Source organism: Lolium rigidum, chromosome 6 (genome assembly GCF_022539505.1).
Source record: "Lolium rigidum isolate FL_2022 chromosome 6, APGP_CSIRO_Lrig_0.1, whole genome shotgun sequence".
Classification (NCBI taxonomy): Eukaryota; Viridiplantae; Streptophyta; class Magnoliopsida; order Poales; family Poaceae; genus Lolium; species Lolium rigidum.
Genome location: NC_061513.1, coordinates 17048775 through 17120863, shown reverse-complemented (window position 1 = coordinate 17120863; position 72089 = coordinate 17048775).

Sequence of the window (72089 nt, the reverse complement as noted above, 5' to 3'; positions counted from 1 at the left end):
TCGAAGACTGGATTACACATAAACATATGCAGACATTCGGCGGTTGGCTCCGAACACATCTCATGAATAACAACGCCATTGATGATCAATTGTACTTGTTGGCCGGGTCACCATCTTCGACTATACTGACTTTCCAGGGGTACGAGATAAATGGAAATACCTTCTACACGTTCGCCCAAGATAAAAAGACCACCAACCAAAACAGTGGTGTCCGCATTGATGCAACAAACACTAACAGTGGGGAAAAGGACACATATTATGGTTACATAGAGGAGATATGGGAACTTGACTATGGACCTTCTTTTAAGATCCCTTTGTTTCGGTGCAAATGGTTCAAGCTTGATGGAAAAGGGGTAAAGGTAGACCAGCTGTACGGAATAACAACAGTGGATCTCAACAATCTTGGTTACAGAGACGAACCATTCGTCCTAGCCAATGATGTGGCTCGGGTTTTCTATGTGAAGGACATGTCCTCCGGACCGAAGAAAAGAAAACATAAGGAAACGAGCTCATCCGATGAGCCAAAGCGTCACATAGTTCTTTCAGGGAAAAGAACCATCGTGGGAGTCGAGGACAAGACAGACATGTCGAGAAGATTATAATAAGTTTGCTGAAATTCCGCCCTTCGAGTGAACATTGATCCAACCATCGCGTTAAATGCTGAAGATACTCCATGGTTACGGTCGAAGCGATCATAATGTATTAATTATTATCCTGTACCTTGATGAGCTCATATTGTGAAGCGTTTGTTGTGATATGTATCGAGTAACATTGGTCGTTTGAACTAAATGCTCTTTCCTTCGAGAAGCTCCCGGAAGCCCTCTTTAATTACCCTGAGGTACTGGTTGTTGGGTGTATATATACTAGCAGCTTCCGAGCGGGACTTGCGGGAAGAGTTACTCGGACAAAGCTTCTGAAGATGTCTAAGACGGCCAGCCATCTAAGACATCTTCGAGAAGCTTCGCCGGAGAGGCTCTTTCTTTCGAAAAGCTCCCGGAAGCCCTCCTTACCCTGAGCTACTGGTTGTTGGGTGTATACTAGCAGCTTCCGAGCGGGACTTGCGGGAAGAGTTACTCGGGCAAAGCTTCCGAAGATGTCTAAGACGGCCAGCCATCTAAGACATCTTCGAGAAGCTTTGCCGGAGAGGCTCTTTCCTTCTTGGTCGTTGCCTCTCAGGCTGCTCTCTCTACTCTCCCCGGAGGGGGCTATATATAGCAATGTGCCTCCAGATAATCCCCCCCCCCCAGATGAGGCCACCCCAGATAAGGCAAACACCGAATAAGCCTCCCCAGATTTAGCCCCCATCTTTAGCACCGGTTTCAGCCAGGAACCGGGATAAAAGGGGTATATAATCAAATCCACCATCTTTAGCACCGGTTCAAGCCAGGAACCGGGATAAAAGGGTATATAAACTAAAGACAACGACTTTATTGAAATTTAACAAGATACGTTAACTAAACTTAAACTAAAACAACGACAACGACTTTATTGAAATTTAACATTAACTAAATTTAAACTAAAATAATAACAACTTCTACTAGTTCTTCCGCGCATCCGTTGCTGCCCTCCTGGATGCCGCCTCCTGCCGCAGCTCCTCCTCACGACGACGCTTATACATCTCCTCACTATCCAGATCCGCCACACGCGGCCGCTTATGCAGCTCCTGGAGACTCTGCTTCTCAAATGCTTCTATGGTAGCCGCTAGCGCCGCCTCCTCCCACTCCTCTATCTCTCGCAAGCTGCGGGTCCACCTCATCCTCTCGTTGCCCTCCTTGCTGCCGCCTCCTGCCGCTGCAGCTCCTCCCACTCCTCTATCTCCGTGAGCTGCGGGTCCACCTCCACCGGCGGCGGGTGCGGCTTTGGGGGCATTGTGCAATGGGCTAGGGTTTGGTGATGATCGAAGTGGGAGAGACGGGGACGTACTATTTATAGAGGGAAAATATCCCGCGCGGCGCCGTGGAGGGAAAATATCCCGCGCCGTTTGCGTCGTGGCGGGAAAATATACCACGCGCCGCTTGCGTCGTGGAGGGAAAACATCCCTCGCGTCGTGGCGGGAAAATATCCCGCGCGGCGTCGTTTGACGGGAACCTACCACGCGCGCGTCGTGGCGGGAACCTATCCCACGCGAAATACGAAAAAAAAAATGGCGGGAAAATACAAAAGGCAGTGAAAAAAGGGGCCTTTTGCACCGGTTGGTGGCTCGAACCGGTGCAAAAGACCCTTTTTCACCGGTTCGAGCCACCAACCGGTGCAAAAGGTCCCGTGTATAAATTCCACGCGCGCGCCCTTTCTTCTCCATTCGCGCGAGTACCAAAATACAGGGGAAACTCTGCCAAATTTTCGCCGCGCGCCGCCGACCGCGCCTCCCCCGCCCGCCCGCGCCGCCGCCGACCGCGCCGCCGCCTCCCCCGCCCGCCCGCGCCGCCGCCGACCGCGCCGCCGCCTCTCCTCCGCGTCCGCGCGCCCGCGCCGCCCCCGCCCCGGCCCGCGCGCCCGCGCCGCCCCCGCCTGCGTAGCCACCGCGCCCGCGCCGCCCCCCCGCGCCGCCAACCGCCGCCCCGCTCCGGCCGGCAGCCGCGGCTAGAGGTGAGCCCCGGCCGGCCTTTTCCTTTTTTTTCTTTTTTTTGTTTTAATTAGTTAGAAAATTTAGTAGTTAAATTTAGAAATATAAGTTAGATAAATTTTAGTTAGATCTATTTAGAAAATTGTAGTTAGAAAATATTTGTTAGAATTTAGAATATAGAATATGTTAGATAAAAATGTTAGAAAATTGTAGTGAAATATAGAAATTTAGAATTTAGAATATGTTAGATAAATCTTAGAATCTCAGAAATAGTAGTGAAATTTAGAAATTTAGAATTTAGAATTTATAATATGTTAGATAAAAATGTTAGAAAATTGTAGTTAGAAAATATATGTTAGACAAATTTTTTTACAGAAGTAGTAGTGAAATTTATATGTTAGAAATATATGTTAGATAAAAATGTATGTGTTAGACAAAAATAGTAGTATTTGTTACTAAGATATATATATATTCATAAGTAATTTATTCAAATTCAATATTAGTTTGCATACGATGCCGCGCCCGCCGCGTCCTGGAGCTAGGACAATTTTAGATGAGTTGCGGCAGTTGGGGAAGTTCGGGACCGGGCTCCGCCGGGGTGGCACCGGGAGGTGTTATCTTCCGGGGCGCGCACCTTGGTGCGGAATCCGGGTCCCGTCGTCGACCCGGATATTCTCTGGTGGAGGTCTTATGGGCCACGTTCGTTTCGGAGGGAGCCGGCCCCGCCGGAGGTGGTAGCTCAGCGCATTGCAGCGGAGGATGAGCATGTTCGCCGTTACATGTATGCGTTAGACACCATGTATAGGACCGGATGGTCAGTTATGCGGGTATCTCATGTTAGCTATGCTCCCGTTACTGTTCCGTGGCTTTGGGTGTTCACCCGGCGCGGCTCGGGACCCCGTCGGCGCCGTTGAGAGCTTGTAGTGTGATGTATTAGGGACCGATCGAGCTATATGTGTAACTCAGATCTTTGATTATGTATTCAGCATTATCCTTTATTTGCACTTATATATATGTGTAACTCTAATATTTGATCATTTATTTATATCATTATCTTGGTTAATTACTGCTTCGTTGTGTTTATAGCATTAGAATAACTTGTAAGTCTTTGCGAAACTATGGAACGAGACCTAGAAAAAGAATACATCGTCGAGGAGATTATCCGTGATGATGAGGATATCACCTCTCTTTACCTAAACCAATCCGGCGAGGGAGACGAGCGAACCCGTGGAGACGCCTCCGGTGAGGAAGATGAGCAAGACAACCGTGGAGACGGCTCCGGTGAGGGAGAAGGTGACGACTGCGAGGGAGAAGCTCACGACGCCGCCGAGGTGTATATATATTAATTAACCAAGCCTCCAGATTTGTGCATATACATGTATTAACGTTGTTTCTTCTTTTAGACCTCCCGATCAACAAACTCTACTGGCAGAACTAAACGAGGCGCGGCCAGAAAGATGGAAGACCATGAAAGGTGCACCATCACGGAAATCGCGATAGATGGCGAACCGATTTCTCCCAAGAATAACGCAAAAAAGTTTGTAAGTCAATGTGGAGTTGTTGTTAGGGACACCGTCCCGATCACCACTCAAGAATGGAAGAAACCTGGAAAGGGGGGGCGAAGGAGTTACTTATGTCGACACGAGATTAAAAAGTGTGATGTTTAGGAAGCTGCTGATAAATTTCATCTTTCCGGAGCCAACTGACTCTGATAGTGAGAATGACAGGCCGGACCACGAGGATCCCGAGCTGAATAGCGTACGGCGAAGAGTTAAGAAGTGGGCTCTTAAGAAGATGGCAGTACAGTTCAACGACTACAAGAAGAAATTGGACAGACTTCTTTGTCAAGAAAGGGAAGACTCCTGATTTCAAAGGCCCCTATGAGAAGATAAAAGACCACTCGGGAGGAATTTGTGAAGTTAAAGAAATCGGACAAGGCAAAGAAAAGGTCCGACACCAATACGAAAAATGCTTCTAATAAGATGTACTTCCATACCATGGGGCGAGGAGGCTACAATGCTGGCGGGCCTAAGTGGGAGAAATGGGAGAACGAGCTAATTAAAAGGGGATCCAGCCGGAGGTGCCGAAATGGAACCAGCGGTCAAGGGATTGGTTTTACGCGCATGGGGGCACGTTGGACGCACAAGGGTTATGCATATATACACAAAGACATAAGGAAAACCCACTTCCCATCGAAGCCTTTAGAAATGTTGCAAAGGAAGTTGAAGAGGGGAAGTTCCGTCCCGAAAGAGAGAAGGACCAGCTCACACGCGCCCTTGGGAATCCTGAACACTCAGGACGAACACGAACCACATCAGGTGGCAAGCCGTGGTGTATTGGGTTTCCTGCAGAAACGAAGAAATATCCCGATAGAAGCCGTCAGAGGCAAAAGGATGTGGTTCACGAACGCGTTGCTAAGCTAGAGGAGCAAGTGAGGATGATAATGTCAGGCTCAATCCACTGTCACCCAACCTCAACCTAATCCGCGAGATAGAAGAAGTTGCATTCGATGCTACCGGCCGGGGATCTCGGCGGAAAAGCGAGTGTGGCTTCCACGGAGCTGCTCGGTGATGATGCACATGTGGATCCGCGAGATGGCTCCTCCCTCCCCTGTGGAACCGCAGATGGATCTTGAGCTCTACCCTGTGGACGTGATCACGGAGTCTACACCTTGTGAGCTACATTTCCAAACGATGGGCTACTTAACGCTCAAGGCGGCGGTCGGCTATGTCTTACCGCCAGTACCCGATCAAAGATACCACTTCAAGCCGGTTCCACCTGGCTACGCTGTTGCCGGGGTGGATCAAGTTATGGATGGGTATGGGCCGCTGAGGCTTGACCACTGATACGTCTCAAACGTATCTATAATTTCTTATGTTCCATGCTACTTTATTGATGATACCTACATGTTTTATACACATTATATGTCATTATTATGCGTTTTCCGGAACTAACCTATTGACGAGATGCCGAAGGGCCAGTTGCTGTTTTCTGCTGTTTTTTTTTGTTCCAGAAAGGCTGTTCGGGCAATATTCTCGGAATTGGACGAAATCAACGCCAAACCTCTTAACTTTCCCGGAAGGCTCCAGAACACCGAAGGGGAGACGGAGAGGAGGCCCAGGGCCCCGACACCACACGACCGCGCGGGCAGGCCCCTGGCCGCGCCGGCCTATGGGGAGGGTGCCCTGGTGCCCCTCTGACGCCGCCTCTTCGCCTACTTAACCCCTCGTGACCTAAAAACACCGTACCACTTGACGAAACTCCAGAAAGACTACTGGGGCGCCGCCACATCGCGAAACTCCAATTCGGGGGACGAAGTCTCGTTCCGGCACCCTGCCGGGACGGGGAATTGCCCCGGAAGCCATCTCCACCGCCATCTTCACCGCCATCGCTGTTCCCATGATGAGGAGGGAGTAGTTCTCCCCGGGGCTGAGGGCTCTACCGTAGCTATGTGGTTAATCTCTCTCTCTGTACTCCAATACAATGATCTCATGAGCTGCTTTACATGATTGAGATCCATATGATGAGCTTTGTATCGCTACTAGTTTAGGTGCTACTCATGTGATGTTATTAAAGTAGTCTATTCCTCCTACTTGGTGTAAAGGTGACTAGTGTGTGCACCGTGTGGTTCTTGTCGTAGGCTATGATCATGATCTCTTGTAGATTGTGGAGTTAATTATCATTATGATAGTATTGATGTGATCTATTCCTCCTTCATAGTGTAATGTGGACGGTGTGTGCACTATGTTAGTTCTTGGTTTATTTTGCAATGATCTATTATGCTCTAAGGTTATTTAAATATGAACATTGAATTGTGGAGCTTGTTAACTCCGGCATTGAGGGTTCGTGTAATCCTACGCAATGTGTTCATCATCCAACAAAAGAGTGTATGTAGCACATAAGAGGAAGAGTTATTTATTATGCGATCAATGTTGAGAGTGTCCACTAGTGAAAGTATGATCCCTAGGCCTTGCTTCCAAGCATCGAATCTCCGTTTGTTTACTTGTTTTGTTGCATGTTTACTCGCTGCCATATTTTATTCAGATTGCTATTACCACTCATATACATCCATACTACTTGTATTTCACTATTTCTTCGCCGAACTAGTGCACCTATACATCTGACAAGTGTATTAGGTGTGTTGGGGACACAAGAGACTTCTTGCATTGTGATCGCAGAGTTGCTTGAGAGGGATATCTTTGACCTCTTCCTCCCTGAGTTCGATAAACCTTGGGTGATCCACTTAAGGGAAACTTGCTGCTGTTCTACAAACCTCTTCTCTTGGAGGCCCAACACTGTGTACAAGAATAGAAGCACCCGTAGACATCAAGCACTTTTCTGGCGCCGTTGCCGGGGAGGAAAGGTAAAAGGTACTCACACTCCGGATCTCGGCTACTAAGTTATTTTCCGGCGCTGTTGTAAGTACTCGAAGCTATTTCCTTTAGATCCTGCAATTGCATCTTTTTGTTTCTTGTTTTTATTTTCACTAGTTAGGCATAATGGAAAACAACAAAAAAATTGGTGAGATTTTTAATCTTTTTCCTAATTTAGAATTGTTTGATGCGAAAATTAAAAAACCTATGGAACCTTATTTACATGATAGTAGCAATGTTATTAGTATGAATGCAATTCTTGCTAATGCTATGAAGAAGTCTAAGCTTGGGGAAGCTGGTTTTTGTGATCTTTTTAGCTTCCCATCTTTAGGGGAGAAAATTTGCTCTGATAATATTTTATCTCCCATATGCGATAACTCTAATAATGCTACTGATATTTTAAATCCACCTACTGAAAGTATTCCTTACAAGATACCTATGAAAATTATTGAACGTGTTATGGATAACCGCTATGAAGGGGATGGAACTGTTCATCCTGAAGATCATTTACTGTTTTTGCATGAATTATGCGGGTTATTCAAGTGTGCGAGGTATTTCAATGGATGAAGTTAGGAAGAAATTATTTGTTATGTCGCTATCTGGTGAAGCGGCGCATTGGTATAAACTGCTGAAGGACGGGCGCTCTCTTGATTGGAAGGATATTGTGCCTCTATTTTATTCCAAGTTCTATCCTCCAAGTGAAATTCACAAAGATCGAAACCGTATATATAATTTTTGGCCTCATGATGGAGAGAATATTGCCCAAGCATGGGAGAGATTGAAGTCCTTAATGCTCAAATGCCCCAATCATGAGTTTCCTGGTAATGTCATCATTGATAATTTTTATGCAAGACTTTCTTTTCGGGATAAAACCTTGCTTGGATACTTCTTGTTCTGGATCATTCACACGCAATAAAGAAGAGTTTAAATGGGACCTTCTTAATCGGATTTAGGAGAACGCTGAAGATTGGGAGAACAACAAAGGTGAACAGTCAGGTATAAATTATGATTATGAATGCATTGAAACTTTTATGGATACTGATAAATTTCGAGATATGAGTGCTACTTATGGTCTTGACTCTCAAGTTGCTGCAAATCTTTATAAAGCCTTTGCTTCTCATTTAGAATTGCCTAAAAAGAATTTTGATAAGTATCATGAACCTTTTAAAGAGGCTTGCATGAAGAATGACATTGTTGTTAATGATTGCAATAAGCATGCTCAAACTCCTAAGAATGCTATTTCCTATAAGCATGTTAATTTTTGTGGAATGCATAGACCTTGTGGAATTAATCAAATCTAAGATGAATATTGTATCCATCATAGGAATGAAAAAACTAGGAAGTGGTCTAGGGCTCTAGATGATCTAGGTAAAAAAGTGTGTGCCCTCTATCCTTTTATTTGTGAAGTTTGCCATGAAGTGGGTCATTTTAATTTTCAATGCCCCTCCAATGATAATTTGAACCCAACGAGTGCTGCAAATTTGTATTGTGATGATGAAATTACTCCTAATCAGCATGATGAACTTACTTTATTTTTGTGGTGTGAAGAGCTCTCAAGAAAAATCTCTTTGTTACATATGAGTGATCTTGATATTGATGATGTCCTGCATGGGTGTTTTTCTTATTGCATTGATAATAGCCATACAAATACTTACATACAAAATATTTTAGAAGATGACACCTTGCCAAAATATGATAGGACCGCTGTGTGTTTTCAACTAATTAATGAAAAGGAGGGATCCTCCCAAGTTTCTTCTATTGTTTCTAAAAGAAAATCAGGTTATGCGGACAAGCAACCCTTCAAGCCTCTTCCTCCTAAAGAAGGGAACGAGGAGAAGGAAGAGAAGAAGAAGAAGAAGAAGGAGAATAAAAAGAAAGAGGTAACGGCGTATCCCCGCGTGAATGAGATAACGCTAGGTAACCGTAAGTATGTTGCTCCTAATGATTATTGTGATAATGAATCTGAATACGATGATCTTCCTATGCCCTTTACATACATTAGCGATCATGATTTGAATGAGCACACTACTTTTGATATTACAAATCTCTGGGAAACTAATTCTGAAAATGATAATAATTGCCATAGTGTCAGTGCTATCCATGCTTCCTCCCATAATGATATAGAAAGCTCTAAGCTTGGGGAAGAGGTGTTTGAAAATCCTTTTGCTACTGGTCATTATGTTCTTGATACATCTCCTTCTAATAACAATGATGGTATGGTCATAGATAAATCGACTGTGAAAGATAACTATTCTATTTCTTATGATGACCCTGTGCCTCCGATCTTTGATGATTATTACAAAGAATGCTATGATATAGGTTATAACTATCCTTATGAAACTTGTCATAGTCATGATTGGATTACCAAAAACAATTCTTTTAATATGCAACTTGTTTACCATGTTCAAATTCTTGATAATAATCTTGCTCCAATTACTATTAATGAGAATAACTCTTCTTGTGCCAAAATTAATGATATTTCTATGCATATGAACCATGATAAGAATGTTTTAAGTGATGGGTATATTGTGGATTTCATCAATGATGCTACTGAAAGTTATTATGAGAGAGGGAAATATGGTTATATGCATCTTAATAATATTAAGTTTCCCCTCTTCATGTTGAGAATCTTGAAGTTACTCGTGTTTTATCCTCTTATGCTTGTCACTTTGTTCTTCATGAATTCATTTGTGTACAAGATTCCTTTGCATAGGAAGTGTGTTAGACTCAAATGCTCTCTTTTTCCTCAACTTTTATTTCTTGCGAGTGCATCATTAAAACTGCTAAGCCCATCTTAATGGCTATAAAGAAAGAACTTCTTGGGAGATAACCCATGAGTTATTTTGCTACAGTACTTTGTTTTATATTTGTGTCTTGGAAGTTGTTACTACTGTAGCAACCTCTCCTTATCTTATTTTTATTGCATTGTTGTGCCAAGTAAAGTCTTTGATAGAAAGGTCGATACTAGATTTGGATTACTGCGCAGAAACAGATTTCTTTGCTGTCACGAATCTGGGCCTAATTCTCTGTAGGAGACTCAGAAAATTATGCCAATTTACGTGAGTGAGGATAGATATGTACGCAACTTTCATTAGTTTTGAGTTTTTCCATTTGAGCAAGTCTGGTGCCATTTTAAAATTCGTCTTTACGAACTGTTCTGTTTTGACAGATTCTGCCTTTTATTTCGCATTGCCTCTTTTGCTATGTTGGATGAATTTCTTTGATCCATTAATGTCCATTAGCTTTATGCAATGTCCAGAAGTGTAAAGAATGATTGTGTCACCTCTGAACTTGTAAATTTTTATTGTGCACTAACCCTCTAATGAGTTCGCTTGAAGTTTGGTGTGAAGGAAGTTTTCAAGGGTCAAGAGAGGAGGATGATATACTACGATCAAGAAGAATGAAAAGTCTAAGCTTGGGGATGCCCCGGTGGTTCATCCCTGCATATTTTAAGAAGACTCAAGCATCTAAGCATGGGGATGCCCAAGGCATCCCCTTCTTCATCGACAAAGTATCAGGTTCCTTCTCTTGAAACTATATTTTTATTCGGTCACATCTTATGTACATTACTTGGAGCGTCTGTATGTTTTTGTTTTTGTTTTTGTTTGAATAAATGATTGTTTGGGAGAGAGACACGCTCCGCTGGTTCGTATGAACATATGTGTTCTTAGCTTTTAATTTTCATGGCGAAGGTTGAAACTGCTTCGTTAATGGTTATATGGTTGGAAACGGGAAATGCTACATGTAGTAATTGGTATAATGTCTTGAATAATGTGATACTTGGCAATTGTTGTGCTCATATAGATATTGTTTAAGCTCTTGCATCATGTACCTTGTACCCATTAATTAATAATTACATAGAGCTTGTTAAAATTTGGTTTGCATGATTGGTCTCTCTAAGTCTAGATATTTTCTGGTTGAGGTGTTTTGAACAACAAGGAGACGATGTAAAGTCTTATAATGCTTACAATATGTTTATATGTGAGTCTTGCTGCACCATTTTATACTTGTGTTTGCTTCAAATAACCTTGCTAGCCTAAACCTTGTATCGAGAGGGAATACTTCTCATGCATCCAAAATCCTTGAGCCAACCACTATGCCATTTGTGTCCACCATACCTACCTACTACATGGTATTTCTCCACCATTCAAAAGTAAATTGCTTGAGTGCTACCTTTAAACATTTCAAAAGTTATCACCTCTTATTTGTGTCAATGTTTAATAGCTCATGAAGAAGTATGTGGTGTTTATCTTTCAATCTTGTTGGGCAACTTTCTCCAATGGACTAGTGGCTTCATCCGCTTATCCAATAATTTTGCAAAAAGAGCTGGCAATGGGATTCCCAGTCCCAAATTAATTAACAAAAATAGACACTCTTCCATGGTATGTGATTGTTGGATGGCACCCGAAGGATTCGGTTATCCATGGCTTGAGAAAGCAAAGGTGGGGAGGAGTGTCATCATAATAAAACTAAAATAAAAAGGCACTCCTTCATGGTATGAGATTGTTGGCAGGCACCCGAGGATTCGGTTAGCCATGGTTTGCGAAAGAAAGGTTGGAAGGAGTGCCACCCAAAAATAAAAATAAAATGGGAGCCGCTCTTTGAAGGTTTGTCTGGCAAGGGGGTTAGAGTGCCCACTACCATTCGTTGACAACAACAAACACCTCTCAAAACTTTACTTTTATCTCTCTATATGTTTTCAAAATCAAAGCTCTAGCACAAATATAGCAATCGATGCTTTCCTCTTTGAAGGGCCATTCTTTTACTTTATTGTTGAGTTAGTTTACCTATTCTTTCTATCTTAGAAGCAAACACTTGTGTAAATTGTGTGCATTGATTCTTACATGTTTACCTATTGCACTTGTTATATTACTTTGTGTTGACAATTATCCATGAGATATACATGTTAAAGTTGAAAGCAACCGCTGAAACTTATATCTTCCTTTGTGTTGTTTCAAAGCTTTCTACTAAGAATTTATTGCTTATGAGTTAACTCTTATGCAAGACTTATTGATGCTTGTCTTGAAAGTATTATTCATGAAAAGTCTATGTTATATGATTCATTTGTTTACTCATTATCTTCATCATTGCTTCGAATCTCTCGCATTCATCTCATGTGCTTTACAATAGTATGATCAAGGTTATGATGGCATGTCACTTAAGAAATTATCATTGTTATCGTTTACCTACTCGAGGGCGAGTAGGAACTAAGCTTGAGGATGCTTGATACGTCTCAAACGTATCTATAATTTCTTATGTTCCATGCTACTTTATTGATGATACCTACATGTTTTATACACATTATATGTCATTATTATGCGTTTTCCGGAACTAACCTATTGACGAGATGCCGAAGGGCCAGTTGCTGTTTTCTGCTGTTTTTTTTGTTCCAGAAAGGCTGTTCGGGCAATATTCTCGGAATTGGACGAAATCAACGCCAAACCTCTTATTTTTCCCGGAAGGCTCCAGAACACCGAAGGGGAGACGGAGAGGAGGCCCAGGGCCCCGACACCACACGGCCGCGCGGGCAGGCCCCTGGCCACGCCGGCCTATGGGGAGGGTGCCCTGGTGCCCCTCTGACGCCGCCTCTTCGCCTACTTAACCCCTCGTGACCTAAAAACACCGTACCACTTGACGAAACTCCAGAAAGACTACTGGGGCGCCGCCACATCGCGAAACTCCAATTCGGGGGACAGAAGTCTCTGTTCCGGCACCCTGCCGGGACGGGGAATTGCCCCCGGAAGCCATCTCCACCGCCATCTTCACCGCCATCGCTGTTCCCATGATGAGGAGGGAGTAGTTCTCCCCCGGGGCTGAGGGCTCTAGCGTAGCTATGTGGTTAATCTCTCTCTCTGTACTCCAATACAATGATCTCATGAGCTGCTTTACATGATTGAGATCCATATGATGAGCTTTGTATCGCTACTATTTTATGTGCTACTCATGTGATGTTATTAAAGTAGTCTATTCCTCCTACTTGGTGTAAAGGTGACTAGTGTGTGCACCGTGTGGTTCTTGTCGTAGGCTATGATCATGATCTCTTGTAGATTGTGGAGTTAATTATCATTATGATAGTATTGATGTGATCTATTCCTCCTTCATAGTGTAATGTGGACGAGTGTGTGCACTATGTTAGTTCTTGGTTTATTTTGCAATGATCTATTATGCTCTAAGGTTATTTAAATATGAACATTGAATTGTGGAGCTTGTTAACTCCGGCATTGAGGGTTCGTGTAATCCTACGCAATGTGTTCATCATCCAACAAAAGAGTGTATGTAGCACATAAGAGAAAGAGTTATTTATTATGCGATCAATGTTGAGAGTGTCCACTAGTGAAAGTATGATCCCTAGGCCTTGCTTCCAAGCATCGAATCTCCGTTTGTTTACTGTTTTGTTGCATGTTTACTCGCTGCCATATTTTATTCAGATTGCTATTACCACTCATATACATCCATACTACTTGTATTTCACTATTTCTTCGCCGAACTAGTGCACCTATACATCTGACAAGTTTATTAGGTGTGTTGGGGACATAAGAGACTTCTTGCATTGTGATCGCAGGGTTGCTTGAGAGGGATATCTTTGACCTCTTCCTCCCTGAGTTCGATAAACCTTGGGTGATCCACTTAAGGGAAACTTGCTGCTGTTCTACAAACCTCTGCTCTTGGAGGCCCAACACTGTCTACAAGAATAGAAGCACCCGTAGACATCAACCACCCAGCCGGTGAAGGGGATTTGCTAGAGCTGGGAGAAGCCAAGAACACTACAGTTCTATGGCGAAAGGAATTCATTGTGATTCCGGGTTGGAAGGCGCCAACAAGGTCTCCACCGAGGCAGCATTCTCCACCGATGCAGCCGTCTCCAGTGCGTGAGCCTTCCCCGCCAGCGCGTGAGCCTTCCCCGCCGACGCGTGAGCCTTCTCCGCCGCCGCGTGAGCCTTCTCCGCTGCCGCAGCCCAAGTCTAAGAGCAAAATTAGGTGGACCGCTACGACACAGCTGAGTCGTAACAGATCACCGAGACGCAAACAAGAGCCCCTCCCAAGAGTGCCTAAGGTTCCTCCCAAGAGACCTTATGACTATACAGTTGAGGAAAATGCCAAGATCGTAGCTGAACAACACAAGCAACAAATGTTGAAATTGAAAAAGCCCCAGCTTGAGCCGAAGCCAGCTATATCTCTGGAAAAGAAGTTGAAACTGCTGAAGAACCTTCATCAACCTGAGCCAAGTCTTTCATCGAACTATGACCGGTCTATTCGCAAGTCAAATGTGTCGGCAAGAGATCGGTGGGAAAAAAGTAAGGTAGAAGGGAAACCAGTTCCCCAGCTTGGAAACCAGAAAAACTCGTGCCCCCGCTCCAAGTGTATCCCGATGTCACGGCGTGCTTTGATCCGGAGATGGTAAGACTATACAAAGATGAGGCAGATGCGGTCGGTATGAGTATTCCTGAGTACTTAAGCCGCATCGATGCAGAATTCCTTACAAGTACGGGTGATGATGTCCAAATAGCATACCAGTACAAGTACGGGCAACCTCTTGTCAGAGCTGAGGAGTTGCCTAATCTATCAACGCAACTGCGAAGACTGCATAATTGGTACATGGAAAAATGTAAGGATGGTAAGAACTGGATCATGGTGGCAATCACAGATGAGCACTACGGGCGAAATGACGTGATGAACATCGAATTTTGTGAATTATTTCAGTTATTCAACCAAGACGCCCTCGACAAATCTCTGCTGAGTGCCTACCGTCCGTAAGTATTATTTATGTAATTAAGTCTCTACCGCGGCTCGTCCATTGCATGCATATAACCATACTCTCATTGTATTATGCGGAATGAAGATCCGCGAATGCCGTAAGGGGCAAATCTATGATCTTAGGTTCGTTGACCCATATACCGTGAATGGGTATACTGTCCACAACTCTCCCAAGGACACAGAGAATAACTTGGTATATGTCTTAAGGAAAAACTCATACAAAAGGGCAATACTATTTCCTTACAACTTCTCGTGAGTGTTACTTGTCTTCACACATTAAATCTTTTTCGCTTACTCCATGTGTTAAGTGTAATTGATGAGTTATGCATATATATGTGTGTCCGCAGGTTTCACTATATCCTGCTAGTCATTGAACCCGACACCGGGATAGTAGAAGTCATGGACTCGAAGAGTACACCCCTTGAGGCGTGGGGGGACATGGCTGATATCCTCCTCAAGGCTTGGAAACGGTTCACCAACAAGTCTCCGGGTTTAAAGAATAAAGAACTTCGAGTAAAACATGTACCGGTAAGTAATACTGGCTAGGCCGCGCATCTCTTTGATGATTCTAGTTTCAATACCATTATTATCATCCTTGATTATATATATATATATTATTTTGATTGAATTTTGTTCTCGTAAAGTGCTTGAGGCAAGAGGACGGGAATAATTTATGCGGGTATTACGTTTACGAGTTCATCCGCCAGAATACCCACCATAAGAGGGACATTTTGGAACAACTTGATGTAAGTAAACAATATTCATGGCTTTATTTTATCACCTTCTGTTTCATTCACATACACACACATATATATTGACCACCGTACCTTCTTCAAATGATTAGATCGAACGGTTGCGGGACGGTCTTCTAGCAACCGAGCGTGTACGAGCAATTCAAGAAGAGCTGGCAGGATTCTTAGTTGAGCAAGTCTTAGCTCCAGACGGAGAACACTATGTGGCCGACATCCAGTATCAAAGTTGATGTAGCCATATATATATGCATGAATGTGTGTCACTTTGATCGATATATGTAATATAATGGTTTCCTATATATATATATATTTGAATTGTCTGCATTAATATTATACCGTGTTTCGAATGGGGCAGAGTCTCTGCCGCGGCAGCGTTTTAGTGCAATTCCCTGCCACGGCAGAGTCTGCCGCGGCAGGGAAGGGCACTAAAATGCTGCCGCGGCCCAACCCTTTTGCACCGGTTCGTATTACGAACCGGTGCAAAAGCTTCCCCGCCGAGCGTCCCACAGCCGGCCACGTGGAGACCCCTTTAGCACCGGTTCGTAAGCCAACCGGTGCAAAAGGGGGGGGGCCTTTTGCACCGGATGGTTTGCACCGGTTGGCCATCCGGTGCATATGGCCTTTAAAAACCTGTGCAAAAGGCCATGTTTACACTAGTGTAAACTAAACACGTACGCCCTTTATTATAAAATGAGTGTCCTAATTTTATCTAGATATAGATGTATATAGTAAAATAAAATACGATCTGTATCTAGACAAAATCGCGACACTTATTTTAGAATAGAGATAGTAACACTCTAGAGATAGATAGATATAACTAGTGTAACACTCGCATTTTTCAAAACAAGCACGCTCCCCTTTTCGTCGTTCTTGAGATGATTAGAAGCGAAGATCATCTTTGAATGACCACGGAAGCTTAGGATTTGTGCGGAAAAAATACCAAAAGAGTAAATCTTGTTGTCATTTTTTTTTCAGTTAATTTAAACTAGTTCTTAATTTGAGGCAAAGTTCTGCCCTCGTTTAAAATAACATGTTTGAACCAGATAGTTAAACGAATGAACTTAATTATAAATATTAATCATCAAATTGGTTATTGCATCAGAAAGATTTTGACAAATGGCTCTTTATATTACTCAAAAGATAAAAGAAGGTTATAAATTAAAATATGCAGAAAATATTTTCACATAAGATAGTTACACGCAAAATGGCATTGACGATCGAGGAACTACATGTCTGGAGGCAGCAGCCACACACAACAATTACTAGCATACTCGTCATAGTAGAAACATCCCCGTGACAAGATCTTCTCCAAGAAATGCACGCCTTGGCTCTCCCCGGTGTATACCGTGCAACAACCTAGATCCAACTTTGCCATGCCCTTCACTTCACCCTTGTAGCGTTCTTCCGTGTAGTAGATATGGTTCTTCTCCACCATGCCACGCATGCCTATCGTCGATACATGGGACACCCTGCAGCCCGCGGGCCCTAGGAACAAGGCATGGTCGCCTAGGTCCGTCACCTCAGCCCACATGTATCTATACACCTCAGCCCACATGTATCTATATGAAGACGTTATGTCATTTTCGATGAGCTCAAACACCCTAAAAGATTGAGATTCACAACAATGGTAATATCCTGGCCATGCCAACACCGCGATTGCCAGCTTCCCATGTAGCTCGAAGATGTATTGAGAGCTAGATTGCACCTCCACCGTGTGCAATGGGGCCATTTGGACGTCTATGCGGTGGACGGGCGTCACCACTGGAGCGCCGTTGTTGTTCGCGCCGATATCAAACTTGAACACCTCCAGGCCCGTGAAGCCATAGAGCTCGCGGTTGCAAAAGGCGATGTCTATGAGCGCGTTATAGCGTGTGTCTAAGTGGCATCCCCGTGTCGTCCAGCCGCCGTCGGGGCAGCCAACCCTACAGAGCGCGACCTCGCACCGTGTCGTCGTCGCGGCGAGAAGGCAGCTGCTGGAAGAAGGGTCCTCCGAGAAGATGATTTTCTTGACGACCACGGTTAGTGGGTCTTGAACCGAACGCCGAGCACCTACACTTGATGGTGCTTTGTTTCGTGGAGAGATCCACATGTACGCCGGAGAATAGGTTAATGATGACGATCTCGGATCTGTGCCCTTTGCCGGCGACCCAGCCACCGTCGTGGGACCCATAGAGCCGCCTGCCACTCGAGATAATTGCATATTGCTACCACAATTGAGGCTAGGGCTTCAAAAAACTACCACTTTTCCGGTTAGTTGCAAAAAACTACCACTTTTGCGTCTAATTACTTCAGAAAACTACCAATTGTGTGTAACACTCGGTTTGGTCCAATTTAATCATGTTTCTGACAGAGACGGCCCATCATTTGATCAAGTTTTCTATCTGAATGAAATGGTGGGCCATCTCTGTCAAAAACTTGATCAAATGGGCCAAACCGATTGTTACACAGAACTGGTAGTTTTTTGAAACCATTAAACGCAAAAGTGGTAGTTTTTTGCAGTTGACCTGAAAAGTGGTAGTTTTCTGAAGCCCTAGCCGCAATTGTGGTAGCAATATGCAATTTTCTCCCTGCCACTCAGGAACCACGTGACCGGGAGGTGCAAGGCCCTGCCTTCCTCGAGGCTGTACGCTCGCAGCTGGTGGTCAAGTTTGCCGTCGTCTCTGATTTGAGGGGAGCAGGAGCGGGAGAGCGGGCAACGGTGGGTGCTGCGACGCGATGGCGCGCCACGCCGTGCATACGGCGGCGAAGCGTGCGCGGTCGTACAGCGAGGAGCAGCAGCGGTGGTAGACCGTGATGAGGAGGTCGTCGATCGGGGAGCTCGGACCACCCGGCATACTGGAGGCCCCCGCCATCGGCGGCCATTGCTTGCTTCTCGATCGCTGTAGCGAGACGATGGATCGGATCAGATCATGTCATCAACTCATCTATCTTGATTTTGATTGGTTACGTCAAATCGACCCACGCCCAGGTAAGCCTGGACACGCACGACACGGAAGGTATCCATCCATAACCCTTTGTTTGCTAGTTGAATAACGGTACGTTGGCACGGCTATTTAAGTTGTCTTCCTCACCATCGTTGCTCTTCTTATTCGCTCCACGCCAACAATGTGTCGTTGCGCACCGATATTTTCTCCAACTCTAGTAAATCGTTATAGTCGTTCCTATAGGCCATGACGACTACCTCCACAAGTGCATCAATGAGAGGTTTGAACCCAACACGGCTACTACACATGATATCTCGATGAGACCACACCGACATTTTTCTAAGGTGACTTTCTTCTACTTAAGGCCTCTTGCTAAATTTGTGGAACATTGGCTACACTTTGAGTGTTGCTTTGCTTTTCTTGTGCCATTGATATGGTTCATGACGAGTGAAGGGACATTCAAGCGTTGTTGCCATCTACCTCGTCGACAAGTTCATGAAGAGTTATCGTCGATGATGTCTCTTTTTCAAGTGGGGGAGATGATGCAGCCCGACCTTCGGTCTTCAACGCATCATGTGCTTCGTCGCCAACACATCATGCAAAGGTGAATCTTCTTCTTTACGCGTGCCTGCAATTGCCTATATGAAATGGTATGCTACTTCATTCTCCGTCTTATGCCTATGATAGGAATACATCGACAAGTACGGAGGGAAGGGACGATACCACGAACGCCCGAGGAGTCAAGGGCGACATCACGGAGGCATGGAAGAGAAGAAGGAAGAATCTGATGAGGCTGTCCGAAATCTCAGGCCCTACGCCCCGGAGTCTCTGGACCACTACGCCGAAATGTCCGGACTCCAAGCCCGGAATCTCCGCACCGCCAAGACCCGCCACGAGTGTGCACCGCGTAGAAGCCAGCCAGGAGCATGGTCGGAAGCTCTCTCGGAATGTCCGACCCTCGCCCCCGGAATGTTCGGCCCTCCACCCCGGAGTCTCCAGCCTATTGATACCTTCGATCCGGATTATGGATTGTAGTATGATAAGATTTTTTCCTAGTAGACCTAGGTTTAATCGAACCTTGGGAAGCACTGCTAAAATGGTGTAAATGAAACATCTACAAGACTTTCTAGTTAATTTTTTTATGTTTACCGAACCTTTCTAGTTTACTTTTAAGGGGTTGTGTTCAATGATGTATGCCAGGGTTAAGGTTTCTCCTGCAGCTATGCATACCTATATAATTGAAATGCAAATGTGTATCAAATAAAATAGAGATAAGAGATTTGTGAGTAGCACATCCGTAAATACTCTTGCCCCTAAATCCATAGGTGATAAGAGCCTCTTGGTCCAACCGTTGTCCTCTCAGCCGCGAGCAACAACAGTTATTAAGCATATGAATACAGGCCAAAGCATTAAGCTATATGATTGTGTCATTATCCCGAATAAATGACTAAACATGTAACATTATTTTCCCCTTTCTGTCATTGAGGTTTCGCGGTAACACACCGTTCTCCACTCATCCCACCTCTTCCCTTGATCGATCCGAATGATATGGGTACCTGCAGATCATCGAAATGAGCGAAAGAGACAATGATACAAGATTGCAAAATTCATATTCAATCCTTACACATATAATAAGATTAGATGCACATAAACACTGCGAGGATTCACCCCAACCCGCAGCAGATGAGGACTACTCACACATAATATCAAGATCAATAACAAAGATAGAAATCATTGTGGCGAATACTTGAATTGAAATCACAATATTCTTACAATGGTAACCAATTCTCAAGGAGATATCTATTACAATGGTGATGGCTATGGCTATGGAGGAGATTGGAGATGGAATGGATCAACTATGGTGGTGGATCTCCTTCGGTGTGGTGTAGATGGATCTGATGGATGTCGCCTCTGTTCTACGGTGAATGGTTCTCGACTGACTCTCTTTTTGGCATCGGGTCCTTCACGAAACTTATAGGGTTTGACCTCAGGAAGACAACGACGCATGGTACGGGCGGGGCTTGCCCATACCGACGTCCGTTAAAGTCCCTGGAACCGCCTCTTCGAGCGTAGTCAACTTTGCCGTACTCCTGCCGCGATTTTCTTCAATAATTGCATGCCCATTTTTCATTATGACATGATTTCCTGCACACAATTCAAAGATAGAAGAGACCGCACATATTTGCATTAATTAGTTATTAGTGGCAAGTTGAGAGGTAAAATTAGCCAATTTCTTGACTTAGCTAAGGGTTTAAAAGCGATAAAAAAGTGGCGTATTCCACAACCATCACCTGTCGCCCTGGAATCTCCGGACTAAGTGATGCGCTAGCCACAAGTCAATTCGGGCCTCAGCCCATGTATCCCCTTATGTATGCCTAAACTACCCCTAGGTCGTGGCTCCCTATATATAGTTCCCCCTCCCCATCTATGAACCCAAGAGTTGAGATGATATTATAATTGGCTTATGCCTATTATCCCTATGTGGATTAGGGAAACCCCCTCCTTAGATTTGTCAATCTATTGTATCCAAGGCTCCCTCTCTAGTAATTATATAATTTGCGAATCTCTTGCCTTGCAACTCTATTCTAATATGGTCTTTTACTCTTTGGAATTCTATTTGGGTTTGGCGATATTTTGCAAGAGATTCTACCTTTCGGTCTTTCTCGCGCAATTCTGTCGAGTTAGTGGTTCGGGCCAATGCGGACAACCGATTTTTGTGCGTGTGTTTGTATCGTGTTCTTCGCGTTCATCCACCTCCCCCGCAAATCCACTCCACAATCACACTCCACGTGGTCAAATTCGTGAGATCGGGCAACCCTCGTGGGTACACCCCGCATCAAAGGAGGAGAGGATGAATGAGGAAGGAGGAAAAGATAGAGGATAGGATGAAAGAGAAGAGGAGGAGAGAATGTGTGGAGGAGGGATGTGGATAAGGATGGCTAGAGTTGGTGGCCGGCTGTTCAAATTTTGAAGGAGGGAAAAGTTAGCAGTGGCACACGGGGGCATGGTGCGCCACTACTAACTTTTCCATGTTTCGAACTTTTTTCTCAAACCTAAAAAAATCTGTTTATTTATTTATTTTGTGGACTCTAAAAAATAATTAAACTGTTTTAGGCGGTTGAAATCAGATGTAAAATTTTCTGTAAATACATTTTTATATAAAATACTTTTTCATTGGAGGTCGTATGCAACCTCGGTAGCCATTTTACCGAAACATGACGCCAATTTGCAAAAAATATTGAAATTTATGTTTGTTAATTTTCCTACCAAATAGAACACATAATTCATGGCCATCTCAAAAGATTTTGAAATTTAATTTTGGGCCCCACTTAGTTGTGGCGCACCAGGTCCTGCAAGATGTACCAGTGGTCCACCACACCTAGGTGCGCTACTACTACATCAAATAGCAGTGGCGCACCTATACGTGGTGCACCACTGGTATGTCTGGGGGATGGAGAAAACCATGGCCAAGAACTGCTAGTAGTATTGGGGCTAGCTGTTTTTCTAGTAGTGAGCGGGCGGCTATGGAGTGAAACGAGACCCTATAAGGTCACTGGTCCTTACTTATACAAGAGAAGATGGAGGAGAGGATGAAAGCGAGGAGGAGGAGAGAATGTGTGGAGGAGGGAGGTGGATAAGGATGGCGGGAGTTGGTGGCCGGCTGTTCAAATTTCAAAGGAGGGAAAAGTTAGCAGTGGCACACGGGGGCATGGTGCGTCAGTGCTAACTTTTCCATGTTTCGAACTTTTTTCTAAAACCTGAAAAAACTCTGTTTTCCTTTTTGATTTTGAGGACTCTAAAAAATCACTAAACTATTTTAGGCGGTTGAAATCGGATGTAAATTTTTTGTAGATACATTTTTATATAAAAAATCTTTTTAATCGAAGGTCGTATGCAACCTCGGTAGCCATTTTACCGAAACATGACACCATTTTGCCAAAAATATTGAAATTCATGTTTGTTAATTTTCCTACCAACTAGAACACACAATACATGGCCATCTCAAAGGATTTTGAAATTTAATTTTGGGCCCCACTTATTAGTGGCGCACCATGTCCTCCCAGATGTACCAGTGGTACACCACACATAGGTGCGCTACTACTACATCAAATAGCAGTGGCGCACCTATACGTGGTGCATCACTGGTATATTTGGGGGATGGGGAAAACCATGGCCAATAATAGTAGTGGCACACTCCCTCACTAGATGCGCCACTGCCATAGCTATGGTGCATCTGTGTTGATGCGCCACTGCTAGCAGTATTGGGGCTAGCTGTTTTTCTAGTAGTGAGGGGGTGGCTATGGAGTGAAACGAGACCATATAAGGTCACTGGTCCTTACTTATACAAGAAAAGATGGAGGAGAGGATGGAAGAGAGGAGGAGGAGAGATGTGTGGAGGAGGGAGGTGGATAAGGATGGCGGGAGTTGGTGGCCGGCTGTTCAAATTTCGAAGGAGGGAAAAGTTAGCAGTGGCACACGGGGGCATGGTGCGCCACTGCTAACTTTTCCATGTTTCGAACTTTTTTCTAAAACTTGAAAAAACTCTGTTTTCCTTTTTGATTTTGAGGACTCTAAAAAATCACTGAACTGTTTTAGGCAGTTGAAATCGGATGTAATTTTTTTGTAGATACATTTTTATATAAAAAACTTTTTCATCGAAGGTCGTATGCAACCTTGGTAGCTGATACGTCCATTTTGCATCACTATTTTATATCATAATTTGCTGTTCATTGATATATTTCATATTTAGAGATGATACTTATGTTATTTCATCTATTTTGCATGTTTCGTGATCATTGGAGAATTATTCACCGGAGTCAGGATTCTGCTGGAAAAAGCACCGTCAGGACACCATATTTCGGAAGATCAACAATTGACGGAAATTATACGGAAAATCCTATTTTTCCAGATGATGAAGGGAGCCAAAAGGAGGAGCCGAGAGGGGCCACCATGGGCCCCCCATAGGCCGGCGGGGGCCCAGGCCTGGCCGCGCCGCCTTGTGGGGAGGGGGCCCGCAGCCCCCTCTAGCTGCCTCTCCTTCGCGTACTTCTTCGTCCCGAAAACCTAAGCCCTAGGGAGTGACGGAGAATTGACAGAGCCGCCTCTGCGGGGCGGAGAAACACCAGAGAGAAAAGAGCTCTCCGGCGGGCAGGAATCCGCCGGGAAATTCCCTCCCGGAGGGGAAATCGACGCCATCGCCATCGTCATCGAGCTGGACATCATCTCCATCATCATCATCTCCACCATCTACACCGCCATCTCCACCACTGCATCTCGTCACCGCTGTAACGATTTGGGTTGGATCTTGATTGTTTGATAGGGGAAACTCTCCCGGTGTTGATTACTACTTGTTATTGATGCTATTGAGTGAAACCATTGAACCAAGGTTTATGTTCAGATTGTTATTCATCATTATATCACCTCTGATCATGTTCCATATGATGTCTCGTGAGTAGTTCGTTTATTTCTTGAGGACATGGGTGAAGTCTAAATGTTAGTAGTGAATTATTGTTGAGTAGTATTCAATGTTATGATATTTAAGTTGTGGTGTTTGATACGCGTAGATGCACACGTCCATTGGGAACCCCAAGTGGAAGGTATGATGCGTATAGAAGCAAGTTTCCCTCAGTATGAAACCAAGGTTATCGAACCAGTAGGAGCCAAGAAGCACGTGAAGGTTGTTGGTGGAGGAATGTAGTGCGGCGCAACACCAGTGAAACCGGCGCCAACGTGGAACCTGCACAACACAATCAAAGTACTTTGCCCCAACGTAACAGTGAGGTTGTCAATCTCACCGGCTTGCTGAAAACAAAGGATTAAACGTATCGAATGGAAGATGGTGTTTGTTTGCAAAGAACAGTAAAAACAGTAGAATGTATTCAGATGTAAAAGAATGGACCGGGGTCCACAGTTCACTAGTGGTGTCTCTCCAATAAGATAACTAACATGCTGGATGAACAAATTACAGGTGAGCAATTGACAAATAAAGATTCAATACATATCAATGATGATTACTATGTGATTTAATCAGGGCATTACGACAAAGTACATAGACCGCTATCCGACATGCATCTATGCCTAAATAATCCACCTTCGGGTTATCATCCGAACCCCTTCCGGTATTAAGTTGCGAACAACGAGATAATTGCATTAAGTATGGTGCGTAATGTAATCAACACAAATATCCTTAGACAAAGCATCAATGTTTTATCCCTAGTAGCAACAGCACATCCACAGCCTTAGAACCTACGTCACGATCCCGAGATTCAATGGAGGCATGAACCCACTATCGAGCATAATTACTCCCTCTTGGAGTTACAAGTATCAACTTGGCCGAGCCTCTACTAGCAACGGACAGCATGCAAGAACATAAACAACACATATATGATAGATTGATAATCAACTTAACATAGTATTCTCTATTCATCGGATCTCACCAAACACAACATGTAGCATTACAAATAGATGATCTTGATCATGTTAGGCAGCTCACAAGATCTATAACAATGAAAGCACAAGCGGAGAAGACAACCATCTAGCTACTGCTATGGACCCATAGTCCAAGGATGAACTACTCACGCATCAATCCGGAGGCGGGCATGATGATGTAGAGCCCCTCCGGTGATGATTCCCCTCTCCGGCGGGGTGCCGGAGGCGATCTCCTGAATCCCCCGAGATGGGATTCGCGACGGCGGCGTCTGCGGAAGGTTTTCCGTATCGTGGCTCTCGGTACAGGGGGTTTCGCGACGGAGGCTTTAAGTAGGCGGAAGGGTAGGTCAGGGGGCGACGCGAGGCGCCGACACAACAGGGTCGCGCGGCCCAGGCCCAGGCCGCGGCGCCCTGGTGTCTGGCCGCCTCGTGGCCCCACATCGTCTCCCTTCCGGTCTTCTGGAAGCTTCGTGCAAAAATAGGACCCTGGGCGTTGATTTCGTCCAATTCCAAGAATATTTCCTTACTAGGATTTCTGAAACCAAAAACAGCAGAAAAACAGCAAGCGGCACTTCGACATCTTGTTAATAGGTTAGTGCCGGAAAATGTAAAATAACGCTGTAAAGTATGTGTAAAACACTCAAGTATTGTAATAAAAGTAGCATGTAACATAAGAAATTATAGATACGTTTGAGACGTATCAAGCATCCCCAAGCTTAGTTCCTACTCGTCCTCGAGTAGGTAAACGATAACACAAATAATTTCTGAAGTGACATGCTACCAACATAATCTTGATCAACATTATTGTAAAGCATATGAGATGAATGGAGTGATCTGAACAAAAGATTGCTAACAAAGATAATGACTAAACAAATGAATCATATAGCAAAACTTTTCATGAATAATACTTTCAAGACAAGTATCAATAAGACTTGCATAAGAGCTAACTCATAAGCAATAAATTCAAAGTAGAATGAATTGAAGCAACACAAAGGATGATTAAGTTTCAACAATTGCTTTCAACTTGTAACATGTATATCCCATGGATATTTGTCAACATAGAGTAATATAACAGGTGCAATAAGTAAACCTGTAAGAATCAATGCACACAGTTAACACAAGTGTTTGCTTCTAAGATAGAAAGAAGTGGTTAAACTGACTCAACAATAAAGTAAAAGATTGGCCCTTCGCAGAGGGAAGCATTGATTACTATTTCTGTGCTAGAGCTTTTATTTTGAAAACATAGAAACAATTTTGTCAACGGTAGTAATAATTCATATGTGCTATGCATAATACTTCCTACAAGTTGCATGTCTCATGCATAGAGTACTAATAGTGCTCGCACCTTGTCCTACTTAGCTCGGAAACACGGATTCTCATCGCATAACATATGCTTCAACCAAGTGTCACAAAGGGGTACCTCTATGCCGCATGTACAAGTGTCTAAGGAGAAAGCACGCATTGGATTTCTCGCTTTTGATTATTCTCAACTTAGACATCCATACCGGGACAACATAGACAACAGATAATGGACTCCTCTTTTTAATGCTTAAGCATTCAACAATAGTTAATATTCTCATAAGAGATTGAGGTTGTATGTCCAAACTGAAACTTCCACCATGATACATGGCTTTAGTTAGCGGCCCAATGTTCTTCTCTAACATATGCATACTCAAACCATTTGATCATGAAATCCACTTACTTCGGACAAGACGAACATGCATAGCATCTCACATGATATCCAACAAAGGTAAAGTTGATGGCGTCTGATGCGCGTAGATATACACGTCCGTTGGGAACCCCAAGTGGAAGGTATGATGCGTATAGAAGCAAGTTTCCCTCAGTATGAAACCAAGGTTTAATCGAACCAGTAGGAGCCAAGAAGCACGTTGAAGGTTGATGGTGGCGAAATGTAGTGCGGCGCAACACCAGGGATTCCGGCGCAAACGTGGAACCTGCACAACACAACCAAAGTACTTTGCCCCAACGAAACAGTGAGGTTGTCAATCTCACCGGCTTGCTGTAACAAAGGATTAACCGTATTGTGTGGAAGATGATTGTTTGCAAGAAAATAGTAAAACAAGTATTGCGAGTAGATTGTATGCGATGTAAAGAATAGGACCGGGGTCCACAGTTCACTAGAGGTGTCTCTCCCATAAGATAAAAGCATGTTGGGTGAACAAATTACGGTCGGGCAATTGACAAATAGAAAAGGGCATAACAATGCATATACATGATATGATAAATATAGTGAGATTTAATTGGGCATTACGACAAAGTACATAGACCGTCATCCAACTGCATCTATGCCTAAAAAGTCCACCTTCAGGTTATCATCCAAACCCCATTCAGTATTAAGTTGCAAAGCAACGAGACAATTGCATTAAGTATGGTGCGTAATGTAATCGACAACTACATCCTTAGACATAGAATCAATGTTTTATCCCTAGTGGCAACATCACAACACAACCTTAGAACTTTCATCGTCATCGTCCCGGTATCAATGCGGGCATGAACCCACTATCGATCATAAATACTCCCTCTTGGAGTTAAGAGCAAAAACTTGGCCGAGCCTCTACTAATAACGGAGAGCATGCAAGATCATAAACAACACATAAGTAATAGATTGATAATCATCATAACATAGTATTCTCTATCCATCGGATCCCGACAAACACAACATATAGTATTACAGATAGATGATCTTGATCATGTTAGGCAGCTCACAAGATCCAACAATGAAGCACATAAGGAGAAGACGACCATCTAGCTACTGCTATGGACCCATAGTCCAGGGGTGAACTACTCACTCATAACTCCGGAGGCGATCATGGCGATGAAGAGTCCTCCGGGAGATGATTCCCTCTCCCGGCAGGGTGCCGGAGGCGATCTCTGAATCCCCGAGATGGGATTCGCGACGGCGGCATCTCCGGAAGGTTTTCCGTATCGTGGCTCTCGGTGCTGGGGGTTTCGCGACGGAGGCTTTAAGTAGGCGGAAGGGTAGGTCAAGGGCGGCACGAGGGCCCAGACGACAGGCCGGCGCAGCCAGGGCCTGGGCCGCGCCGCCCTGTTGTCTGGCCACCTCGTGGCCCCACTTCGACTCTTCTTCGGTCTTCTGGAAGCTTCGTGGCAAAATAGGACCCTGGGCGTTGATTTCGTCCAATTCCGAGAATATTTCGTTACTAGGATTTCTGAAACCAAAAACAGCAAAAAACAGCAACTGGCTCTTCGGCATCTTGTTAATAGGTTAGTTCCAGAAAATGCGTAAATACGACATATAATTTGTATAAAACATGTAGATATCATCAATAATGTAGCATGGAACATAAGAAATTATCGATACGTCGGAGACGTATCAGCATCCCCAAGCTTAGTTCTGCTCGTCCCGAGCAGGTAAAACGATAACAAAGATAATTTCTGAAGTGACATGCCATCATAATCTTGATCATATTGTTTGTAAACATATGTAATGAATGCAGCGATCAAAACAATGGTAATGACATGAGTAAACAACTGAATCATAAAGCAAAGACTTTTCATGAATAGTACTTCAAGACAAGCATCAATAAGTCTTGCATAAGAGTTAACTCATAAAGCAATAAATCAAAGTAAAGGTATTGAAGCAACACAAAGGAAGATTAAGTTTCAGCGGTTTCTTTCAACTTATAACATGTATATCTCATGGATAATTGTCAATGTAAAGTAATATAACAAGTGCAATATGCAAGTATGTAGGAATCAATGCACAGTTCACACAAGTGTTTGCTTCTTAAGGTGGAGAGAGATAGGTAAACTGACTCAACAATAAAAGTAAAAGAAAGATCCTTTAAAGAGGAAAGCATCGATTGCTATATTTGTGCTAGAGCTTTTATTTTGAAAACATGAAACAATTTTGTCAACGGTAGTAATAAAGCATATGAGTTATGTAAATTATATATTACAAGTTGCAAGCCTCATGCATCGTGTACTAATAGTGCCCGCACCTTGTCCTACTTAGCTTGGACTACCGGATCATCGCAATGCACATGTTTCAACCAAGTGTCACAAAGGGGTACCTCCATGCCGCCTGTACAAAGGTCTAAGGAGAAAGCTCACATTTTGGATTTCTCGCTTTTGATTATTCTCAACTTAGACATCCATACCGGGACAACATGGACAACACATAATGGACTCCTCTTTTATGCATAAGCATGTAGCAACAATTATTATTCTCATATGAGATTGAGGATATATGTCCAAACTGAAACTTCCACCATGATTCATGGCTTTAGTTAGCGGCCCAATGTTCTTCTCTAACAATATGCATGCTCCAACCATTAAGGTGGTAGATCCCTCTTACTTCGGACAAGACGGACATGCATAGCAACTCACATGATATTCAACAAAGAGTAGTTGATGGCGTCCCCGAAGCATGGTTATCGCACAACAAGCAACTTAATAAGAGATAAAGTGCATAAGTACATATTCAATACTACGATAGTTTTTAAGGCTATTTTGTCCCATGAGCTATATATTGCAAAGGTGAATGATGGAATTTTAAAGGTAGCACTCAAGCAATTTACTTTGGAATGGCGGAGAAATACCATGTAGTGGGTAGGTATGGTGGACACAAATGGCATAGTGGTTGGCTCAAGGATTTTGGATGCATGAGAAGTATTCCCTCTCGATACAAGGTTTAGGCTAGCAAGGTTATTTGAAGCAAACTCAAGGATGAACCGGTGCAGCAAAACTCACATAAAAGACATATTGTAAACATTATAAGACTCTACACCGTCTTCCTTGTTGTTCAAAACTCAATACTAGAATTATCTAGACCTTAGAGAGACCAAATATGCAAACCAAATTTTAGCAAGCTCTATGTATTTCTTCATTAATGGGTGCAAAGTATATGATGCAAGAGCTTAAACATGAGCACAACAATTGCAAAGTATCACATTATCCAAGAAATTTTAGAATTACTACATGTAGCATTTCCCAATTCCAACCATATAACAATTTAACGAAGAAGAAACTTCGCCTTGAATATTATGAGTAAAGCCTAAGGACATATTTGTCCATATGCAACAGCGGAGCGTGTCTCTCTCCCTCACAGTGAATGCTAGGATCCATTTTATTCAAACAAAAACAAAAACAAAACAAACCGACGCTCCAAGTAAAGAACACAAGATGTGATCTGAATAAAAATATAGTTTCGGGGAGGAACTCGATGATGTTGTCGATGAAGAAGGGGATGCCTTGGGCATCCCCAAGCTTAGACGCTTGAGTCTTCTTAAAATATGCAGGGGTGAACCACGGGGGCATCCCCAAGCTTAGAGCTTTCACTCCTCTTGATCATAGTATATCATACTCCTCTCTTGACCCTTGAAAACTTCCTTCACACCAAACTTCAAGCAAACTCATTAGAGGGTTAGTGCACAATTAATAATTCACATATTCAGAGGTGACACAATCATTCTTTACACTTCTGGACATTGCACAAAGCTACTGAACATTAGTGGATCAAAGAAATTCATTCAATATAGCAAATACGGCAATGCGAAATAAAAGGCAGAATCTGTCAAAAACGAACGAGTTCGTAAAGACGAATTTTAAAATGGCACCAGACTTACTCAAATGGAAAAACTCAAAACTAATGAAAGTTGCGTACATATCCGGGGATCACGCTCGTAAATTGGCAGATTTTTAGAATTTTCTACGAGAGACTTGTGCCGGAATTCGTGACGAGACCAGCAATGCTGTTTCTGCGCAGCGATCCCAAATATAACATCAACTTTAACATAGAAACTTTACTTGGCACAAAAACATGATAAGGAGAGGTTGCTACAGTAGTAAACAACTTCCAAGACTCAAATATAAAACAAAGTACTATAGTAAAAACATGGGTTGTCTCCCATAAGCGCTTTTCTTTAACGCCTTTCAGCTAGGCGCAGAAAGTGTATATCAAGTAACATCAAGAGTAGAAGCATCAACATCATAACTTGTTCTAATAATAGAATCAAAAGGCAACTTCATTCTCTTTCTAGGGAAGTGTTCCATACCTTTCTTGAGAGGAAATTGATATTTAATATTACCTTCCCTCATATCAATAACAACACCAACGGTTCGAAGAAAAGGTCTTCCCAACACAATAGGACAAGATGCATTGCATTCAATATCCAAGACAACAAAATCAACGGGGACAAGGTTATTGTTAACCGTAATGCGCACATTATCAATCCTCCCCAAAGGTTTCTTTTTAACATTATCGGCAAGATTAACATCCAAATAACAATTCTTCAATGGTGGCAAGTTAAGCATATCATAAATCTTTTTAGGCATAACAGAAATACTTGCACCAAGATCACATAAAGCATTACATTAAAAGTCATTGAATTTCATTTTAATGATGGGCTCCCAACCATCTTCTAACTTTCTAGGAATAGAAGTTTCAAGTTTTAGTTTCTCTTCTCTAGCTTTTATGAGAGCATTTGTAATGTGTTTTGTAAAGGCCAAATTTATAGCACTAGCATTAGGACTTTTAGCAAGTTTTTGTAAGAACTTTATAACTTCAGAGATGTGACAATCATCAAAGTCTAAATCATTATGAGCTACAGCAATGGGATCATTTTTCCCAAGGTTGGAAAAAATTTCAGCGGTTTTATCACAAGCGATTTCGAGCGGTTTTAGCAATTTCGAGCGGTTTTGTACGCTTTGCACTATGAGTAGAAACATTGCCAACACCAATTATTTTACCATTGATAGTAGGAGGTGCAGCAACATGTGAATCATTATCATTACTAATGGTGGTAATAGTCCAAACTTTAGCTACATTATTCTCTTTAGCTAGTTTTTCATTTTCTTCTCTATCCCACCTAGCACGCAATTCAGCCATTAATCTTATATTCTCATTAATTCTAAATTGGATGGCATTTGCTGTAGTAGTAATCTTATTATCAATATCAGTATTAGGCATAACTTTCAATTTTAATAGATCAACATCAGAGGCAAGTCTATCAACTCTAGAAGCAATAATATCAATTTTATCAAGCTTTTCCTCAACGAGATTTGTTAAAAGCAGTTTGTGTACTAATAAATTCTTTAAGCATAGCTTCAAGACCAGGGGTACACTCCTATTATTGTTGTAAGAATTCCCATAAGAATTACCATAACCATTACCATTAGCGAAGGATATGGCCTATAGTTATTACCGGAGTTGTTCCTATAAGCATTGTTGTTGAAATTATTATTTTTAATGAAATTCACATCAACATTTTCTTCTTGAGCAACCAATGAAGCTAAAGGAACATTATTTGGATCAACATTAGATCTACCATTCACAAGCATAGACATAATCACATCAATCTTATCACTCAAGGAAGAGGTTTCTTCAACAGAATTTACCATCTTACCTTGTGGAGCTCTTTCCGTGTGCCATTCAGAGTAATTTATCATCATATCATCAAGAAGCTTTGTAGCCGCCCCCAAAGTGATGGAAATAAAGGTACCTCCAGCAACTGAATCCAATAAATTCCGCGAAGAAAAATTTAGTCCTGCATAGAAGGTTTGGATGATCATCCAAGTAGTCAGTCCATGGGTTGGGCAATTCTTTACCAAAGATTTCATTCTCTCCCATGCTTGAGCAACATGTTCACTATCTAATTGCTTAAAATTCATTATGCTACTTCTCAAGGATATAATTTTAGCGGGAGGATAATATCTACCAATAAAAGCATCCTTACATTTAGTCCATGAATCAATACTATTCTTAGGCAAAGATAGCAACCAATATTTAGCTCTTCCTCTTAATGAGAAAGGAAAAAATTTCAATTTAATAATATCACCATCTACATCCTTATATTTTTTCATTTCACAAAGTTCAACAAAATTATTGAGATGGGCAGCAGCATCATCAGAACTAACACCAGAAAATTGATCTCTCATAACAAGGTTTAGTAAAGCAGGTTTAATTTCAAAGAATTCTGCTGTAGTAGCAGGTGGAGCAATAGGTGTGCATAGGAAATCATTATTATTTGTGTTTGTGAAGTCAAACAACTTAGTATTTTCAGGGGTATTCATTTTAGCAACAGTAAATAAAGCAAACTAGATAGGGATTTCTATTTTCGTGCCCTCGGGTCGTTAGTTGTACTCAGTTTTCTCCAGCCCCTTAGTTTTTCCTCAGTTTTCCCCTCCCTCTAGTTTGAAACCCGCAGAAGGAGCTCAGACGGAAGGAATCCGTTTATTTGGACGTTCTGCCGCGTCGTCTGTGGGGCCGCGTCGTGTGGGGCCGCGTCGTGTGGGGCCGCGTCGCGTGGGGCCGCGTCGCGTGGGGCTGGTAGAAAGGGACCGCGTGGGACAGGACGAGAAGCGTTTGGTTGCACGTGAGCAGGAGCTGGGTTTAAAAAAATTGTCTCTCTCGGCCCAAATTGGCATTTTTAAGAGCACCTTTTCCCCTCTTTCTCTCTCTGTCTTTTTCACCAAATTAGTATCAAATCTAGAGAAGCTTCTATTTCTGTCTTTCTTCAATATGGCAGCAAATCTAGTAGCAAATCTCCGGGGTTATTTATGCCTTTTGGCCCTCGTTTTTTGCCCAATATGGCAGCAAATCTAGTAGCAAATGTAGAAGCTAGTATATGATAAATTGACAACTCGCATAATCGAGAAAACTAAGTATAATACATAGGGAAACCGCATACAGCAGCCAAAAGCAGCCAATAACGTTGTAATATACAAGACGCACGCAATGTATGGACAACAAGAAGATTAGGATGAATGAATTTGTTCTTCATTCCTCCTCATATATTTCGTCGTTGCTCCAATCGTGCATTTCCCGAAGGAAATATTCATTGAACTCCCTCCGTCCTGCAGTGTGCGGCCAATACATCCTCCAAACGGTATGGCCTGTGTTCATTTCTCAGACCGGAGTTTCCTATTCTATCCACACGTTCTGGCCACTCCTCCCAAGCCTTTGTATCATGAGAGTACTCTCTGATATAACCCAAATCCGTGTAGTAGATGCAGCCAGGTCGAAGTGTCGGGTACACTCTGGTGTCGACGGAGATACACCGGGTATAATTCACGAAGAAGGCATTACTGCCAATGTTACTGACCGGATGGAGAGAGCGGCTCTGAGTGTCCACACGGTACACCAATGGTCTGCCCGCCAAAGCCACGCTGACCAACAACACAAGCAGCAGAACACCATCCGACTTCACGAGGTAGAACTTCTGATGTCCAAGTTCTGGAAATGAAATTAGTGTCTCCATCTTGACAGTGCTCGCGCGCTTCTGCAACTGTACATTGGTGCACACTATTCTTCCATGCTCTAAATTGTCCACAGCTAGTGCATACAGTTCACCATTGAACGGTGTAATGCAACGCAGACAATGGTTCTTGATCGAAAATCTGTTTTCCCAATCTTTATCTATATCCTTAGTTGGAGTGCTCTCATCGACCCAACCAATTTCCGACGGGTAATGTGCGGTAACGAAGACCATAGTCGGGGATTGATCACATCGACTGATTTCAGGAAAACAGATGGCATCTGCGCCTCAAACATAGTGTATTTCTTTGTGAGTGGGTTTAGAAGCCGTATCTTGTGCGGCGGGTACTTCTGGGCAAGCACGATGACGCCACGGCAAAATCCGACGAAGTAGTATCTGGGCAAGCACGATAACATTCAGCACTAAGATGTTTAAGATTGAAAATAAAGAGGTAGATATGGAGGAAGTTGAACCTTGTATGAACTTCCGATAGATCTATGGTGACGTAGCGTGATGTGCCGAGTTGGAGGAAGGTGAACTCAGCGACGTGTGGAAGGGCGTGGTGTAGCATGATCCATTCGTCCGGGTGCACGTCGGGCTCGGGCAAACCCGAGCGCCAATTTCTACGGACTTGCCTCATGGCGGAGTAGGTGTCGGCGTACTCCTCGTTCGCCGGCAAGCATTCGCCGATCCGGTGAAGTGGTCCATCAGCCGAGAGAGGCCCGGTTCACGGAGGAGCCGCGCTTGGATGCGCCGCCCTCGGAGGCGACGCGCTCGGCGGCGGCCGGCTCGGCGGCGACGGGCTCGGCGGCGACCGGCTCGGCGGCGACGGGCTCGGCGGCGACGGGCGCGGCGGCGACGGGCGCGGCGGCGACGGGCGCGGAGGCGACGGGCTCGGAGGCGACGGCCGCCGGCGCATTCTTCTTCTCCATCGCCGGCAGGGTAGCGTGCGTACGGCGGTTGGGGTTTTTTCGATTTGGAGAAGTTGATGGGACGTGAGAGGGGTGGTTTCGTGCGTGAGCGAGAATGAGACGACTGTGTGCAAAGGGAGGGAGGGGCTTACGCGTCCTAAATGCGACCCGCGTCCCTACGCGTCCACTATTTGCACGTACGCACCGCGACACGCGTCAACAATGGCACGTCTTCCACTTCCGCACCGCAACACGCGTCCTCGAGTCTAACCCGGAAATTTAGATATACTCGGGTATACCCTCGAGTCATATACTAGCATTTTTTGTGTGCTCAGTTTTCTCCTCGAGTGCTAATACGGCTAGTGCAATATACTCGGTTTTACCCTCAAGTGGCTGGTCAACGAGAGAGTCAACAAATGGGATTAACTAGTTAAATGAGTTATTTAATGTGCAAAAAAATCCGAAAAAGAGTGGCACTTACTCATGGAGTCTTTACCACAAATTGCCACTTCTCAAATCATAGATAAATCATAGATAAATCAAGTTTCACCACAAATTGCCACTTCTCAAATCACCTAGTAGCTATGAAGGTGCATGGTTTTCCATAATAAGCCCTACCCAAAACAGCTTTCCCCAAAACATACTTTGTCTAAATGAGGCCACAATTCTCACACCGATGTATATTGGTATTGCAAATAGTTTGAGGTAGGCCAAGATGGGTTTCATTGTACAAAACACGCATTTTCCATTTTTTAAATCTCATATTTGAATCCCTTAGTCTGTTTACTACTCACTTGCCCTTGGTTTCTTGATACTACTCAGTTTTGCCCTCTCCCTTCACAAACTCTCACAAACGCCCAACATTGCCCTGATTGGTCTAGCCCATGTCACGCGGATCTTGCCCGCCGACCGTTGATCGTATGATCTAACGGGCAGGATAACCTCTATCTCTCTCTCTGGTCGGGGCCACCACCCTCTCTCTCTCGTCGTCGGTTAGCTTCCACACTCTATGTATGCGAAAGGGCGGTTACCTAGTACGCTAAAGTTTGGTTTTCTGCATTATTTTTCACGAGCTAAATTATAAACTCTTTTTAGGCATTACTTTTCACGCAAAAAATGATAACCATCACCGATTTGTTGTAGCCATTACTTTTCATGCAAAAAATGATACACCATCACCCATTTCTTGTAGCCATTACTTTCAACGCAAAAAACGATAAACCATCACCGATTTTGTTGTAGCCATTACTTATCACGCAAAAATATGATACACCATCACCCATTTCTTGGACCCATTACTTATCACGCAAAAAATGATAAACCATCACCCATTTCTTGTACCCATTACCTTCCACGCAAAAAACGATAAACCATCACCGATTTTGTTGTAGCCATTACTTTTCACGCAAAAAATGATACACCATCACCCATTTCTTGTAGCCATTACTTTCAACGCAAAAAACGATAAACCATCACCGATTTTGTTGTAGCCATTACTTATCACGCAAAAATATGATACACCATCACCCATTTCTTGGACCCATTACTTATCACGCAAAAAATGATACACCATCACCCATTTCTTGTACCCATTACCTTCCACGCAAAAAACGATAAACCATCACCGATTTTGTTGTAGCCATTACTTTTCACGCAAAAAATGATACACCATCACCCATTTCTTGTACCCATTACTTTTCACGCAAAAAAGATAAACCATCACCGATTTCTTGTAGCCATTACTTTTCTTTTAGGCATTACTTTTCACGGTAAAATGATAAACTAGTCAACATAGTCCGCATTACTTTTTTTGTTGAGATATATACCCCCACAACGGTCGTCTCCTCCTTAATTTATTGTGTATAAACCCCCACAACGGTCATCTCCTCCTTATTTTATTGTGTAAACCCCTACAACGGTCATCTCTCCCTTATAAACACCCACACGGCCATCCCTTGTGTCAATAGGTTCTGCCTCTCTCTTCTTCGTTCACATACACTTTATCCATTGCCATGGCTTCCACGTCTCGGACGCGGACCGGAAGGGGAAGGGGAAGGGGAAGGGGAATGGGAAGTGGATCATCATCATTGCCACCACCACCGTCAACACCGCCATTGATCATAGAGGAGTTCTTCATCGTCGTCTATGAAGACCCTTTGGTCAAGAAGGTACGTACGCGTTCCCACATATATGATGCATGTGATTAATTATGGGCATGTTCTAAAAAACCTTTAATTTCAAGGGTTCCCTAATTTCAAACGATCGGCGCTCGATCTCTTTGCGGGAACTCCCAAAAAAATTTGCGGACTATCTTGACGGCAAGGAGCCGGCTAAGGTGTATCTGCGAGCAGGCTGACTGCGGTCCTCGTCTCCGGACCGTGGAGGTCCTATTTGACGGACAAGGCCGGATGTACCTCGACAAGGGCTGGGAGAAATTCGCCATCGCGCACGGTGTGGATTTCGGCTGGTTCGTACACTTCAAATATGAAGGCGATGATGTGCTCACGGTGAAGGTGTTTGACGGAACAATGTGCGGGAGGTACTACTACTCGGACGACGAAGATACCGATGATGAAAGCGACGACGACGTGAAGCCATGCATCCATCCCCTTTAGATAATTAAGGGGATCATGACCAAGAATATATATGTAGCTTCATATGCATCGATTTAGAGATCTAGCTATTTTCTATATATTATGCATGTAAAAAATAATATCGCATTTCCACTATTATTCGAGCACCACATCCTCGCCGCCACTGCTAGGTCAACGCCGGGATGCACAATGTTTAGCATAAAAGTCACTTTAGATTAAGCTGCGAAAATAGTCACCTGCCATGGGCTGAGGCGGCCCCTACAGAGCGGCTCTATATTATATTCTCTAAATAAAATAGACGACCACAGCGGTCATTGATCGCGGAGGCCCCACGGAGCGGCAATATATAATTTTCTATAAATAAATAGACGACCCATCGGTCATTGGCTGCGGCAGCCCCATAGAGCGGCCCCATTTGTCATTGGCAGCACCGCGTATACAATCGATAAATAAAACGGCCCACGCGTCGGCGGTAGATGGATCCACCCGTCGGCACGAGACGGTCGGCGAGGAACCGACCTCACGGTAACGGTAAGGCCTCTGACCTGACGGCAACCCGCGTCTTCGATGGGTTTCAAACTAGAGGGAGGGGAAAACTGAGGAAAAACTAACGAGCTGGGGAAAACTGAGTACAACTAACGAAGTAGGGGCACGAAAATAGAAATCCCAACTAGATAAAGTAAATGCAAGTAACTAATTTTTTTGTGTTTTTGATATAGAGAGCAAGACAGTAAATAAAGTAAAGCTAGCAACTAATTTTTGTGTGTGTTTTGTTTAGGTGCAGCAAATAAAGTAGTAAATAAAATAAAGCAAGACAAAAACAAAGTAAAGAGATTGAGAAGTGGAGACTCCCCTTGCAGCGTGTCTTGATCTCCCCGGCAACGGCGCCAGAAATTTAGCTTGATGCGCGTAGATATACACGTCCGTTGGGAACCCCAAGTGGAAGGTATGATGCGTATAGAAGCAAGTTTCCCTCAGTATGAAACCAAGGTTTAATCGAACCAGTAGGAGCCAAGAAGCACGTTGAAGGTTGATGGTGGCGAAATGTAGTGCGGCGCAACACCAGGGATTCCGGCGCCAACGTGGAACCTGCACAACACAACCAAAGTACTTTGCCCCAACGAAATAGTGAGGTTGTCAATCTCACCGGCTTGATGTAACAAAGGATTAACCGTATTGTGTGGAAGATGATTGTTTGCAAGAAAATAGTAAAACAAGTATTGCAGTAGATTGTATGCGATGTAAAGAATAGGACCGGGGTCCACAGTTCACTAGAGGTGTCTCTCCCATAAGATAAAAGCATGTTGGGTGAACAAATTACGGTCGGGCAATTGACAAATAGAAAAGGGCATAACAATGCATATACATGATATGATAAATATAGTGAGATTTAATTGGGCATTACGACAAAGTACATAGACCGCCATCCAACTGCATCTATGCCTAAAAGTCCACCTTCGAGGTTATCATCCGAACCCCTTTCAGTATTAAGTTGCAAAGCAACAGACAATTGCATTAAGTATGGTGCGTAATGTAATCGACAACTACATCCTTAGACATAGAATCAATGTTTTATCCCTAGTGGCAACAACACAACACAACCTTAGAACTTTCTGTCACTAACCCAGGTATCAATGCAGGCATGAACCCACTATCGAGCATAAATACTCCCTCTTGGAGTTAAGAGCAAAAACTTGGCCAGAGCCTCTACTAATAACGGAGAGCATGCAAGATCATAAACAACACATAAGTAATAGATTGATAATCATCATAACATAGTATTCTCTATCCATCGGATCCCGACAAACACAACATATAGTATTACGGATAGATGATCTTGATCATGTTAGGCAGCTCACAAGATCCAACAATGAAGCACATAAGGAGAAGACGACCATCTAGCTACTGCTATGGACCCATAGTCCGGGGGTGAACTACTCACTCATCACTCCGGAGGCGATCATGGCGATGAAGAGTCCTCCGGGAGATGATTCCCCCTCTCCGGCAGGGTGCGGAGGCGATCTCCTGAATCCCCGAGATGGGATTCGCGGCGGCGGCGTCTGCGGAAGGTTTTCCGTATCGTGGCTCTCGGTGCTGGGGGTTTCGCGACGGAGGCTTTAAGTAGGCGGAAGGGTAGGTCAAGGGGCGCCACGAGGGGCCCGGACGACGGGCCGGCGCGGCCGGGGCCGGGCCGCGCCGCCACGTTGTCCGGCCACCTCGTGGCCCCACTTCGACTCTCCTTCGGTCTTCCGGAAGCTTCGTGGCAAAATAGGACCCTGGGCGTTGATTTCGTCCAATTCCGAGAATATTTCGTTACTAGGATTTCTGAAACCAAAAACAGCAGAAAACAGCAAAAGGCTCTTCGGCATCTTGTTAATAGGTTAGTTCCAGAAAATGCGTAAATACGACATATAATGTGTATAAAACATGTAGATATCATCAATAATGTAGCATGGAACATAAGATTTTATCGATACGTCGGAGACGTATCAGCATCCCCAGAAAACATGGTTATCGCTCAACAAGCAACTTATAAGAATTAAGACACATAACTACATATTCATCACCACAATAGTTTTTAAGCTATTTGTCCCATGAGCTATATATTGTAAAGGTAGAGGAATGAAATTTAAAGGTAGCACTCAAGTAATTTACTTTGGAATGGCAGGAAATACCACATAGTAGGTAGATATGGTGGACACAAATGGCATGGATTTTCGCTCAAGGTGTTTGGATGCACGAGAAGCATTTCCTCTCAGTACAAGGTTTGGGCTAGCAAGGTTGTTTGAAGCAAACACAAGTATGAACAGGTACAACAAAACTCACACAAGAACATATTGCAAGCATTATAAGGCTCTACACTGTCTTCCTTGTTGTTCAAACACTTTACCCGAAAATATCTAGACTTAGAGAGATCAATCATGCAAACCTAACTAAACAAGCTCTACAGTAGTTCTTCATTAATAGATTAAACTACATGATGAAAGAGCTTAAACATGATCTATGAGAGCTCAAACAATTGCCAAATTGTCAAACCATATGCATCATTTTCCAATTCCAACCATATAGCAATTTAACGAAGCAATAAGCTTTCGCCATGAACATTAAAGCACAATTAAGAACACAAGTGTTCCATATGAAAAAGCGGAGCGTAATATCTCCAATATAAGAATGGTGAGATCCAACTTTATTCAAACAAAAACAAAAACAAACCGACGCTCCAAGTAGAGAACATAAGGATGTGACGGAATAAAAATATAGTTTCACTAGAAGTGACCTGATAATGTTGTCGATGAAGAAGGGGATGCCTTGGGCATCCCCAAGCTTAGATGCTTGAGTCTTCTTAAAATATGCAGGGATGAACCACCGGGGCATCCCCAAGCTTAGACCTTTCACTCTTCTTGATCATAGTATATCATCCTCTTCTCTTGACCCTTGAAAACTTCCTTCACACAAACTTCAAGCAAACTCATGAGAGGGTTAGTGCATAACCACAAATTCATATATTCAGAGGTGACACAATCATTATTAACACTTCTGGACATTGTACAAAGCTTCTGAAAGTTAATGGAACAAAGAAACTCATTCAACATAGCAAAAGCGGCAATGCGAAATAAAAGACAGAATCTGTCAAAAACCGAACAGTCCGTAAAGATGCATCTGGACTGGGCACTTAACTTGCTCAAATGGAAAAACTAAAAACTAATGAAAGTTGCGTACATATCTGAGGATCACGCTCGTAATTTTGCAGATTTTTTCGAATTTTTTACAGAGACTTATGCCAGAATTCGTGGCAGACAGCAATGCTGTTTCTGCGCAGCGATCCCAAATATAACATCAACTTTAGCATAGAAACTTTACTTGGCACAAAAACATGATAATGAGAGGTTGCTACAGTAGTAAACAACTTCCAAGACTCAACAAAACAAAAATTTCTGTAGTAAAATAAACACATGGGTTATCTCCCAAGAAGTGCTTTTCTTTAACGCCTTTCAGCTAGGCGCAGAAAGTGCAAATCAAGTAACATCAAGCGATGGAACATCAACATTTTCTCCAGGGGCGTGGGAAGTTTCTTCCACAATGCATGTTATCTTATCTATGTAGGTTTCAGAGGCTCCTTTTTCATTATTCTTAGGCTTGCTATTCTCATCAAACAAATTTTCAGGAACAAGCCAACCATAGTTATTTTCTAGAGCTTCATGCATTCCTAGGAGCTTACAAGGTATTGTTGCTTTAATTTCCCTACCATCATTAACATTATTAGTATACTTAATTCTATCCATATCCATCTTTTCAAGTATTTGTTTAAAATTAGGAAAGAAACCAAGCCTCTTATGCTTAATAAAAACCTTTCTAGCTTCTTTAACTATATCCTCAAATTCTCTAACAAGGACTTTTAAAACAAAATTTCTCTTTTCTCCCCTCTCCATATCCGAAAGTGTAAGAAACATATGTTGTATTATGGGATTGAGATTAACAAATCTAGTTTCTAACATGTGTATCAAACAGTAGGAAGCACTTTCATAAGTAGGAGCAGTTTTTAATAATGGTATATCTTCAAAATCTTCATCCATACTAACATGGGTGAAAAATTCTTCTATATTATCTCTTCCAATGATACACCCTTGTCCTACCGGTATCTTTTCCAAAGTAAACTTAGGATTAAGCATGATGAAATAAGCAAAAAGTAAACTAGGCAAATAAAGTAAAGACAAGTAACTAATTTTTTTGTGTTTTTGATATAGAGAACAAGACAATAAATAAAGTAAAACTAGCAACTAATTTTTGTGTGTTTTGTTTAAGTGCAACAAACAAAGTAGTAAATAAAATAAAGCAAGACAAAAACAAAGTAAAGAGATTGGAAGTGGAGACTCCCCTTGCAGCGTGTCTTGATCTCCTCGGCAACGGCGCCAGAAATTTAGCTTGATACGCCTAGATGCACACGTCCGTTGGGAACCTCAAGTGGAAGGTATGATGCGTATAGAAGCAAGTTTCCCTCAGTATGAAACCAAGGTTATCGAACCAGTAGGAGCCAAGAAGCACGTGAAGGTTGTTGGTGGAGGAATGTAGTGCGGCGCAACACCAGTGAAACCGGCGCCAACGTGGAACCTGCACAACACAATCAAAGTACTTTGCCCCAACGTAACGAGTGAGGTTGTCAATCTCACCGGCTTGCTGAAAACAAAGGATTAAACGTATCGAATGGAAGATGGTGTTTGTTTGCAAAGAACAAGTAAAAACGAGTAGAATGTATTCAGATGTAAAAGAATGGACCGGGGTCCACAGTTCACTAGTGGTGTCTCTCCAATAAGATAACTAACATGTCTGGGTGAACAAATTACGGGTGAGCAATTGACAAATAAAGATTCAATACATATCAACGATGATTACTATGTGATTTAATCAGGGCATTAAGACAAAGTACATAGACCGCTATCCGAGCATGCATCTATGCCTAAATAATCCACCTTCGAGGTTATCATCCGAACCCCTTCCGAGTATTAAGTTGCGAACAACGAGATAATTGCATTAAGTATGGTGCGTAATGTAATCAACACAAATATCCTTAGACAAAGCATCAATGTTTTATCCCTAGTAGCAACAAGCACATCCACAACCTTAGAACCTACTCGTCACGATCCCGGATTCAATGGAGGCATGAACCCACTATCGAGCATAATTACTCCCTCTTGGAGTTACAAGTATCAACTTGGCCGAGCCTCTACTAGCAACGGAGAGCATGCAAGAACATAAACAACACATATATGATAGATTGATAATCAACTTAACATAGTATTCTCTATTCATCGGATCTCACCAAACACAACATGTAGCATTACAAATAGATGATCTTGATCATGTTAGGCAGCTCACAAGATCTATAACAATGAAAGCACAAGCGGAGAAGACAACCATCTAGCTACTGCTATGGACCCATAGTCCAAGGATGAACTACTCACGCATCAATCCGGAGGCGGGCATGATGATGTAGAGCCCCTCCGGTGATGATTCCCCTCTCCGGCAGGGTGCGGGAGGCGATCTCCTGAATCCCCCGAGATGGGATTCGCGACGGCGGCGTCTCTGGAAGGTTTTCCGTATCGTGGCTCTCGGTACAGGGGGTTTCGCGACGGAGGCTTTAAGTAGGCGGAAGGGTAGGTCAGGGGGCGACGCGAGGCGCCGACACAACAGGGCCGCGCGGCCCAGGCCCAGGCCGCGCCGCCCTGGTGTCTGGCCGCCTCGTGGCCCCACCTCGTCTCCCTTTCGGTCTTCTGGAAGCTTCGTGCAAAAATAGGACCCCGGGCGTTGATTTCGTCCAATTCCGAGAATATTTCCTTACTAGGATTTCTGAAACCAAAAACAGCAGAAAAACAGCAACTGGCACTTCGGCATCTTGTTAATAGGTTAGTGCCGGAAAATGTAAAATAACGCTGTAAAGTATGTGTAAAACACTAAAGTATTGTAATAAAAGTAGCATGGAACATAAGAAATTATAGATACGTTTGAGACGTATCAGTGTTACTCTTCTAGTGGTGTCATGTGAACGTCGACTACATGATACTTCACCTTTATGGGCCTAGGGGAGTGCATCTTGTATTCGTTTGCTAATTGTGGGGTTGCCGGAGTGACAGCAACCTAAACCCCGTTAGTATATCGGTGCGGGAGGGATAGCGAGGATCTCGGAGTTTAAGGCTGTGGTTAGATTTATCTTAATTACTTTCTTGTATTTGCGGATGCTTGCAAGGGGTATAATCACAAGTATGTATTAGTCCTAGGAAGGGCGGTGCATTAGCATAGGTTCACCCACACAACACTTATCAAAACAATGAAGATTAATCAGCCGTATGAAGCGAAAGCACTAGACTAAAATCCCCGTGTGTCCTCAAGAACGTTTGGTCATTATAAGTAAACAAACCGGCTTGTCCTTTGTGCTAAAAAGGATTGGGCCACTCGCTGCAATTATTTCTCTCGCATTTTATTTACTTGTACTTTATTTATCTGCTACATCAAAACCCCCTGAATACTTGTCTGTGAGCATTTACAGTGAATCCTTCATGGAAACTGCTTGTCAACACCTTCTGCTCCTTGTTGGGTTCGACACTCTTATTTATCGAAAGTACTACGATACACCCCCTATACTTGTGGGTCATCAAGACTATTTTCTGGCACCGTTGCCGGGGAGTGAAGCGCTATTGGTAAGTGGAATTGGTAAGGAAACTTTTACTTGTACGTGCTGATTTTGTTTACGCTTCTGTTGCTATAAGTCATTATGGAGAGATCCTCCCTTGAATTTCTATTTGGGAAATCTACTACTACTGCAACGGTAGTGGATGAGGCGCCAGGTGAGGAAGTAATACCATATAAAATACCTATGAAAATTATTGAACGTGTTGTGGATAACCGCTATGAAGGGGATGTACCTGGAGATCATTTACTGTTTTTACATGAATTATGCGGGTTATTCAAATGTGCAGGTATTTCAATGGATGAAGTTAGGAAGAAATTATTTGTTATGTCGCTATCTGGTAAAGCGGCGCATTGGTATAAACTGCTGAAGGATGGGCGTTCTCTTGATTGGAAGGATATTGTGCCTCTATTTTACTCTAAATTTTATCCTCCAAGTGAAATTCACAAAGACCGCAACCGTATATATAATTTCTGGCCTCATGATGGAGAGAGTATTGCCCAACCGTGGGGGAGATTGAAGTCTTTAATGCTCAAATGCCCCATTCATGAGCTTCCTGGTAATATTATTATTGATAATTTCTATGCAAGACTGTCTTTTCAAGATAAAACCTTGTTGGATACTGCTTGTTACGGATCATTCACGCGCAATAAAGAAGAGTTTAAATGGGACCTTCTTGATCGAATCCAAGAAAATACTGAAGGATGGGAGAACGACAAAGGTAGAGTGTCAGGTATAAATTATAATTATGAATGCATTGAAGCTTTTATGGATACTGATGAATATCGTAATATAAGTGCTACATATGGTCTTGACTCTCAAGTTGTTGCAAATATTTATAAAGCCTTTGCCTCTCATTTTGAATTGCCTAGGAAGAATTTTGATAAGTATCATGAACCATATAAAGATAAAGTTGATTCGCCTAAAGGCAAATGTATTGAAATTAAAACTGTTGATCATGTTCTTCCTGAAGCTTATATTGAAAAAACTCCTTTCCCTGCTAAAATGAAGGAGTATTCTGTTATAACTAGTGTAGTTAATAAAAGTGCAAAGAAACCCATAGAACCTGAAGAACAAATAAAAGTTGAACCTGTTGTTGCAATAGTTAAAGATCTTGTTACTGAAAATGTGGAAGATGGTCATATTATTTTTTGTGAAGATGCTTCTAATATTGTTTCGCATCCTAATAAGTCTATGCCAGTGTTCATGTGCTCTCTGTTCGAATTGGTGATCATTGCTATTATGGTTTATGCGATATTGGTGCAAGTATTAGTGCCATTCCTTATGAGCTCTACACGGAAATTATGCATGAAATTGGTTCTTGTGAACTTGAAGATATTGATGTGGTTATTCGGCTAGCTAATAGAGAAACTATCTCTCCCATTGGTATTGTTCGAGATGTTGAAGTTCTATGTGGTAAGATTAAATATCCTGCTGACTTTTTGGTACTTGGTTCTGCTGCTAGTAAGTCTTGTCCTATTATTTTTGGTAGACCTTTTCTAAATACATGTGGAGCTATTATAGATTGCAAGAAAGAGAAAATTGTTACTAAATTTGCTGGTGAATCTTATGAGTTTAACTTCTCTAAATTTGCCAAAACTCCTTATAAAGCTGATTTGCCTAATGATGATTTAGAGTTGAACAGTGTGCATCTATTGCTCTTGCTCCTAGTAATCCTTTGCAGCAACATTTGGAGAATAGTGAGAGTGAAGTTTTTAGGGAAGAAAGGGATGAGCTTGATGAAATTTTCCTTCGTCAACCTATTCTTAAACATGACTTACCGGTTGAAGATTTAGGCGTAACACCACCACCAAAGGAAGATCCTGTATTTGATTTGAAACCATTACCTGATAATCTTAAGTATGCTTATATTGATGATAAGAAAACGTATCCTGTTATTATTAGTGCTAAGCTTTCAGATATTGAGGAAGAAAGGTTATTGGAAATATTGAAGAAACACCGAGGAGCTATTGGCTATACTCTTGATGACTTGAAGGGGATTTCTCCCGCTATTTGCCAACATGCCATTAATATAGAAGATGGTGCAAAACCTGTTGTTGAACATATCAGCGTCGTCTAATTCCAAAGATGAAGGATGTGGTAAGAAATGAGGTATTAAAACTTCTTGAAGCAGGTATTATATATCCTATTGCTGATAGTAGATGGGTTAGTCCTGTGCATTGTGTTCCTAAGAAAGGAGGTATAAGCTGTTGTGCCTAATGATAATGATGAGCTTATTCCTCAAAGAGTAGTTGTAGGGTATAGAATGTGCATTGATTTTCGAAAAGTTAATAAAGTTACTAAGAAAGATCATTACCCTTTACCTTTTATTGATCAAATGTTAGAAAGGTTGTCTAAAAATACTCATTTCTGTTTTCTTGATGGATATTCTGGGTTTTCACAAATTGCTGTTAGAGCTAAAGATCAAGAGAAAACCACTGTCACTTGTCCTTATGGAACTTACACTTATAGGCGTATGCCTTTTGGTTTATGTAATGCTCCTGCTACCTTTCAAAGATGCATGTCTGCTATTTTTCATGGCTTTTGTGAAAAGATTGTTGAGGTATTCATGGATGATTTTTCTGTCTATGGGAATTCTTTTGATAATTGCTTGCGAAACCTTGATAAAGTTTTGCAGAGATGTGAAGAAACTAACCTTGTTCTTAATTGGGAGAAATGCCACTTTATGGTTAATGAAGGAATCGTATTTGGACATAAAATTTCTGAAAGAGGTATTGAAGTTGATAGAGCTAAAGTTGAATCAATTGAGAAGATGCCCTATCCTAGGGATGTTAAAGGTATTCGTAGTATTCTTGGTCATGCTGGTTTTTATAGGAGGTTTATTAAAGATTTCTCTAAAATTTCAAAGCCTCTTACTAATCTTCTTCAAAAAGATGTACCTTTCGTTTTTGATGATGATTGTAAGGAAGCCTTTGAAACTCTAAAGAAAGCCTTAACAACTGCTCCTATAGTTGAACCTCCTGATTGGAATTTGCCTTTTGAAATTATGTGTGATGCTAGTGATTTTGCTGTAGGTGCTGTACTAGGACAGCGAGTAGATAAAAAATTGAATGTTATTCATTATGCTAGTAAAACTCTAGATGCTGCTCAAAGAAATTATGCTACAACTGAGAAAGAGTTATTAGCCGTAGTTTTTGCATGTGACAAGTTTAGACCCTATATTGTTGATTCAAAAGTCACAATTCATACTGATCATGCTGCAATTAGGTACCTTATGGAAAAGAAAGATGCTAAGCCAAGTCTTATTAGATGGGTTCTTCTTTTGCAAGAATTTGATTTACATATTGTAGATAGGAAAGGTGCTTGATAATCCTGTTCTTGATAATTTGTCTAGATTGGAAAATATTACCTATGATCCCGTTCCTGTTAATGATAGTTTTCCAAATGAACAATTGGCTGTAATAAAGGTGAGCTCGCGAGAGAGCCCTTGGTATGCTTGATTATGCTAACTTTATTGTTTCGAAGTACTTGCCTCCAACCTTTTCAGCTCAGCAAAGGAGGAAATTCTTTTATGATTTGAGGCATTATTTTTGGGATGACCCACACTTATATAAAGAAGGAGTGGATGGTATTATGCGAAGATGTGTCCCGAATATGAACAACAAGAGATATTGAGTAAATGCCATGGTAGTGTTTATGGAGGACATCACGCCGGAGATAGAACCGCACAAAAGGTTCTACAATCGGGTTTTTATTGGCCAACACTTTTCAAGGATGCAAGGAAGTTTATCTTATCTTGTGATGAATGTCAAAGAGTTGGTAATATCTCTAGACGCAATGAAATGCCTATGAATTATACTCTTGTTATTGAACCATTTGATTGTTGGGGATTCGACTTCATGGGTCCTTTCCCTTCTTCAGAAGGTAACACTCATATACTTGTCGTTGTTGATTATGTTACTAAATGGGTAGAAGCTATACCTACAAAGAGTGCTGATGGTGAGACCTCTATAAAAATGCTTGTAGATGTTATATTTCCTAGATTTGGAGTACCTAGATATATTATGACTGATGGAGGTTCTCATTTTATTCATGGTGGTTTTAGAAAAACTCTTGCAAAATATGGTATTAATCATAGAATTGCTTCAGCTTATCATCCTCAAACTAGTGGGCAGGTAGAATTATCAAATAGAGAAATTAAAGCTATTTTGGGGAAGACTGTTAATAAATCTAGAAAGAATTGGGCTAGTAAGTTAAAGGAAGCACTGTGGGCTTATAGAACTGCTTATAAAAATCCTATGGGAATGTCTCCTTATAAAATGGTTTATGGAAAAGCTTGTCATTTACCTTTAGAACTAGAGCACAAAGCTTATTGGGCTGTAAGAGAACTTAATAAAGATTTTAAACTTGCCGGTAAGAAGAGGTTGCTACAATTAAGTTCTTTAGATGAATGGAGAAGTGAAGCTTACGAAAATGCTAAACTTTTTAAGGAGAAAGTTAAGAAGTGGCACGATAGAAGAATTATTAAAAGAGAATTTAATGTTGGAGACAAAGTCCTATTGTATCGGTCTCGTCTCTGATTTTTTGCAGGGAAATTACTCTCAAAATGGGAAGGACCATATGTTATTGATGAGGTATATCGTTCAGGGGCAATAAAAATTAGCTCTTTGGAAGGTAACGCCACACAAGTAGTGAATGGACAAAGACTCAAGCATTATATTTCTGGAGATTCTTATAATGAAGATATTGATGTTATTCAAGTGATAACTCCGGAAGCTTTCATCAAAGATCAAATTGACAGTTCTGCAGAGTCCGACTTTGAATAGGTAACAGTTTTAGTAATAAAAAGTCCGCGTTTAAATTTCCGAACAATATTTCTGCTGTTTTTGGAAAATATAAAAAATTACGAGATCGAAACGGAGTGGAGGAGACGCGCGAGGGCCCGCCACCATAGGCCGGCGCGGGCCCCACCCTGGCCGCGCCGCCCTATGGTGACAGCCCCTCGGCGTCCCGTTTCCACTCGTTTTCGGCCTGGAACCTTCCTTTTGTCGTAAAAATATTTGCTATATAATCCCCCGGATCTCCAGAGGTCCGTATATCGTTTTCTCGTCGTGTTTTGTTTCGCGCTGTTTTCTGCCAGGATCTGTTCTGATTTAGAAGCACCATGGTCTCCAACAACAAAGAAAAGTGACCTTTGGAGGAAGATATTCAAGACCCTGAATTGAAGGAAGAAGTCGAGAGCGAAGATGAGGAAGAAGTGGAGGAAATTCCGCGAGTACACCCGCGTGCCACCATTGCAAGCATTGGCGTGATATCAAATCCGTCTAACATCAAGAGAAGTGCACGGATCGCTACCGGAGGAGCAGTTCCACGTCGCTTTTTAGCTCCAAGGACATCTTCTCCAGGCAATTACCACCCTTTCCGCAATCTAATCTACAATCGTCAAACTGAAAGGACCCCCAAGGTAGTGTTGCCAAGTGGTTGGGATATAGATCGTTCTAACATTGCAGGAGAGATGAAACCTGAAGCTGAAGGGTGGGGAAACAACTCTAAGAGCTGGGACTCGCCATCTGACATGCTTATGAACCGCGTTGAGCACAACTCGGAGCTGATTCGCAACCTCACCTATGAGATTGAGGATTTAAAGGAACTTCTAAGAAGCTTGTTGATACGTCTCAAACGTATCTATAATTTCTTATGTTCCATGCTACTTTTATTACAATATTGAGTGTTTTACACATACTTTACAGCGTTATTTTACATTTTCCGGCACTAACCTATTAACAAGATGCCGAAGTGCCAGTTGCTGTTTTCTGCTGTTTTTGGTTTCAGAAATCCTAGTAAGGAAATATTCTCGGAATTGGACGAAATCAACGCCCAGGGTCCTATTTTTGCACGAAGCTTCCAGAAGACCGAAAGGGAGACGAGGTGGGGCCACGAGGCGGCCAGACACCAGGGCGGCGCGGCCTGGGCCTGGGCCGCGCGGCCCTGTTGTGTCGGCGCCTCACGTCGCCCCCTGACCTACCCTTCCGCCTACTTAAAGCCTCCGTCGCGAAACCCCCTGTACCGAGAGCCACGATACGGAAAACATTACTGAGAGGCCGCCGCCGCGAATCCCATCTCGGGGGATTCAGGAGATCGCCTCCGGCACCCTGCCGGAGAGGGGAATCATCACCGGAGGGGCTCTACATCATCATGCCCGCCTCCGGATTGATGCGTGAGTAGTTCATCCTTGGACTATGGGTCCATAGCGATAGCTGGATGGTTGTCTTCTCCGCTTGTGCTTTCATTGTTATAGATCTTGTGAGCTGCCTAACATGATCAAGATCATCTATTTGTAATGCTACATGTTGTGTTTGGTGAGATCCGATGAATAGAGAATACTATGTTAAGTTGATTATCAATCTATCATATATGTGTTGTTTATGTTCTTGCATGCTCTCCGTTGCTAGTAGAGGCTACGGCCAAGTTGATACTTGTAACTCCAAGAGGGAGTAATTATGCTCGATAGTGGGTTCATGCCTCCATTGAATCCGGGATCGTGACAATAGGTTCTAAGGTTGTGGATGTGCTTGTTGCTACTAGGGATAAAACATTGATGCTTTGTCTAAGGATATTTGTGTTGATTACATTACGCACCATACTTAATGCAATTATCTGTTGTTCGCAACTTAATACTTGGAAGGGGTTCGGATGATAACTTTGAAGGTGGATTATTTAGGCATAGATGCATGCTGGATAGCGGTCTATGTACTTTGTCGTAATGCCCTGATTAAATCACATAGTAATCATCGTTGATATGTATTGAATCTTTATTTGTCAATTGCTCACCTGTAATTTGTTCACCTAGCATGCTAGTTATCTTATTGGAGAGACACCACTAGTGAACTGTGGACCCCGGTCCATTCTTTTACATCTGAATACATTCTACTGCTTCTATTGTTCTTTGCAAACAAACACCATCTTCCACTCGATACGCTTAATCTTCTGTTTTCAGAAAGCCGGTGAGATTGACAACCTCACTGTTACGCTGGGGCAAAGTACTTTGATTGTGTTGTGCAGGTTCCACGTTGGCGCCGATTTCATCGGTGTTGCGCCGCACTACATTCCTCCACCAACAACCTTCACGTGCTTCTTGGCTCCTTCTGGTTCGATAACCTTGGTTTCTTTCTGAGGGAAAACTTGCTGCTGTGCGCATCACACCTTCCTCTTGGGGTTCCCAACGGACGTGTACATCTACGCGCATCAAGCGGCTTTTACGGCGCCGTTGCCGGGGAGATCAAGACACGCTGCAAGGGGAGTCTCCACTTCCAATCTCTTTACTTTGTTTTTGTCTTGCTTTATTTTATTTACTACTTTGTTTGCTGCACTTAAACAAAACACAAAAAAAATTAGTTGCTAGTTTTACTTTATTTATTGTCTTGTTCTCCATATCAAAAACACAAAAAAATTAGTTACTTATCTTTACTTTATTTGCCTAGTTTATTTTACTACTGTTATAATGGGTACTCCTGAAAATACTAAGTTGTGTGATTTCACTAGCACAAATAATAATGATTTTATATGTACTCCTATTGCTCCACCTGCTACTACAGCAGAATTCTATGAAATTAAACACTGCTTTCTTGAATCTTGTTATGAGAGAGCAATTTTCTGGTGTTAGTACTGATGATCTTGCTGCCCACCTTAATAATTTTGTTGAACTTTGTGAAATGCAAAAGTATAAGGATATACATGGTGATATTATAAAACTGAAATTGTTTCCTTTCTCATTAAGAGGAAGAGCTAAAGATTGGTTGCTATCTTTTCCTAAGAATAGTATTGATTCATGGACTAAATGCAAAGATGCTTTTATTAGTAAATATTATCCTCCTGCTAAGATTATATCTTTGAGAAGTAACATAATGAACTTTAAACAATTTGATAATGAACATGTTGCTCAAGCATGGGAGAGAATGAAATCTTTGGTAAATAATTGCCCAACCCATGGACTGACTACTTGGATGATCATCCAAACCTTTTATGCAGGATTGAATTTTTCCTCGAGGAACCTATTGGATTCAGCTGCTGGAGGTACTTTTATGTCCATCACTCTGGGCGCCGCAACTAAATTACTTGATGATATGATGATCAATTACTCCGAATGGCACACTTGAAAGAGCTCCTCAAGGTAAGAAGGTAAATTACGTTGAAGAAACCTCTTCTTTGGGTGATAAGATTGATGCTATTATGTCTATGCTTGCAAATGGTAGATCTCATATTGATCCTAATAATGTTCCTTTAGCTTCATTGGTTGCTCAAGAAGAAAATGTTGATGTGAATTTCATTAAGAACAATAATTTCAACAACAATGCTTATAGGAATAATTATGGTAACAACAACTTTAGGCCATATCCTTCTAATAGTAATGGTTATGGTAATTCTTACAACAATAATAAGAGTGTACCCTCTAGTCTTGAAGTGATGCTTAAAGAATTTATTAGTACACAAACTGCTTTCAATAAAACTGTTGAAGAAAAGCTTAGTAACATTGATATTCTTGCTTCTAAGGTTGATAGTCTTGCTCTTGATGTTGATCTTTTAAAATTGAAAGTTATGCCTGAGAAAGTTGAATATGCTAGGTTTGCTAAAACAAATGCCATCCAAGTTCGAATTAATGATAATATTAGAATGTTGGCTGAATTGCATGCAAGGTGGGATAGAGAAGAAAAAGAAAAACTTGCTAAAGAAAATAATGTAGTTAAAGTATGGACTATTACCACCACTAGTAATGTTGATTCTTCACATGTTGCTGCACCTCCTAATATTAATGGTAAAATAATTGGTGTTGGCAATGTTTCTACTCCTAGTGCAAAGCGTACAAAATTGCCCGAAACTGCTGTTTGTGATAAAGCTGCTGAAATTTTTCAAAATATTGGTGACAATGATTCCATTGCTGTAGAACATAATGGTTTAGACTTTGATTATTGTCATATTGCTGAAGTTATAAAGTTCTTACAAAAACTTGCTAGAAGTCCCAATGCTAGTGCTATAAATTTAGCCTTTACAAAACACATTACAAATGCCCTCATTAAAGCTAGGGAAGAGAAATTAAGACTTGAAGCTTCTATTCCTAGGAAGTTAGAAGATGGTTGGGAGCCCATCATTAAAATGAAATTCAATGACTTTGAGTGTAATGCTTTATGTGATCTTGGTGCAAGTATTTCTGTTATGCCTAAGAAGATTTATGATATGCTTGACTTGCCACCATTGAAGAATTGTTATTTGGATGTTAATCTTGCCGATAATGTCAAAAAGAAACCTTTGGGGAGGATTGATAATGTGCGCATTATGGTTAACAATAACCTTGTCCCCGTTGATTTTGTTGTCTTGGATATTGAATGCAATGCATCGTGTCCTATTGTGTTGGGAAGACCTTTTCTTCGAACCGTTGGTGCTGTTATTGATATGAGGGAATGTAATATTAAATATCAATTTCCTCTCAAGAAAGGTATGGAACACTTCCCTAGAAATAGAATGAAGTTGCCTTTTGATTCTATTATTAGAACAAGTTATGATATTGATGCTTCATCTCTTGATGTTACTTGATATACACTTTCTGCGCCTAGCTGAAAGGCGTTAAAGAAAAGCACTTCTTAGGAGATAACCCATGTGTTTATTTTACTACAGCAATTTTTGTTTTGTTGAGTCTTGGAAGTTGTTTACTACTGTAGCAACCTCTCCTTATCATGTTTTTGTGCCAAGTAAAGTTTCTATGTTAAAGTTGATGTTATATTTGGGATCGTCTGCGCGAAACAGCATTGCTTGTCTGTCACGAATTCTGGCATAAGTCTCTGTAAAAAATTCGAAAAAAATCTGCAAATTTACGAGCGTGATCCTCAGATATGTACGCAACTTTCATTAGTTTTGTGTTTTTCCATTTGAGCAAGTTAAGTGCCCAGTCCAGATGCATCTTTACGGACTATTCTGTTTTTGACAGATTCTGCCTTTTATTTCGCATTGCCGCTTTTGCTATGTTGAATGAGTTTCTTTGTTCCATTAACTTTCAGAAGCTTTGTGCAATGTCCAGAAGTGTTAAGAATGATTGTTTCACCTCTTAATATGTGAATTTGTGGTTATGCACTAACCCTCTCATGAGTTCGCTTGAAGTTTGTGTGAAGGAAGTTTTCAAGGGTCAAGAGAAGAGGATGATATACTATGATCAAGAAGATTGAAAGGTCTAAGCTTGGGGATGCCCCGGTGGTTCATCCCTGCATATTTTAAGAAGACTCAAGCATCTAAGCTTGGGGATGCCCAAGGCATCCCCTTCTTCATCGACAACATTATCAGGTCACTTCTAGTGAAACTATATTTTTATTCCGTCACATCCTTATGTTCTTTACTTGGAGCGGAGCGTCGGTTTGTTTTTATTTTTGTTTTGTTTTGAATAAAGTTGGATCCCGCCATTCTTATATTGGAGATATTACGCTCCGCTTTTTCTTATGGAACACTTGTGTTCTTAATTGTGCTTTAATGTTCATGGCGAAAGCTTATTGCTTCGTTAAATTGTTATTTGGTTGGAATTGGAAAATGCTGCATATGGTTTGACAATTTGGCAATTGTTGAGCTCTCATAGATCATGTTTAAGCTCTTGCATCATGTAGTTTAATCTATTAATGAAGAACTACCGTAGAGCTTGTTTAATTTGGTTTGCATGATTGATCTCTCTAAGTCTAGATATTTTCGGGTAAAGTGTTTGGACAACAAGGAAGACAGTGTAGAGCCTTATAATGCTTGCAATATGTTCTTGTGTGAGTTTTGATGTACCTGTTCATACTTGTGTTTGCTTCAAACAACCTTGCTAGCCCAAACCTTGTACTGAGAGGAAATGCTTCTCGTGCATCCAAACACCTTGAGCCAAACTTCATGCCATTTGTGTCCACCATATCTACCTACTATGTGGTATTTTCTGCCATTCCAAAGTAAATTACTTGAGTGCTACCTTTAAAATTTCATTCCTCTACCTTTACAATATATAGCTCATGGGACAAATAGCTTAAAAACTATTGTGGTGATGAATATGTAGTTATGTGTCTTAATTCTTATAAGTTGCTTGTTGAGCGGTAACCATGTTTTTGGGGATGCCATCAACTTTACCTTTGTTGGATATCATGTGAGATGCTATGCATGTTTGTCTTGTCCGAAGTAAGTGGATTTCATGATCAAATGGTTTGAGTATGCATATGTTAGAGAAGAACATTGGGCCGCTAACTAAAGCCATGTATCATGGTGGAAGTTTCAGTTTGGACATACAACCTCAATCTCTTATGAGAATATTAACTATTGTTTAATGCTTAAGCATTAAAAAGAGGAGTCCATTATCTGTTGTCTATGTTGTCCCGGTATGGATGTCTAAGTTGAGAATAATCAAAAGCGAGAAATCCAATGCGTGCTTTCTCCTTAGACCTTTGTACAGGCGGCATAGAGGTACCCCTTTGTGACACTTGGTTGAAACATATGTTATGCGATGAGAATCCGTGTTTCCAAGCTAAGTAGGACAAGGTGCGAGCACTATTAGTACTCTATGCATGAGACATGCAACTTGTAGGAAGTATTATGCATAGCACATATGAATTATTACTACCGTTGACAAAATTGTTTCTATGTTTTCAAAACAAAAGCTCTAGCACAAAAATAGTAATCAATGCTTCCCTTTGCGAAGGGCCAATCTTTTACTTTATTGTTGAGTCGGTTTACCCATTCCTTTCTATCTTAGAAGCAAACACTTGTGTTAACTGTGTGCATTGATTCTTACATGTTTACTTATTGCACTTGTTATATTACTCTATGTTGACAAATATCCATGAGATATACATGTTACAAGTTGAAAGCATCCGCTGAAACTTTATCATCCTTTGTGTTGCTTCAAATTATTCTACTTTGAATTTATTGCTTATGAGTTATCTCGTTATGCAAGTCTTATTGATACTTGTCTTGAAAGTACTATTCATGAAAAGTTTTGCTATATGATTCATTTGTTTAGTCATTATCTTTGTTAGCAATCTTTTGTTCGGATCACTCCATTCATCTCATATGCTTTACAATAATGTTGATCAAGATTATGTTGGTAGCATGTCACTTCAGAAATTATTTGTGTTATCGTTTACCTACTCGAGGACGAGCGCGTAGATGTACACGTCCGTTGGGAACCCCAAGAGGAAGGTGTGATGCGCACAGCAGCAAGTTTTCCCTCAGAAAGAAACCAAGGTTATCGAACCAGTAGGAGCCAAGAAGCACGTGAAGGTTGTTGGTGGAGGAATGTAGTGCGGCGCAACACCGGTGAAACCGGCGCCAACGTGGAACCTGCACAACACAATCAAAGTACTTTGCCCCAACGTAACGGTGAGGTTGTCAATCTCACCGGCTTGCTGAAAACAAAGGATTAGGCGTATCGAGTGGAAGATGGTGTTTGTTTGCAAAGAACAAGTAGAAGCGATGAGAATGTATTCAGATGTAAAAGAATGGACCGGGGTCCACAGTTCACTAGTGGTGTCTCTCCAATAAGATAACTAGCATCGTTGGGTGAACAAATTACGGGTGAGCAATTGACAAATAAAGATTCAATACATATCAACGATGATTACTATGTGATTTAATCAGGGCATTACGACAAAGTACATAGACCGCTATCCAGCATGCATTTATGCCTAAATAATCCACCTTCAGGTTATCATCCGAACCCCTTCCAGTATTAAGTTGTGAACAACAGATAATTGCATTAAGTATGGTGTGTAATGTAATCAACACAAATATCCTTAGACAAAGCATCAATGTTTTATCCCTAGTAGCAACAGCACATCCACAACCTTAGAACCTATTGTCACGATCCCAGATTCAATGGAGGCTTGAACCCACTATCGAGCATAATTACTCCCTCTTGGAGTTACAAGTATCAACTTGGCCGAGCCTCTACTAGCAACGGAGAGCATGCAAGAACATAAACAACACATATATGATAGATTGATAATCAACTTAACATAGTATTCTCTATTCATCGGATCTCACCAAACACAACATGTAGCATTACAAATAGATGATCTTGATCATGTTAGGCAGCTCACAAGATCTATGACAATGAAAGCACAAGCGGAGAAGACAACCATCTAGCTACTTCTATGGACCCATAGTCCAAGGATGAACTACTCACGCATCAATCCGGAGGCGGGCATGATGATGTAGAGCCCCTCCGGTGATGATCCCCCTCTCCGGCAGGGTGCCGGAGGCGATCTCCTGATTCCCCCGAGATGGGATTCGCGGCGGCGTCCTCTCAGTAATATTTTCCGTATCGTGGCTCTCGGTACAAGGGGTTTCGCGATGGAGGCTTTAAGTAGGTGGAAGGGTAGGTCAGGGGGCGACGCGAGGCGCCGACACAACAGGGCCGCGCGGCCCAGGCCCAGGCCGCGCCGCCCTGGTGTCTGGCCGCCTCGTGGCCCCACCTCGTCTCCCTTTCGGTCTTCTGGAAGCTTCGTGCAAAAATAGGACCCTGGGCGTTGATTTCGTCCAATTCCGAGAATATTTCCTTACTAGGATTTCTGAAACCAAAAACAGCGAGAAAAACAACGAATCGGCACTTCGGCATCTTGTTAATAGGTTAGTGCCGGAAAATGTAAAATAACGCTGTAAAGTATGTGTAAAACACTCAAGTATTGTAATAAAAGTAGCATGGAACATAAGAAATTATAGATACGTTTGAGACGTATCACTTGTCGAGAGGAATCCACCATCATCACCACCGAAGGAGTAATTCATCATCGGTATTGGCATCCCCTTGGTTTGTTCCAAGCTTGGGGGAGTGCCGCGGTATCACATCATCACTATCTTTATCTTTTACTATCAAGTAGAGTCATATCATGAGTAGGGAAGTTATCATATGGAATAGTTTGCAGTGTGGAAGTATCTCTCTCTTAGTTGGTTATCTATGTATCCGTTGGTGTGAGTTGTCGTTATGGAATATTAATGAGAAGTCTTATCATTTACTTTTTGCACACCGTATTTTAGTTTGCAATTTCTTTTATATGATTACTCTTGACATTAGTATTGATATCACTTTGGGAGCATCAAGTAAATCTATTTGGTTTTGGCAAACTTAGCATTGGTCAATAGCAACAACACCATGATGCTTAAGTAAAAAAGGGAAATACATGTAGATATATTACTCTATTATATTTATGCTAATGAGTTAGTATTCTGAAGTTAAAATTGCTTGTGCTTATGAGAAAGATGCATGATTGTTTCTATCACATGTATATTTGTTTGTTTCTCTCAACCTTTATGCTTGCTACCCGACCTTGCTAGCCAGAGACCTGTATTGAGAGGGAATACTTCTCATACATCCATAACCTTAAATCAAACCCATGCCATTTGTGTCCACCATAACTACCTACTATGTGGTATTTTGCGCCACTCCAAGTAAATACTTCATGTGCTACCTTTAAACAATTCAAACTATATTACTCCTTATTTGTGTCAATGTTTTATAGCTCATGAGGAAGTATGTGGTGTTTTATCTTTCAATCTTGTTGGGTGGACTTTCACCAATGGACTAGTGGCACATCCGCTTATCCAATAACTTTGCAATAAGAGCTGGCAACGGGGTTCCCAGCCCCAATTAATAACCTTCATTAATAATTCTCTTCACATGTTTTGCCCTAATTCATCAGTAAGCAACTTAATTTTGCAATAGACACTCCTCCATGGTTTGAGAAATGTTGGAAGGCACCCGAGGATTCGGTTAGCCATGGTTTGTGAAAGCAAAGGTTGGGGGGAGTGTCATCCATAATAAAACTAAAATACATGTGTAAACAAAAGAGAAGGGGGATGATCTACCTTGCTGGTAGAGATGCCGTCCTCCATGGGAGCCGCTCTTGGAAGGTCTGTTTGGCAAGGGAGTTAGAGTACCCGCTACCATTCGTTGACAACAACAAACACCGCTCAAAATCTTACTTTTATGCTCTTTATATGATTTCAAAACTTGAAAAGCTCTAGCACATGATTTAATCCCTGCTTCCCTCTGCGAAGGGCCTATATTTTACTTTTATGTTGAGTCGGTAAACCTATTTCCCTCTATCTTAAGCAAGCAATTGAGTTGTTGTGAACCAACCATTTATGCTATGATTCAGTTAATCATGTCTTTTATGCTTTCTTGTTTAGTACAAATTTTATCTGAATGAATATGACCTTGAAAGCTCTCAATGATTATGAGGAGATTGTTATGATTGAGAATGAAAGCCCTGCTATATAAATTCTAATATGAAAGCTTTGCTTAGAAGATAAGTACAATCCGTTAGTAGTTCTCTGACCAATAACAAAGTTTGCCATAACCGTTTATGATTTCCTATGCACCTTTATTTGTGATTTCTCTTTACTTATTTCAAGATGAGTTATATGAGGAGAATGTTTACTAGAATATCTTGTGTGAATCAATATGATGCTTCTTGTCCGTATTTTATTTATCGACTCTTCACTCCATAAACATGTGGTCTTGTTTATCGAGCTCAGTTTCGCTTCGGGACAAGCGAGGTCTAAGCTTGGGGGGGAGTTGATACGTCCATTTTGCATCACTATTTTATATCATAATTTGCTGTTATTCATTGATATATTTCATATTTAGAGATGATACTTATGTTATTTCATCTATTTTGCATGTTTCGTGATCATTGGAGAATTATTCACCGGAGTCAGGATTCTGCTGGAAAAAGCACCGTCGGGACACCATATTTCGGAAGATCAACAATTGACGGAAATTATACGGAAAATCCTATTTTTCCAGATGATGAAGGGAGCCAAAAGGAGGAGCCGAGAGGGGCCACCATGGGCCCCCCATAGGTCGGCGCGGGCCCAGGCCTGGCCGCGCCGCCTTGTGGGGAGGGGGCCCACAGCCCCCTCTGGACGCCTCTCCTTCGCGTACTTCTTCATCCCGAAAACCTAAGCCCCAGGGAGTGACGGAGAATTGACAGAGCCGCCTTTGCGGGGCGGAGAAAAACCAGAGAGAAAAGAGCTCTCCGGCGGGCAAGAATCCGCCGGGGAAATTCCCTCGCGGAGGGGGAAATCGACGCCATCGCCATCGTCATCGAGCGGGACATCATCTCCATCATCATCATCATCATCATCATCATCATCATCTCCACCATCTACACCGCCATCTCCACCGCTGCATCTCGTCACCGCTGTAACGATTTGGGTTGGATCTTGATTGTTTGATAGGGGAAACTCTCCCGGTGTTGATTACTACTTGTTATTGATGCTATTGAGTGAAACCATTGAACCAAGGTTTATGTTCAGATTGTTATTCATCATTATATCACCTCTGATCATGTTCCATATGATATCTCGTGAATAGTTCGTTTAGTTCTTGAGGACATGGGTGAAGTCTAAATGTTAGTAGTGAATTATTGTTGAGTAGTATTCAATGTTATGATATTTAAGTTGTGATCTTACTCTTCTAGTGGTGTCATGTGAACGTCGACTACATGATACTTCAACTTTATGGGCCTAGGGGAGTGCATCTTGTATTCGTTTGCTAATTGTGGGGTTGCCGGAGTGACAGCAACCTAAACCCCCGTTAGTATATCGGTGCAGGAGGGATAGCAGGATCTCAGAGTTTAAGGCTGTGGTTAGATTTATCTTAATTACTTTCTTGTATTTGCGGATGCTTGCAAGGGGTATAATCACAAGTATGTATTAGTCCTAGGAAGGGCGGTGCATTAGCATAGGTTCACCCACACAACACTTATCAAAACAATGAAGATTAATCAGCCGTATGAAGCGAAAGCACTAGACTAAAATCCCCGTGTGTCCTCAAGAACGTTTGGTCATTATAAGTAAACAAACCGGCTTGTCCTTTGTGCTAAAAAGGATTGGGCCACTCGCTGCAATTATTTCTCTCGCATTTTATTTACTTGTACTTTATTTATCTGCAATATCAAAACCCCCTGAATACTTGTCTGTGAGCATTTACAGTGAATCCTTCATCGAAACTGCTTGTCAACACCTTCTGCTCCTTGTTGGGTTCGACACTCTTATTTATCGAAAGTACTACGATACACCCCCTATACTTGTGGGTCATCAGTAGCCATTTTATCGAAACATGATGCCATTTTGCAAAAAATATTGAAATTCATGTTTGTTAATTTTCCTACCAACTAGAACACATAATACATTGCCATCTCAAAGGATTTTGAAATTTAATTTTGGGCCCCACTTATTAGTGGTGCACCATGTCCTCCCAGATGTACCAGTGGCACACCACACCTCAAATAGCAGTGGCACACCCATACGTGGTGCACCACTGGTATGTCTGGGGATGGGGAAAACCATGGCCAAGAATAGTAGTTGCGCACTCCCTCACTAGGTGCGCCACTGGTAAGTGCCATAGCTATGGCGCACCAGCGTGGTGCACCACTGCTAGCAGTATTGGGGCTAGTTGTTTTTCTAGTAGTGAGGGGGTGGCTATGGAGTGAAATGAGACACGATAAGATCACCGGTCCTTACTTATACAAGAAATTTGGTAGGGTTTAGGTTTGTTGGGCCACCACAAACTCACATGGCATACACAATACAAGTAGGCAGAACCGTTTGCATTGTAGAGAACTCGCAAACGGTTTTTCTTATTTTAGTTGTGAGATATTGTTTTCACAATTTAATTCCAATTGTTCACCCATTGTATTACATTATTTCAAGTTTTCAGCCATCGGAATTGTTCAGAAATCTCTACTACTTGCACCGGGATAAACATGAAAGTGCTATTCCAACTCCTATTAGGATTACAACGACAACAAAAAACATAATAAAGCCTCCGAGCAAAATCCAAGTACAACGATTATAATAATCACCCATGTCGCGGTATCCCAGCTGGCCAGCTAGAATGTGCAATCATACTAGATTATCACGGAAACAAAATCACAATTCTTCCCGTTATAGATAAATTAAACAAACAAAGAAGAATACATGATTATTTTAGCTACGCAACATATCCAAGACACATTCGTATAAGCGCCAAGGTACCCGTATAAAGTTTTATCGTTAAGTTTTTTTCTTGTGAAACTAAAGGAAATAAAATCCTATACGCACCACTGCTATATCATAAATAGTAACCCATGTGTCTAAAAGAAGGTAAACAAAGTGTGTTTCATGACAACCAGCTAGTCCATGTTTTTGTGTTTGCATGTCTGCAGTGATATAGATATCAGTCTATCGGACAACAAGAAAACATTATTCATATCACTACATAAGATAGTCACACGCGCGGTACATGCATGGATATAAGACCAACTAAACATATGAAGGCAGAATCCAAGTACAACGATTATAATAATCACCCCTGTCGTGGTATCCCAGCTGGCCAGCTAGAATGTGCAATCATACTAGATTATCACTGAAACAAAAAATCACCATTCTCCCCGTTATAGATAAATTAAGCAAACAAAGAAGAATACATGATTATTTTAGCTACGCAACATATCCAAGACACATTCGTATAAGCGCCAGGGTACCCGTATATAGTTTTATCGTTAAGTTTTTTTCTTGTGAAACTAAAGGAAATAAAATCCTATACGCACCACTGCTATATCATAAATTCTAACCCATGGGTTTAAAAGAAGGTAAACAAAGTGTGTTTCATGACAATCAGCTAGTCCATGTTTTTGTGTTTGCATGTCTGCAGTGATATAGATATCAGTCTATCGGACAAGAAGAAAACATTATTCATAGCACTACATAAGATAGCCACATTTCCGCGTGGTACATGCATGGATATAAGACCAACTAACAATATGGAGGCAGAATCCAAGTACAACGATTATAATCATCACCCCTGTCGCGGTAATGGTATCCCCTCGACATAATCCCCTCCGATTGATCCACTCTTTTGCTTTCGAAACAAAACACAACACAACTGCCGAGGTTCAACCTAGGTACGCTCCCCAGGTCGATACAGGGAGAAAAGTACTCCTTCTCGGAGTAGTAAATGCAGTTCCTTTCCACCTTGTGGTGCATACCCGCCGCTGACACGCACACCGCCTTGCAACACCCTGGCCCCAGGAACAAGGCATGGTCGCCCAAGCTCATCACCTCTGCCCATTCATATTTGGATAGCTGTGTTGTTTTAGTACTGTTGACGAGCTCGAACACCTTAAAAGCTCGAGCCTTCCACCTGCTTTCCGGTCTAACCTCATAGGCTGATGCGAGCTTGTCGCCCAGCTCGAAGATGTACCGTGCACCAAACATCATAGGTATTTTGATTGACAGTTTGTGGAGAGCGAAGTCCACCTTATCATTACTCTCGTTGATGCTGATGACGACCTTGCATAACATGCCATCACTCGTGAGGCCATAGAGCTCACCGTTGGAGAAGGCGATATCTACGAGCCTCATGCCCGTGCCACATCCTAGCGTTGTCCACCCTGCGCCAGAGCAGGCAAGCGTGCGGAGCGCTATCCTGCAACCTGTGGTTATGGCTGCGAGGATGCAGTCGTCCGAGGTAGGGTATTTCGAAAACACGAGCTTTGTAATGATTATTTCGCCGGTGAATTGCGGAGAAGCTGGACATGTGCAGGCGATGCGTCCTTTCCCGGGCGCCCGGGCACCGGTGAAGAGGTTTCTGATCTCGACCCAGTTGTCCGTTGCCAGGGCGACCCAGCTGCCTTGGTAGGATCCGACGACCCGCTTGCCATATGAGAACCATGGGAGGCCGGCACGCAGCACCCCGCCGTCCTCAGGGTTGTATGCTTGCGCTTTCTCGTCAAGAAAGCCTTCGCCCGTTGAAGGGTACAGCAGCGGCACCGCCGGCAGCGCTGGCTGACATGACGCGGCGGCGCGCCACGATGTGCAGACAGCGGCGAAGCGGACGCGGTCATAGGGGGAGGAGCACCGGCGGTAGATGTCGACAAGGAGGTCGCCTGGGAGGTCGCCGGTCATCGAGATCCTAGCTAAGTAATTACTAGAACCGTGCGTGATGTACATAGAGACCGATCTACGAGAGTAGTAGATCCTAACTATTTATTTGGAGAGACGATTGTCTATTCCTGGTCGCGTCCGATTCTGACTCAATCTTCCCACGTTGAACCGATAGAGCTAATTCCGTCCTGGGCCGTGGGCCTTTCTGCTTGACATGGATGTGAAGGGCCGTGTGGGTCTTTTTGATTGCAGGAATCAATCGACCACGATGACCGGCGACGCCTTGTTCCAAAATAAAATAAAATACGATGACCGGCGACGGTGGCATCCAAGGACGGTGGCCTGGCGCCCTGGCAACCTCCCCGACAACCTCCTGGGCGCGATCTGCCGCATGACACTTCGATGCATCCCAAGCCCTTTCAGAGACATCCCTTTTTCCAATGACATAATTAAGTCACGTTGAATCCCAACGTAGGGGTTTTGACCCTGTGGCGTGTGACTCTGTGTCGTCTCTCTCCTTGGTCTCCCATCTAGATCCCATCGCCGGCCTCTCTCCCACCTGTTGCTGGCGGCCATGGTGGCCGGCGACGAGTGGGATGGGGGTTTGGCTCCTCATAGTTGTAGGTTTTCTCTTCTTTAGCTCTTTCCCGGCAAATAAACATGCGGTCGGATCCGGATTCACCACTATCCTTCTTTCTCCTCTCCATCAATCTCATGTCTACGGCAGTGAGGCAGTTGGGTGGAGTAGGGTGGGTGGAGGGTCCTATGCCGGCACCTCTTGGCCGGATCCATGGCGGTGCACAACTTCGGCTGTGGTCGCTCCCACGATCCTATCCCCTTTCTTTTTCTTCAATAATCCCATGGCTCTGACTAAGGATTCCCTCCTGCTCGGGTTTGATTTGGGGGATAAGGAGCTAAATCAATTGGTATTTTGTTTATTGAAGAGATTCACTTCGAAGATGCAGCAGATGCAAATTGGGGCAAACATCTGCTTTCTCAGCTATGCCATGGGCGGTAGCTGCGGGCGATCTATGCTCGTCTTGGCTTCTGAAGATGGCAAGGGGATGCGCAGGTTGTTGCAGATGTGGATCCTGCACACGAGGAAAGGGCTTGTCCTAGCTCCTTGTTTTTCTGCTCAGTTCGTTGCGGCATATCTAGAAGCAGGTCAGCGTGGAGGTGCTGATTTTGCCCAGAAGTTGTTAGGGTGACTTTTTTTGGGCTTCTACCCCATTTCTAGGTCCCAAACCGCTGAAGCCCAAAAGATCAGCCTAGCTTCTACCAGCTTCCTCCCACCGTGAAGCCCAATTTCTTCACGTATCGAGAAACTCGTCCCGAGCAGTTTCCCGAGCTTCTCCCGTGAATCGGTACAGCCAGACGCATCCTTTTCTCCTCTCCCGCACGGCCCAGTCGTCCCCTTCCACACCATCCCCGACCATCCCCGAGCTAGGGTTCCCGCACTGGAGCCGCCGCCGCTCCAGAGCCGGTGACCCGCCGCCGTCAGCTCCGGCAGGGAAGGAGCGCCGCCGCCCCTCCTCCCCCACGCCGCCCCTCCTCCCCCACGCGCCCCTCCTCCCCCACGCGCCCCTCCTGCGCCTTGCGTCGCCGGCTGTCCTCCGGTGTGGACGGCGCCCGCCCCTGCATCCAGCGCCAAGGAGCTCTCCGGTCCAGCCCGGCGGCGGACCGAGGACCCTCTTCGCTCCGCGTCGACCTTCCCCACCGGACCCTGCATCCTCCCCAACTTGCCCGGTCCCTGCATCCTCCCCAACTTGCCCTGCCCCAACGATTCGACCTCGATTCGATCCATGTCGTTGTCACAGCCACCGGTAACTATCTCTCCTTCAACATTTTGTGGTATAATCAAAAAATGGCTGTGAGGATTTGCTCGGCCTAGGTTCCACAATTATCCGCACCCTCCTCATGGTAATCCTTTTGCATATGTAGTTACTACTCACAAATACCATAGTTTAGTTCTTATATATTTTTTACTTGTAGGAAAATACTATCTTGTTGACTCTGGATACCCAAATAGAACTGGTTATCTTGCTCCTTTCAAAGAGCAGCGGTACCATGTTCCAGATTTTCAAGGTGCGCCTCCGCAGAACATGGAAGAGAAATTCAACCATCTTCATTCGTCTCTACGAAATGCCATTGAAAGAGCATTTGGCGTTCTAAAGTTGAAGTGGCGCATTCTACTGTCTATACCACATTACCACGACCCTCTGACACAAACAAAGATCATCACTGCATGCATGTGTTTGCATAACTTCATCCGAGATAGCAAGTTGTACGATGACCATTTTGACAGGATGGAGAGAAGCTCATATATCTATGAGGATAGCGCGTCTTTTCCTGGTGGACATGCTTCTTCTTCCTCTGATGGCGTAATGGGTGCTCTACGACAAATTATTGCTGAAAGTTTGGTTGCTTGAGTTGTTATTGTTGTTGTTTCGGATCCATTAAGACATATATTTTATTTTGGCATGTACCAAATTATACTATGATACCATGTTTTTATTGGCGTCTGACTTCTCATAATTTTCTTGATTCAATTATACTTCATTATGTACTAAAACGTAAGGTATATATGATATCATCACTTATTTAAAGCACACAACAAATCTTGGGGCTTTATAGACATTTTACAACTTAATATAGAAATAAGCCATTATTCTAGAAGCCCAAAAGAATAGGAGGAGCTAGCTTCTAGGAGCTTCTACTGACATAGGCATCCCAAATGGACCTGCCGAAGATAGTACCCGGGGTTTACTGAAGGCCCACTACTCGAAGAATAAGAAGATTCGGAAGCCCAAGATATATTAAGGAAAGATAGAGTTGTAACAGGAAGTGTTATTTGTAATTTGGCGGGATGAGTTAGAAACCGTCCCGGACTGCGTAACTTGTACAAAACGAAACCCTCGGCTCCGCCTCCTATATAAAGGGGGAGCCGAGGGACGAAGAAGGGATCGAATTTATTGTCAACATAACCCTAGTTTTCATAATAGTCGAGTACTTTTCGGCTGAAACCTTCGAGATCTACTTGCCCTCTACTTCTAACAAAACCCTAGTCTACAATATGTAGGCATTGACAAGTTAATCCTTTGTCAATTGGCGCCGTCTGTGGGAACTAGAGGTTGCAAGGAGCTGATCTCGATGGCACGTTCAAGATCGTCGACTTCGTCGGTAGCAAGCAATGCGATGGATCGAGGTAACAAGGGAAAAACTGATCTAGTCAATTTTATTCCTCACCCGCCCTCCCGTATGGATGCATGTGCCTATCTGGAGGAGCCCATCATCATGACGTTCGGAGAATTCCGATTTGGCGTCAACAAGGACGGATCTTACCGTCTCGAAGTTCCGATTTCGTCGGAATTTTCAGCGTTTGATTCTGACTTCTCGTCGACTGACGAGGAGTTTTCTTCGCCACGCTTCATCGACACCAAGGCGAAGGGAAACCTCGTCAAGATCTTCAGCGACACATCCTTCGAGTCGTCTGCGGACTCCTTTATAAGCAGCGACTCCGATAGCGTCGACAGCTTCAACTTCATCGACAAATCTGTTGCCATTGGAAAGGTCTTCACCAATCTATACGATGGTGTCACCAATCCTGATAAAAATCAATGCTCAAAATATCATCAGATCTATGCGATCGAAGAGGCAGGCCGATCAGAGCCAGAAACATCAGAGGCTTTCGACAATTTGGGAAATCCATACGTCGATCCCGCTGATCTCAGGAGAGGCCTAGGCACTAAATACGTCGGGTCCTCGCCTCGAGAAAGAGTACAACTCCCACAAGCAGCATGGGACAGGGCTGCAAGAGCCATGGATGGTTCGGAACCAATGACCACCATCGCTACTGCCCAAGAGCTACAAGCATATCAATATAGACTTGCTCGAGTAAGTCGAGAGCTGGAAAAACAGACAGACATCCTTGAATAGGAGAAAAGAGGCGGCTTCCGCGTCCGGCGAGCGTCGAGCGGGGCTCAGTCGACAGTCAGAAACTTCGGCGGATAGCCATAGAGAGGCCCGAAGAAGATCGAGATCTCGGCTGCAAAATATACCCGAAGGAGAGAGGGGAAACCTAATTCAAAATCTCGACATGTCCTTCATGACGATCGATGAAAGGGGAAATATCATCCCAAAGACACCAGAAGCAGGTTACATGGCAACACAGGCTTACATCTTGGCGTCCAGACCACCTCCTGGGGACCCAAGAGAACCATTGTTCAATATGGCGATGGCTGGAGTAGGAGTCATGGGAACATCGTTTGCAACAACGCCTCCCGAAGAAAACCCTAGGCAAAATAGTCCACGACCAACCGCAGCAGTTCATGATCCTCCAAGAACAAGTGGAGCAAGAGACGCAGCAGTCCAAGTAAGGGTAGACAGAGCGCGACAAGAAAGAAGAGAGAGTCAGCATTCACCAGAAGTTGCCGACGAAGATATGTGTGGGCTCCCGTGTTTCAAGAGAAGAGTTCGAAAGACTCGGGTCCCAAAAGGGTTCAAGCTACCCGAAAATTTCAAGAAATTCGACGGCCTGCAAGATCCCGAGGATTGGCTCGTGGATTATCTCGAGATGGTGAAGCTGGTAGGAGGAACCAGAGCAACAGCTATGCAAAGTATCCAAGTTCACTTGAGCGGTGCCGCGAGATCTTGGATAAAGAAACTCCCCCCAAGTTCCATCGACAGCTGGGATAACTTTGAGGACATCTTCGTGAAAAATTTCCGATCCACCTGCAAGAAACCTGCGTCATTGGAAGAGTTGAGAGCATGTCGACAAAAACATGACGAGTCGATGAGAAAATATATACAGCGGTGGAACATTATAAAAAACTCGGCAGAAGACATATCTGACGAGAGAGCAATAGATGCGTTCGTAGCAGGAATTCGGCGAGGCGACTTCGTCGAGGACTTAGGGAGAACTAACCCTAAGACCATATCAGCACTCATGGAGATAGCCAATAAGTGGGCAGATGGAGAAGACGCAATATACAACAAGCGACACAGGTCGCCAGAAGAGGATCGTGGTCGAAATTATCAAAATAGAAGACGATTTTCTCGCCGGTTCTACAACAACGATGCTCCCGGCCATATATCGGCCGGATTTCGGGGAAATCCTGGAGGAAATAGTCGAGATGACTATCAAAGGAGTAATGAGCAACAAGGCGACAATAGAGGTGATTTTCGTGGCAACAGGAAAAATAGTGGACCAAGGATTCCAAGACCTTACGTATCTCCCGAGGAGATGATGAACGGTCCGTGTCAAATGCACTTTTACCTCGACAACAATGGAAAGAGGCAGTCAGGACATCTCCAGAAAGACTGCCGTAATTTTCAAGCAATGCTGCGAGCCGCAGGAATTGCAAATGCCCGAGCAAATAACGAAACCCTCGGGAGCCAAGGAGCGAGATCCACCTTCCACCTCCTCCCGCAATTACCGACGAAAATCGACACCAGCTCAGAATAGCGGCAGCACCACACCCACCTCCATATGTTGATCCTAATTCTAACGGTGCGGTCTCGATGATTCAGAAAGCTAGGCCATCAAACAGGGTGCAGAAGGTAATCTCGCGACAAGTGTTCATGGCAGAGAAGATGCCTCCACCAACAGTTGAGTACTTAAATTGGTCGGGGCAAGACATCGGCTTCACAATCGCAGACCATCCGCAGCAAGTTCCTCGACCAGGACAATCATCACTCATCTTACCCGCAGTAATCGCTGGTTTTGACGTGTCGAGAGTTTTCATAGATGGCGGCAGCAGCTTAAACCTCATGTATGCAGATACATTGAGGAAGATGAACATATCCCTAGCAAACTTGAAACCAACTGACACACGTTTCCACGGGATTACACCAGAGAAGCCAAGTTACCCATTGGGCAAAATCAACCTCGACGTTCAGTTTGGAACCCGAGAAAACTACAGGATAGAGAATTTGGAGTTCGAAGTTGTGGATTTCCCATCGCAATACCATGCTTTATTGGGACGACCAGCATATGCCAGGTTCATGGCAGTACCGCATTATACATATCTGTTGTGGAGGTTGCCTGGACCTAAGGGACCTATCACAATCAAAGGAAGTTTCGCGTTATCTGATAAATGCGACAAGGATTTTCATCGACTATCAGAAACTTTCGGGATGCAAGCCGAATATGCGGCACCAAGGTTCACTGATTATGATGTGCTACCGAGAGGTAGGGAGATCTTCCAAGGAGCCAACCTTCAATACAACAAAGGATTCAAAAGAGGTACAGATCCACCCGACGGATCCAAAGAAAACAACATCCATTGCCGCAAACATGGATGTCGCATAGGAAAGCGCGCTCGTCGAGTTCCTCCGTGAGCACTGGAAAATCTTCGCATGGTGTCCAGCTGACATGCCAGGAGTACCCAGGGAACTTGCCGAGCACCACCTCAATTTGGATCCTCTCGCAAGACCAATAAAGCAACCTTTGCGGCGTTTTTCGGAGCCTAGCCGCAAAGCCATGTTATCTGAAATAGATCGACTCAAAGATGCTGGTTTCATCAGAGAAATATCTACCGAAGCCACATGGGTAGCTAACCCAGTGATGGTGCCGAAAAAACACACAATAGTCCTTCACATGTGCGTCGACTTCACGTGTCTCAATAAACATTGTCCCAAGGATCACTTTCCCCTCCCAAGGATCGATCAAATCATCGACTCCACGGCAGGATGCGAACGTCTTTCCTTTTTGGACGCATACTCTGGTTATAACCAGATCAGATTAAAAGAAGAAGACGAAGCCAAAACAACGTTCATCACACCTTATGGCGTGTTTTGCTACAAAACAATGCCCTTTGGTTTGAAAAACGCGGGAGCAACATATCAACGGATGATGCAGAAGTGCCTAGCAACACAGATTGGAAAAAATGTACAAGTCTACATCGACGATGTCGTAATAACATCAAAGAAGGGGTCGACTCTGATCGACGATTTGAAGGAAACCTTCGACAACCTCGATAAATTATGCCTCAAGCTGAACCCGACAAAGTGCTCGTTCGGAGTTCCTGCAGGAGAACTTCTCGGGTTCTTGGTATCAGCAAGGGGGATTGAAGCCAACCCCGAAAAAATCCAGGCCATCGTTACTATGAGAAAACCAACAAAGTTAAAAGAAATACAACAGTTAACGGGGCGAGTCGCAGCTTTGAGCAGATTCGTCGCCAGACTAGGAGAGAAGGCATTGCCATTCTACGCATTGATCAAACAGGGCAAAAAATTTCAATGGAACGAAGAAGCAGATAGGGCCTTCGAGAACCTCAAGCGGGCAATTTCGACACCACCAATCCTGGTGGCGCCTAAAGAGAAAGAACCTCTCCTCTTGTACATTGCAGCCACACCTCAGGTGGTCAGCACGGCCCTAGTAGTCGAGAGAGAAGAAGAAGGCAAGCTTCATGGATTTCAGAGGCCAGTATATTTCATCAGCGAAGCACTGTCACCTTCAAAACAGCGGTACCC